Genomic DNA, 71,840 nt, shown 5'->3' with positions numbered 1-71,840 from the left:
TGGGCCAGGAGCACACAGTCTCCTCTGTCTGTGGATGGAGACAGGCCTGGCTGCTGGGGAGCGTACCAGGGTACCTGAGGTGAAGCAGGGCTGGGGAAGGCCAGAGGAGCTGGGAGGCTCCAGACTGGAAAAGCTGCAGGCCTGGCAGGCGGCCTAAAACAGAGTACTGGCGTTGCAACAGGGAAGCCCAAGGGTAGGCAGAGGTAGCAGGTCCAAACTCCCCTTGCCTATGATGACTGGCTTATACAGACTGCAGTAGGTCCCAGTGAAAAGGGGCTAGAGGGTGACTGGCAGTAGCCCATAGGCTGAGGCACGGTGGGGATAGAGAGTGGAGGGGTGGATTCCCCAGGGAGGGGAAACCCAGATCTGTGGGGTATTGCCTGGAGGGGCAGCACCCCTGGTAAAAGGGCACCGGGGTACGGGAGGGACACGGGGGCCAGTAACAGCGAGACACCGGCAGAGGGTGCTCCGGAGCTGGTAAAAAGAGCTAATTCCTAGACAGCCAGCAGGAGGCACTGCTGGGTGAGTCTGTGCCCTGTTACAGTGGGATTTTTAAAAGCATCTAAGCAAGTTAGATGCCCAGTGTCACAGTCAGGGTAATTTCATCTGTATTTCTGCTCCATGGTCCCTCCAGGGCACCCACTTTCCTGGTTCCTTAGCAGTCACCTCTCTTGGGCAGAGACACATGTCTCTCTCCCTCCCTCCTGACCAGGTTTATTCCAGCTATTTCTAAGCAAGCACATTTGTTCTTAAGGTGAAAGCACTACAGAAAAAAACAATTAAAACTCAAAGTTCCTAAAAGATTACCAGAGATCACCCTAGTCTTTCCAACCCTTCCTAGGAAGGAGTGGGAACTATCCATTTGCTGGATCAGAAAGAAGGCCCTGAGTCAGTTTAAACTCAGGGGTTTGGGGATAAATAGCCTTTTTTTGTCTGTTAGTCTCTGGACTATCCAGTTTGAACAAGTCTATGTGAACCGCTCCATGTGGTGCTAACTCTTTGGAGGTGTTAAAACTGAGTGAATTTGCCTAATTCCCTCTCCCCCACCTCCACTGTTCTTCGTTCTGGAAAGTAATGTAGGCACCCTCCCCCAGGGAATTCCATACAATCCCTGACTCACACTGATACCTAAACTTAATACACTGAGATCTCCCAAAGCGGGCAATTTCCTGCAATATATCTCTCACTCCCAGCTCCAGTGGGAGTTGGGTGCCTAACTTCCTTCGTTCCCCAGAGTTAAGATTAAATGACTTGCCCCAAGATCACACAGGAAGTTAGTGTCAGAGCCAAAGTTGGAACACAGGATTGGTTAAACCATAGTCTATGCTCCCTTGTTGCAGCTGGTCTATGAAGACCGGGTGACTGCCACTCCCTCTGGAATGGAGTTGACATGCAATCAGTGGAGTATGAGTCATAAAACATTTCTAATACAGAGGCCACTGATTTCAACTGGACTTTTTTTAATGTCTGCTAGGACAAATGTTCTCAACCTGGAGGTTATGACTGTCTTGCCCTTCACATCTTGCTAAATGGGAGAGTGGCCAGCTTGCTCTTGGCTAGATGGGTCTGGGCTTCGCAGGGATCACAGCATGGGAAAGACTGAGTACAGAACACAGGCTTTGCTGCCTTTGCATGATGAGACAGCTGTAACCAGCCTCCTGAACACGGTGGACTTCTCCTTCCCCTTAGCAGCCTGCGCTGGTACACAGATTTCAGAAGCATCTGCCCCTTTCCTGTTTACGCCAATCTGCTTTGGATTCCTCAGAATACAAATTCTTAAAACTGATTAATCATTTTAATAAGATCAGGAACATAATCTCCCCCAGGAGCCTAAATCGTCTTAATTTCCCAGGAAGCCACTCGCTTTCCTGCCCTCTCGCTCTCCTCAGTGGTAGTAATTATGCTTGCTCTGCAAAACAGCTCTTTCCTCCAGATTTATTTTAAATGAATTAATTTGCAGCTTTTTGTTGAAGAGTTCACAGGAGGCAGCTGGGGTGACCATGTCTTATATGCACCAGCTCCAGCTGTTTAATTTCATCTTCAAGGGCAACTAATTTCTTCAGGGCCTTTTCCTTCCCCCTCCTGAGACACACAGTACGGTGTGTGTGCAATAGCCTGACCTCTAGTGCCAGCCTTCCGTTTATTCCAAAGGATACCTGCTACAAAACCAATGGAAAAATGAATCACAAAAAATATATCCAGTGGAAAACAGATGTATAGAGTCAATAAGTACCCCATTACCTAAAATGGTTTGGAAATTACATTGACAATTATCCATAGGCTCAGAGCAGGGAGTTCTGCTCCATATAAGCAATTCTGGAGAGTGATCACAGATCTCTGTGGGTACAACGCCAATTAACTTCACTGGGAGCAGGCTCATCGTGAAGTCTGGTGTGGACTCCATACACAAGTGATTCTAGCTGGACAGGTTCTTCCAAATATTGGGCAGCCTCCTGACATCCACTTCTCTCAACTTAATTTTGGCTGTTATTGGGGAAATGTGTTAATGGGTGTGCTCATAATGTTGCCAACATGTCCAGCTCAAGTTGCCAGGATAAAGTTGGGCAGAAATTTTATATAGAACCTCCTGCTATATTGATCCTCCCACCATGGAGGGGCCACATGAGGGTAGCAGAGACATTTTATTTATATATAATATTAGTCTGGGAGTGCAATCCAGCTTCATCAGAAGTTTCTGGTTTAAAGCAGCTGTTAGATAGGGCTGCTGCCCTGTGTTGACCTGAATTTGATCAGTTAGTTGTTATGGCTCACCACTGATCGCATCTGACCAGAAGATTTATAGGTTCTTATCCAATTCAGACTACAGAGTTCAAGAACTCAGAGTTCTATATCGGGAGAGGATTCTCGTGGTGATTGGCAAGAACACATACACTGAGGACAATACCAAATTGATAAAATCTTTATTGAAATTAACATAAAAATAAGAAATGCAATGAAACTTTTAACTGCAAAACAGTACAAGAATTCCAAAACTCCTGGTGGTATCATTTCTATTATAAGTACCTTAACCTAACATACTCACATTCTTTCTTGAGGACCTGGTAATAGGAGGTGAAGGACCAGCCTCACTCCTGGCATGCCCGATTACATGATGGTACTGGCTTTCCCAATGGTTAGGAATGTTGAGTAGTCATACTGTACTGCACAAGCTGAGCTGATAGCGTGATAGAAGATAATCTCTAGAGACCAGGAGAACTGGAAAAAACACTCCAAGAAACTGAAGCTTCCGGAGTTTGAAGAGCTTAGAACTTACCAGAGCTTAGAAGAGCTCTCTTATAAGGTATTTTATAGGATCCTGACCTATGTAATTCAGGCCCAACCTACTATCCCCAAATCTTATTTCTGTTCCCTAAGAAATGTATGGGTACCCTTCTCCTATAGGTTAGTGGATTATGGCACTTTCTAAATATATTAATATGGATTATCTCATTCCAAAACTGCGAGCCTAGGCTCTCTTGATGACCTCCAAGTTGTGGTGTACCCTGCAGTTACCGACTGGTTATAGATGCTGGATAAACCTGTGATGTGAATAGTTCCTCCCTTTGGTTCTGCAAAGTTCAGGGACCATTCTTATCTGTGCCAAAGGTTGCCAACTTTTATGCTGACATATTTATAACTAATTATACTTTTTGCTACATAGCAGATCTTACAGGCTGGTAGGCTTCTTGCATTTCAGCAAAAATTATTATTAGGAAACACATGCCTCTACACATCCTAAATTCCAGGGAATTAATACTGAAGAATAAAATGGATTAATTTCAGAAAAAGAAACATTAATTGATACTGCTGGCTGGATTAGTAGGATCTAATAGCTAGCAAAATAATTCTATGGGCTACACCTGCCTTAATTCTAAATAGCTGTAAATAAAAAAGTTGAAGAGGAGTTGAGGTTTAAAGTTCATGGGCATCCCCCCCACCCCCAAATGGCATCACATTTTTGTACAAAATGGGTCATTTAGAAAACCCCAAACTTTAGAAAGTCTAGAGATAACAGCTTAGGGATTAGGCTGTGTCATCTTGGCCACAAAATGTGTGTTTTTACAATGCAAGGGGTCTCTCAAGTTAGTTGTCTTACTGTAAATTCCTAGTGGGGAGAAGGCACTGGTAGTTTTTACTTCAGTATGAGGACAATACTCAAGCACTCCCCCATGCCACCAACGGGGGTTGACCTTGACTAGCGAGTAGCTACATCAAGGTAAATATAACAAGCCCTGATCCTCAGAGGTATATGGGCATTTAACTCCCATTGAAACTTATGGGAGTTAACTAAGGGTATGTCTACACTACGAAATTAGGTCGAATTTATAGAAGTCGTTTTTTTAGAAATCGGTTTTATATATTCGAGTGTGTGTGTCCCCACAGAAAATGCTCTAAGTGCATTAAGTGCATTAACTCGGCGGATTGCTTCCACAGTACCGAGGCAAGCGTCGACTTCTGGAGTGTTGCACTGTGGGAAACTATCCCACAGTTCCCGCAGTCTCTGCTGCCCATTGGAATGCTGGGTTGAGATCCCAATGCCTGATGGGGCTAAAATATTGTCGCGGGTGGTTCTGGGTACATATCGTCAGGCCCCCGTTCCCTCCCTCCCTCCTGGCCACGTCGGCCAGGAGCGCCTGGGCAGACATGGGTGCAGGGACTACATTAGAAGTGACTTGACCAGGTCATTCTCTTTAGTCCTGCAGTCAGTCCTATTGAACCATCTTATGGTGAGCAGGCAGGTGATACGGATTGCTAGCAGTCCTATTGTACCATCTTCTGCCGGGCAGGCAAGAGATGAGGATGGCTAGCAGTCCTATTGTACCATCTTCTGCCGAGCAGCCATGAGATGTGGATGGCTTGCAGTCCTTCTGCACCGTCTGCTGCCAGCCAAAGATGTAGGGGACTCATTCCTCTAGGTCACACTACAGTCACTCACAGAGAAGGTGCAGCGAAGTAAATCTAGCCATGTATCAATCAGAGGCCAGACCAACCTGCTTGTTCCAATAAGAACAATTACTTAGGTGCACCATTTCTTATTGGAACCCTCCGTGAAGTCCTGCCTGAAATACTCCTTGATGTAAAGCCACCCCCTTTGTTGATTTTAATTCCCTGTAAGCCAACCCTGTAAGCCATGTCATCAGTCGCCCCTCCCTCTGTCAGAGCAACGGCAGACAATCGTTCCGCGCCTTTTTTCTGTGCGGATGCCACACCAAGGCAAGCATGGAGGCCGCTCAGCTCACTTTGGCAATTAGGAGCACATTAAACACCACACACATTATCCAGCAGTATATGCTGCACCAGAACCTGGCAGAGCGATACCGGGTGAGGAGGTGACGTCAGCGCGGTCACGTGAGTGATCAGGACATGGACACAGATTTCTCTGAAAGCATCGGCCCTGCCAATGCATGCATCATGGTGCTAATGGGGCCGGTTCATGCGGTGGAATGCCGATTCTGGGCTCGGGAAACAAGCACAGACTGGTGGGGCCGCATAGTGTTGCAGGTCTGGGACGATTCCCAGTGGCTGTGAAACTTTTGCATGCGTAAGGGCACTTTCATGGAACTTTGTGACTTGCTTTCCCCTGCCCTGAAGCGCATGAATACCAAGATGAGAGCAGCCCTCACAGTTGAGAAGCGAGTGGCGATAGCCCTGTGGAAGCTTGCAATGCCAGACAGCTACCGGTCAGTTGGGAATCAATTTGGAGTGGGCAAATCTACTGTGGGGGCTGCTGTGATGCAAGTAGCCCACGCAATCAAAGATCTGCTGATATCAAGGGTAGTGACCCTGGGAAATGTGCAGGTCATAGTGGGTGGCTTTGCTGCAATGAGATTCCCTAACTGTGGTGGTGCTATAGACAGAACCCATATCCCTATCTTGGCACCGGAGCACCAAGCCGCCGAGTACATAAACTGCAAGGGGTTCTTTTCAATAGTGCTGCAAGCTCTGGTGGATCACAAGGGACGTTTCACCAACATCAACGTGGGATGGCTGGGAAAGGTACATGACGCTCGCATCTTCAGGAACTCTGGTCTGTTTCAAAAGCTGCAGGAAGAGACTTTATTCCCAGACCAGAAAATAACTGTGGGGGATGTTGAAATGCCTATATGTATCCTTGAGGACCCAGCTTACCCCTTAATGCCATGGCTCATGAAGCTGTACACAGGCAACCTGGACAGTAGTCAGGAGCTGTTCAACTACAGGCTGAGCAAGTGCAGAATGTGCATTTGGACGTTTAAAGGCACACTGGCGCAGTTTACTGACTCGCTTAGACCTCAGCAAAATCAATATTCCTACTATTATTACTGCTTGCTGTGCGTGCCACAATATCTGTGAGAGTAAGGGGGAAGACGTTTATGGTGGGGTGGGAGGTTGAGGCAAATCGCCTGGCTGCTGGTTATGTGCAGCCAGACACCAGGGCGGTTAGAAGAGCACAGGAGGGCACGGTACGCATCAGAGAAGCTTTGAAAACCAGTTTCATGACTGGACAGGCTACGGTGTGAAAGTTCTCTTTGTTTCTCCTTGATGAAACCCCCAGCCCCTTGGTTCACTCTACTTCCCTGTAAGCTAACCACCCTCCTCTCCTCCCTTCGATCACCGCTTGCAGAGGCAATAAAGTCATTGTTGCTTCACATTCATGCATTCTTTATTCATTCGTCACACAAATAGGGGGATGACTACCAAGGTAGTCCAGGAGGGGTGGTGGAGGAGGGAAGGAAAATGCCACACAGCACTTTAAAAGTTTACAACTTTAAAATTTATTGAATGCCAGCCTTCTGTTTTTTGGGCAATCCTCTGTGGTGGAGTGGCTGGTTGGCCGGAGGCCCCCCTACCGTGTTCTTGGGCATCTGGGTGAGGAGGCTATGGAACTTGGGGAGGAGGGTGGTTGGTTACACAGGGGCTGTAGCAGCAGCTCAACCATACACTGGAGCATATTGGTTGATCCTCCAGCAGCCTCAGCATTGAATCCTGCCTCCTCTCATCACGCTGCCACCACATTTGAGCTTCAGCCCTCTCTTCAGCCCGCCACCTCTCCTCCCAGTGCTTTCCTGCACTCTGACATTATTTGCCTCCACGCATTTGTCTGTGCTCTGTCAGTGTGGGAGGACAGCATGAGCTCAGAACATTTCATCACGAGTGTGTTTTTTTTCTGTCTAATCTTCACTAGCCTCTGGAAAGGAGAAGATCCTGTGATCATTGAAACACATGCAGCTGGTGGAGAAAAAACAAAGGGACAGCGGTATTTAAAAAGACATTTTATAAAACAATGGCTACACTCTTTCACGGTAAACCTTGCTGTTAACATTACATACATAGCACATGTGCTTTCATTACAAGGTTGCATTTTGCCTCCCCCCACCGCGTGGCTACCCCCTCAACCCTCCCCCCCCTCCCCGTGGCTAACAGCAGGGAACATTTCTGTTCAGCCACAGGGAAACAGCCCAGCAGGAACGGGCACCTCTGAGTGTCCCCTGAAGAAAAGCACCTTATTTCAACCAGGTGACCATGAAAGATATCTCACTCCCCTGAGGATAACACAGAGAGATAAAGAACGCCAGCAAACATACACTGCAATGCTTTGTTGTACAATGATTCCCGAGTACGTGCTACTGGCCTGGAGTGGTAAAGTGTCCTACCATGGAGGACGTAATAAGGCTGCCCTTCCCCAGAAACCTTTTGCAAAGGCTTTGGGAGTACATCCAGGAGAGCCGCGAATGCCAGGGCTCCAAATTAATCCTTTCACATGCTTGCTTTTAAACCATGTATAGTATTTTAAAAAGGTACACTCACTGGAGGTCCCTTCTCCGCCTGCCGGGTCCAGGAGGCAGCCTTGGGTGGGTTCAGGGGGTACTGGCTCCAGGTCCAGGGTGAGAAACAGTTCCTGGCTGTCGGGAAAACCGGTTTCTCCGCTTGCTTGCTGTAGCTATCTACAACCTCATCATCATCTTCGTCCCCAAAACCTGCTTCCGTGTTGCCTCCATCTCCATTGAAGGAGTCAAACAACACGGCTGGGGTAGTGGTGGCTGAACCCCCTAAAATGGCATGCAGCTCATCATAGAAGCGGCATGTTTGGGGCTCTGAGCCGGAGCGGCCGTTCGCCTCTCTGGTTTTCTGGTAGGGTTGCCTCAGCTCCTTAAGTTTCACGTGGCACTGCTTCGGGTCCCTGTTATGGCCTCTGTCCTTCATGCCCTGGGAGATTTTGACAAAGGTTTTGGCATTTCGAAAACTGGAACAGAGTTCTGATAGCACGGATTCCTCTCCCCATACAGCGATCAGATCCCGTACCTTCCGTTCAGTCCATGCTGGAGCTCTTTTGCGATTCTGGGACTCCATCATGGTCACCTCTGCTGATGAGCTCGGCATGGTCACCTGCAGCTTGCCATGCTGGCCAAACAGGAAATGAGATTCAAAAGTTCATGGTTCTTTTCCTGTCTACCTGGCCAGTGCATCTGAGTTGAGAGTGCTGTCCAGAGCGGTCACAATGGAGCACTCTGGGATAGCTCCCGGATGCCAATACCATTGAATTGTGTCCACATTACCCCAAATTCGACCCGGCAAGGCCAATTTAAGCGCTAATCCACTTGTCAGGGGTGGAGTAAGGAAATCAATTTTAAGAGCCCTTTAAGTAAAAAAAAAAAAAAGGGCTTCATCGTGTGGACGGGTGCATGTTTACATCGATTTAACGCTGTTAAATTCGACCTAAAGTCCTAGTGTAGACCAGGGCTAAATACCTTTGAGAGCCTGGGCCTAGAGTACCTCGTCTCCAGTAGGCTCTTTCATAGTTAGCTATCTCATTATAAAAACAGACCCTTTTTGGGCATTGCCTCTCTGCCATATAAATCAGACTCACCCTCCCCACCCCTTTTACAATGCCCACATCAATTTAGTTTGTTCTCAGAACAATATTTGCATTAGCAAAAATGCAAATAACGAATGAGTAGGAAATGGTTGAAGGTTGACCCCTGGAATAAGACCTGGGATTTTTATAATCTAGTCATCTGCTATATTGACTTGCAAATTTTACCCAAAGTCAGTGTTAAATCTGAGTGGGCAATGGAGTGGAAGTGAGGAGCTGGAGTTCCCCTGCTCTAGTATGTTGTTGCGATGAGATGACTCACCGGTGCAGCACCTCCTGCTGGTCGTCCTGAGAATTAGCTCTTCCAGCCTCCAGGACCCCAGTGCTCCTTACCTTGGGGTTCTGCCCTCAGCAGTAACCCACAATCTGGGTCTCACCTCCCAGGGGAACCCCCAATCCTCTAAACCCACCTTGCCTCAGTGGCTACTGCCAGTCATCATCCAGCCTCCTTTCCCTGGGGCAGATTGCAGTCGGTAATGGCCACTCATCACTGGCAAGGGGGTAGGACCTGCTGACTCTGCCTAACCCCGGGCTGCACCTCTGCAACCCCAGTACCTGTGTAGGCCTTCATCAAGGCCTGTAGCCTGGGGGTTTACCAGGCAGGAGCTCCCTAGCTCCCCTTTGCCCTTCCCCAGCACTGCCCCACTTAAGGTACCTAGCTCTCAGACAGCTAGTCCTTCCCACTCCAGGGCTAGAGTGAGACTCCTTCAGCTCCTCGACCCCAGCCCTCTTATAAGAGCCAGCTGGGCCCTGATTGAGCTGGTCACACCTGTGGTCAGCTACTCACTCAGCTTTTCCCAGCCACAGCCCTCTCCAGGGCTGCCTTTAACCCCTTCAGGGCTGGAGCAGGGCGACCACCCTGCTACACATTTTAAAACCAGCTGCTGGCCTGGGCCAGCTGACTTGGGGACTTAGGGCTCAGGCTAAGGGGCTGTTTAATTGTGGCATAGATGTTTGGACTTGGGCTGAATCCCAGGCTCTAGGACCCTGCAAGTGGGAGGGTCCCAGAGCTTGGGCTGGAGCTGCAGGCCAAACATCTACATGGCAATTAAACAGCCCCTGAGCCCTAAGAGCCCAAGTCAGCTGGTACGGGCCAGCCACAGGTGTCTAATTGCAGTGTAGACGTACCCATAGTTTCAGTTAAACTCAGATGAATCAGCCTTAATAAAACCAGGATTTACTTTGCTTACTTGCCTCTGGACTCTTGCTTCAGCCCAAGAGAGCTCTTGGCAGTGGTTCCAATGACTACTGCGAATCCCAGGCTGTGAGATCATTGGCACAGTGTTGTTTCCTCCACAGTTTAAACAGGTGAACTGGTATTCTACCCAAGGTAGCACATTTCAGGTTACATCCTGCTGGATGGCGTTTTGAGAAGTCTGCTGCTGAATTATGTTCATTTTTGTATGTTCATAATGTGAATTATATCACGAGGGGGAGCCCCTACACTGTCTGCAAAGGCCTCACTTGATACTTCCTGCTGTGAGGAGGGGTGTGTGTGTGTGTTTGTATGTAGAGTGATGGGGAAGGGTAGGAGACTTGGCTCCACATTCTCTAATCACCAGCCGGAGAAGATAGCCTGGTACACACAGGGCAGGGTAAGATGCTCTGTGGAAAAGGATGACTCAGCTCCGTCCTCACCCAGCAGGAGCAGGCCAAGAACTGTGAGTCTCCAAGCCTCAATTTGTACTCCAACCTGCTCCTTTGGCAGTCAGCTATAGGCTGCCCCTCACTTGGGGCAGACTATAAAGTTATATCTAGCCCTTAGAATTATTCAGGCAAATCTCTTCCTCCTCCTCCCGTACACTCTCTTCCTTGCTCTCATGGAAGGTTAATGCTTTCTGTGATTGTTTAGACAAATTCTTGTAAGGATGCCAGTAACTCTCTTCTTGTCTCTTGTAATTACTGTCCTATCGTTATCCTTGAGAAAGACCATCTGTTCCTGTTCCATCATCAGTCATCTTCCCATCTTCTTGCTGTATCGGTTTCCCTGGAGAACAACTCTAATCGTGCTGATGGTGTATTTCCTAAGGTCTCCTGGAAGTTGTCTCTCATTCTTGCATAGTTCGTTATGTTCAATCACATCAAAGTGGGTGGATGGTCAGGTGGCTAACGAACTAGCCTGGGACTCGGGAAATCTCTGTTCACTTCTTGGATTTGCCCCATGCTTTCTGTGTGACCTTGGGCAAGAAGCTTTGGCTGGCATTTTCACAGAAATCTAAGGGAGTTAGGTGCGTGCTGCTGAAAATCAGTGGGTGTCAGGTGTCAAATGCCCTTAGGCAGCTTTGAAAATCTCAGCCCTCATCTCTTTGTGCCTCAATTTCCATCTCTAGAATGGGAATAATAATATTCTTTGCCTTTGTGGCAGGGACTGCTTCTTACCATGTATTTATACTGGCTTTGCACAATGATACCTCTAGGCACCACTGCAATACAATAACCAGAATCTCACTGGTGTTGCCTTCTTCCTCTTATCATGTTATTTCCTTCAGTTTCTCCAAACATAGGTGATTTAACCAGAAACAAAATTAGGTATGGAGAGAGGTCAGAGGCAAAGTGGGTTACAGTGTTTCTCTTTAATTTCTGAAGACCACGTTTCAAATCATGGCAGATCACTAGTAGAACTGAGCGAGAAAGTTTCATCTGCACATCTGCTGACTGCACAGTCACATTATCACAAAATCACCACACAATCTGGCAGAGAGAAAGTCTGCTCAGGAGAGGCACTGGCTGAGAATAGCAGACCTGGATGCTGTAGCAAAGGATTGAGGTGCACCAGCATTAGAGAGGTGTTTCCAGGCGTGGGGTGTTGTGGGTCAAGATTGTGCTGTGTTTGTAGATGGTTTGGAAGAGCAGAAAATGCTGCCGAGTGGCATTCTGAGGTGCATTGGCAGAGTTCTGTGAAGGGGTATAGCTAGAATCGGTGCATTGTGTATCTGGATTAAGGAGGCTGAATTGCGTGGTGAGGGTGAGAACTGAAACGGGAGGCTTTGCGAGTCAGGAGCGAGGTGGATTAACAGAGCCATGGGGGGTCCTTGGGCCTGCAATAGCTGCGCTTTTGCAAGTCAATGCATTGACAAAGCTGCATGTGGGAAGCTTCTACAATGCTTGCCCACACAACACTATGCCTAGCGCTATTAGTCTCTTGCTTTTAATCAACAGGAAATTAATCCCTGGAGTTCTGTTCCCTTCCCGCAGGATACAAGTAACTTTCACTTAAAGTCAATAGAAGTTACTTATACCCTGCAGCAGAAGAATTAGGCCCCAGAAACTTGAGAGACAGAGAGAAATGAGATTTATCCTCCATGTTGCAGATTTAACTGCAGCTAGGGCCTGTCACTCAATATAATTCAAAAATAAGTGTACATTTATATAAAAAAAATCACATTTTATTAGAGGGGAAAATGCAATACATTTTCTGCCAAAGCTTCCAGCAGCCAAAGATGAAAAGGATCATCATGAAAATCACTGGTATGGAGATAGACTTTCACCTTGCACTAGCAGGAGGCTCATTCATATTTTTAAGGAATCACATAACATTTAAATGATTTGTAAAGGGTAAACATCAAAACTCATTTTTCAGTGTCGATCGTGCCAACATCAAGGGCCAATCTTCAATGCACTACGGAGCAGAGGAGGTGCACGCCGCACAATGCTGAGAACAAACAATGCTGGTTCAGACTCATTCTGCTTCTTAGAGCTCATTTCCATACCAACTTTACATCCATGCAAAGAGCGCTTATTGTTTGTTCATATCAGAGATCGTTCTGCTTAGAACTCCTGTAAAACTCTTTTTCTGTCCTTTTATCAAAATTGTCTATAAAATATCCTTATCCCTTTTCAATAATTTATCATGAGCCTTTATATGTATATTTATATCTGCCCTTTTTCAGATGAGTCAAGGACACAAAGCAACTGCACACTGGCAATGTGACCTCCCTTGTCAGATTCAGGTCTGTTTTTAATTGGCCCACTCTAGCTTTGCTTATTGGGGATTGTGTGTTGATTCACAACAGAACTCTTTGTGGTCTAGAAAAGAGATGTGCTGAGGTGGCAGTGTTTGTGTTTGGATGTGGTCTGGATTAGTTTTTGCTTAGGGTTCAAGCTTTGAGGCTATCTTGTGGTTTGGGTTTAGATTCAAAATGGCGGACATCTCACAAGCTCAGCCAATGGGAAATCTCATGAGATTTTATGGAGATATCACTGGGTGTGAGGATACAAGATCTCGTGGCCAAGGACAGCACAAAGACAGGCCCAGTATGATTAGTGGGGCTATCTTCTGCCTCCAACACAATCTGCTGCGAGAAACTGGCAGCCCATTTGTGGAACTGAGCAGGAATTGAGAGGACTGCTCTCATTCCTCCCAGGCAGATCTCAGAAGCTGTGAGGGGCAGCTGCTGCTCTGCCCTGAGAGCACCTGCCTCATGGGAACCAACATCCTTCCTGCTGGTTCCATTCCCCAAGAGAGCCAGAACTGAGGTTTCCACAGATTTTTGGTAGATTTGGCTCTGCTGGCTCCATGCCACCTGGGGAAGCCCTGGACACAGAGGTTTATTTCCCATTGGTGAGTTCTGTCTGGTTTACTGCCTCTTTATGCCCCTCCTGTGTAAAGGGGGTGAAGCAGGACTGACCATCAGACCCCTTATCTCCTGTGCTTGAACCTCAAGTCCTCCCTTCCTCCTTTCGTTAATTTCATTTCATCCGAGAACTCATTTCATTCTGTCCTTTGTACAAGTGTCTGTTTGCCCATCTGTAAGTCTTTGACAAAACCTTCATGGGCTTTTAACAATCCTTCTGTTCCACTTCCTACATTTTTCCATCTCTCTCCTCCCACTCAAGAAGCTCCTAGTTTATTGCTTTATAAGACGATTGGCTTCTACAAATGAATACTTTTTAAAGATGTCCGAGCTATCAGAACCTTTCTAACGACTCCAAGCCTGGAAATAAAATCTACATCTGAAGTCACAGAAGTAAGTTTAAGTAGCATTTAAGGTTTAAAGCCACGTCAGAGTCAGTGAGGAATGTTTAAGTGTTCAGAAGTTAAGATGCTCGCTGAGTCTGAAAAATGGAAATAAAATGTTCCTGGCAGTTACGGATGAATGACTCTCTAGCTGTTTGTCCCCTTTTGGAAGCCTTTCAAGGTTGCACTAGTGCTACATGGACATCAGAACATCCAGTAACTGATTTTGCGAATGTTGAAGGCAAGGGATCCCTGCAGAGCAGTCTGCAGAAGCTTCTGGAATGAGCTGACACAGCAAAAGAAACTCCTACATCAGGGTGTGTGGAAGACTGATAGCAGCAACTAGGACAGGGGTGCTCCAGCCTGGTAGTCAGTGTGATGTTCAGGAAGCCAAGGCCAATGAGCAGGTCAGGAGCCAGCATCAGACAGGAAAGAGGACCCTAAGCCGAGGTTCAGTGCTGAGCCGGAAACCAAAGAGCCGTAGCCCAGGGTTGGAGCTGAAGCAGTCAGAAACTAGTGCAACAAGGTTCATGGGCCAGAACAAGGCTGGGGACACAGTTGAAGTCAGGAACTGAGGACAAGGAAGGGAGTCAGGTAGCTCAGTGGCTCTCAACCTTTCTAGATGACTGTACCCCTTTCAGGAGCCTGATTTGTCTCGTGTACCCCCAAGTTTCACCTCACTGAAACTACTTGCTTACATAATCTGACATAAAAATACAGAAGTGTCACAGCACACTGTTACTGAAAAATTGCTTACTTTCTCATTTCTACCATATAATTATAAAATAAATCGATCGGAATATAAATATTATACTTCCATTTTAGTGTATAGCATATAGAGCAGTATAAACAAGTCATTGTCTGTATGAAATTTTAGTTTGTACTGACTTCACTAGTGCTTTTTATGTAGCCTGTTCTAAAACTAGGCAAATATCTAGAGGAGTCGATGTACCCACTGGAAGACCTCTGCATACCCCCTATAGGTACATGTACCCCTGGTTGAGAACCACTGAGGTAGCTGATGGCAGGGTCTGTAGCAGCAGCAAGCCAGCATCCACCTTGTGGTATGGACAACTTCCTGCATCTCTTTCTGGCTTAAATAGTGTACCCAGCCCAATCAGGGACTCCCAAGCACCTCCAATCAGATCTCTAGAGATGGTACCTTTAGTGGAGCATAAAGCCTTAGGGTTTCTACCTCTCCAGTCACTAATAGAGCACTGGGAGAAAAGCCTGAAATGTGACACAAGAACAGCCTAAAGGCTCAGAAACTAGAAGGCAAGTGAAAGGAACCCCAAATGTATTTTGTTTTTGGTTTTAAAACCATGGTGGGGTTTTTTTAATCTCATGGTTTTGGGGTTCCTAATCTGTGATTTTTTTTTTTGAATAATTGGGGTTGGCAGTAGTAGGAATATATAGAGAGATGAGATCTGGTGAGATAAGCTCAGGTCTGGGGTCTCCCAAGTCCTAATCGCAGCCCTGATACTGACTCACAGTGTGACCTTGATCAAGTCATTTCACTTGTCCCAGCTTCCCCCTTGATGAAATTGAGAGATGTGATGGGTGGACCAATGCCACACTGAACCAGGGCAAGAAGATGTTAATGGTCTGCCCTGAACACAAGGACAGAAACCAATCCCACCTTGCAACACCTGCCAGCACTATCAAATCTAGACGGAAGGACCTGCAGCCAGAAGGAAGGTCCCAGCTTCAGATCCTTGGAGGGGGGATCTTGGCTGTGAGACAGAGGATTGTTGTGTTAAAAAGTGGGGGTGTCTCAGGCCCAACAAGGGATAGGATATTAATCTTAGAAATGCAGGGCTGGAAGGGACCTGGACTAGATGACCTCTCCAGTCCCTGCACTGAAGCAGGACCAGGTGAAGCTAGATCATCCCCAATCGGTGTTTGTCCAACCTGTGCTTTAAAACCTCCAGTGATGGGGATTCCACAACCTCCTCTGGAAGCCTGTTCCAGAGATTAACTACCCTTAGTGTTTAAAAGATTTTTCTAATATCAAACCTATATCTCTCTTGCTGTAGAGTAACCCCATTACTTCTTGTCCTACCTCCAGTGGATATGGAGAACAATTGTTCTCCATCCTCTTTAGCATTGATCACCATTCTTAGCATATTTTAAGACTATTATCCAGTCCCCTCCATAGTCTTCTTTTCTCAGGACATGCCCAGTTTTTGTTTTTAACCTTTCCTCAGGTTAGGTCAGGTTTTCTAAACCCCTGATTATTTTTGTTGCTGTCCTGTAGATTCTCTCCAATTTGTCCACATCTTCCCTGAAGTGTGGGGCACATAACTGGACACAATATGCCAACTGAAACCTCATCAGTGCTGAGTAGAGAGGGACAATTATCTCCTGTGTCTTACATATGACACTCCTGTTAATAAATTCCAGAATATTAGCCTTTTCCACAACTGCATCATACTGTTGACTCTCATTCTATTTGTGATCCACTATAACCCCCAGGTCCTTTTCAGCAGTATTACTGTCTAGCCACTTATTCCCCATTTTGTAGTTATGCATTTCTGATTTTTTTTCCTTCCTAAATTAAGATTAAATTCAAGAGAGACAAGTGCAAAGTACTTGTTGATTTCAGACCAGTTCTCCAAGTTGTCAAGTTTTGTTCTCCCAAGTGCTTGCAACCCTCCCAGCTTGTGTCCTGCAAGTTTTAGAAGTATACACTCCATTCCATTATCCAAATCACAAATGAAAATATTCAATAGTACCAGACCCAGAATTGACCCCTGATGGACCCCACTAGATACACCCTCCCAGTTTGACAGTGAACCATTGATGACCACTCCTTGAGAACGGTCTTTCAACCAGTTGTGCACCCATTTGTTCTAGAAATGCCTCCTCCACCTCCTCTTCCTGGTTCAACGTTAAACAGTTAAGGGTGATCTGAGGCTGTGTGTCAAGTTATTGCTGGCTCACTCCCATTGCAACAACCACCATTACAATCTTTTTAACCTTTTATTAAAGATCAGGGGATGAAAAAGCATTTGAAATGTAAAGGATTTAAGTTAGGCTTTTATTTCAGCAAACTTGCGCCTGCCCACCTCCCAGGATTCCAATAAGGCCTCACTACAAAATCCAGTCCTGTTTTCTTTAAAACAAGACCAACACAGATGAGTTGATAAATGCAAAGTAATGCACGTTGAAGAACATAATCCCAACTACACATACAAAATGATGGAGTCTAAATTAGCTGTTACCTCTCAAGAAAGAGATCTTGGAGTCACTGTGGATAGTTCTCTGAAAACATCCACTCAATGTGCAGTGGCCTCAAATAGGCAAACAGACTGTTGGGAATCATTAAGAAAGGGATAGATTGTAAGACAGGAAATATCATATTGCTTCTATAGAAATCCATGGTATGCCCACATCTTGAATACTGCATGCAGATCTGGTTGTCCCATCTCAAAAAAGATATATTGGAATTGGAAAAGGTACAGAAAAGGACAACAAAAATGATTAGGGGTATGGAACAACTTCCATACGAGGACAGATTAAAAAGACTGGGACTGTTCAGCTTGGAAAAGAGACGACCAAGGGGGGATCTGATAGAGGTATATATAAACTATAAATTCATGACTGGTGTGGAGAAACAAAATAAGGAAGTGTTATTTACTCCTTCTCATAACTGAAGAACCAGGTGTCACCCAATGAAATTAATAGGCAGCAGGTTTAAAACAAACATATGGAAGGACTTCATCACACATTGTGCTGTCAACCTGTGAAACTTGTTGCCAGGGGATGTTATGAAGGCCAAAAATATAACTGGGTTTTTTAAAGAATTGGTCCATCAATGGCTATTCACCAGGATGGGCAGGGACGCAATCCCATGCTCTGGGTGTCCCTCGCATCCGACAGCCAGAAGCTGGGATCGGACCACAGGGATGGATCACTCCATAACTGCCCTGTTCCGTTCATTCCCTCTGAAGCACCTGGTATTGGCTACTGTCAGAAAACAGGATACTGGGCTAGATGGACCATTGGTCTGATCCAATATGACCATTCGTATGCTCTTAAGAGAGGAGCGAAAAGAACAGCAAAGCAAGAAAATGCCGTGTCCCTCTGTGATACTGACATTTGCTTGAGAAATGTGGGCCCAGCTCATGATCTGATCAGTCACTTTGAGAGCTGGTTGTGTAGCTGCCTTTCTGGTCATGGGCTCACAGCAGGCTTGCAAAAGATGGACTGGTCTTGCTGGCTCAGCCAGATAGTTATTACAGAGAAGGCAAAAAGGGAGAGAAAGGAAAATATGGTGGGGGAGGAAAGTGACACATGAGAAAGAGTGTGACAGCAGAACCCCAAGGCTCACATCCCAGGTGATGCTCAGGATTTAGCAGAAGCTGGTGGTGGCGATGTCATTTGCTCCTTCTCTCTGGGCCAGTCTGGTCAAGTTGCCTTCCGAGATCAGCACAATGAAGGCCAAGCATGTCATGGTGGATCCCCAGGTCCTAGGAGACCGTGGGGGTAGAAGCCATGATGGTAAAGCTCACTCCTGCCTGTCCGTGTCCCCCTCTTTCCCTTTAGTGACTCCCAAATACACAATATCCAGGAAGGGGCATCAGCATCATCCATATTTCCTCCTATTTCTAGATTCGCTCAGGGTGTTGCCACTTCAATCCATGACTCTACCTGCAGTCTTGCAGACCCCTTATGCTGCTACTTGTAACCTGACCAATCCAGTCTGTTCCAGTCTATTTGTCCCCAGCTGTTGCTGACTTTTACAACTGATTTTATGTAACAGGCTAATTTGGACCTTTGTTACTTGAAACAACAAAGGGTCCAGCTTCATTGTAGTTGGGAGATGTAATTCCCAGATTGGGTAGATATACATGCGCTAGCACCTAAAAATAGCAGCGTGGCGGCAGTGGTTCTGGCTGGCTGCCAGAGAATGCACCTTGGGGGTTGGACAGGGTTGTATTTGGGTGGCTAGCCTTTGCCGATGCCCATGCCGCAACACCTCCACTGCTATTTTTAGGCACTAACCAAATCAAAGCTAGTGCTGTACATCTACCCGAGGCGGGAATTACACCTCCCTGATGCCGCATAAATGGACCCTTAGAGTACAGGCATCTGCACAACAGGACCTACTGTGTGAGCTGAGCAACCCTTATCTAGGAACCCTAGGAGCAACCAAGTGTGGGGAGAAGACTTGCACTGGATCTGTCGTCTTCTTTGCATAAGTTGAACCCCAGGAAGGCGCTGTGTTTTGGCTCTGCTCCAAAATACTTTTCTACCTTAAAGGGTGATCTGAGGATTAAATCATGTTTGTAAACTTCTTTGAAGAAGGAAAGTGCTGAATAATAATTAAGTTTCATTTCATGAAGCCATCCATATAAATAAAGATATAAACAAATGTTACTGAAAAGGCCCCAGAAATCCTGTAACTCTATGTTCAAGTTTCTAATGTGGGGATAGGTTTCAGAATGGTAGCCGTGTGAGTCTGTATCAGCAAAAACAACGAGGAGTCCTTGTGGCACCTTGGAGACTAACAAATCTATATGGACATAAACATTCATGGGCTAAAACCCACTTCATCAGATGCATGGAGTGGAAAATACAGAGGCAGATATTAATACACAGCACATGAAAAGATGGGAGTTGCTTTCCCAGGTGTGGGGGGGCGAGTGCTAATGAGCCAATTCAATTAAGGTGGAAGTGAGCTATTCTCAACTGTTGAAGGGATGAATACCATTGAGGGGGGGAAATCACTTTTTGTAGTGCTAATGAGGCCAATGTAATCAAGGTGGTCCATTTCAAATAGTTGAAAAGGAGGTGTGAGTATCAGAAGGGGGAAATTAGTTTTTGTAGTGACCCATCCACTCCCAGTCTTTATTCAGGCCTAATTTGATGGTGTCCAGTTTGCAAATTAATTCCAGTTCTGCAGTTTCTTGTTGGAATCTGTTTTTGAGGGTTTTTTATTGACGAATTGCCACTTTTAAGTCTGTTATTGAGTGTTTAGGGAGAATGAAGTGTTCTCCTACTGGTTTTTGAATGTTATAATTCTTGATGTCAGATTTCGTCCATTTATTCTTTTGCATAGAGACTGTCCAGTTTGGCCAATGTACACACCACACAACAAAAACACTAACCCAGGAATCAATCCCTGCAACAGACCCCATTGCCAACTCTGTCCGCATACCTATTCAAGGGACACCGTCATAGGACCTAACCACATCAGCCACACTATCAGAGGCTCGTTCACCTGCACATCTACCGATGTGATATATGCCATCATGTGCCAGCAATGCCCCTCTGCCATGTACATTGGCCCTTTCTCATGTGTCACTTTCCTCTACTGTGGAGTAAGCATTTGAGCGGGTGGGATGGTTTAAAGCTATGATTAGTTAGGTGCTGGAGTAGCTTCCTTGCTCATAAGGGGCGAAGCTATCAGTGAATCATGCAGGTTGCCCTTAAGGAGTAGCAGCATGTGCTTTCTACTACCACACACATGCTCATATGTTCTGCTGATGCCACATATTGTAGAAAACATTTTTTACAGTTCGGAAAGTTTCCCTAGCATGTGGCCTAGGTGGCTGTGTACAGGTCCCAACGTGGCAGAGGAGTTTATACTAACACATTTTCAAAAAATCTAAACATTTTATGGAAAACTTACTTAAAAAATCATGTCACAGTTTTAAGGTCCAATATCTCAAGTTGCCAGGGCTAGAAATGGATGCCGGATATCACTGGAGAGCCTAGGAAACCAGTTCTGCACAGAAGAGAGCTCTAAGAGATTTTGCAAAAAGAAAAGGAGTACTTGTGGCACCTTAGAGACTAACCAATTTATTTGAGCATAAGCTTTCGTGAGATAAGAGATTTTGGAGCTCTAAGGGTTGCAACTTGTAAGTAGCTCAGTGGCCCAAATTTAATCTGCATATATTTACATAAACATCATATTAGTTAGCATTTCCCCTGCAATGCTCATATGTTGCTATAATTGCAAGACATTTTACTAAACTAAAGCCATCTCTTCTTGTTTTCTTTTCCCTTTCTTAATTTCCACCTGTCACTTTCCTCCTCCTGTATCTACTCTTTCCCTTCCATTATGTTTTCATCTTCTTTTTCTGTTCCTCTCACCTCCGTGCCCGATCCCTTATTACCGGGCTAGCATAGACAAGACATGTAAGATATGGTGGCTGTGGGGTAGCTGCTCAGGGAGTTAGGTTGTTAGAAATTAGCCCTGGGAGAGATGGATGTAAAATAGTTAAAGTAGGTGGAGGAGTTGCATTGTATGTAAGAGAGTGGTATGATTGCTCAGAGCTCCAGTATGAAACTGGAGAAAAGCCTGTTGAGAGTCTTTGGATTAAGTTTAAAGGTGAGAGCAACAAGGATGATGTCGTGGTGGGCGTGTCCTATAGATGATGAGGTAGAGGAGGCTTTTTTCGGACAACTAACTGAAGTTTCCAGATCACAGGCCCTGGTTCTAATGGGGAACTTCAATCACCCTGACATCTGCTGGGACAGCAATACAGCAGTGCACAGACAATCCAGGAAGTTTTTGGAGAGTGTTGGGGACAACTTCCTGGTACAAGTGCTGGAGGAACCAGCTAGGGGCAATGCTCCTCTTGACCTGCTGTTTACAAATGGGGAAGAACTGGTAGGGGAAGTAGAAGTGGGTGGCAACCTAGGCAGCAGTGACCATGAGATGGTTGAGTTCAGGATCCTGACAAAAGGAAGAAAGGAGAGTAGCAAAATATGGACCCTGGACTTCAGAAAAGCAGACTTTGACTCCTTCAGGGAACTGATGGGCAGGATCCTCTGGGAGGCTAATATGAGGGGGAAAGGAGTCCAGGAGAGCTGGCTGTATTTTAAAGAAGCCTTATTGCATCGGTGCAGCTGGGCCAATGCAGCATTTTAAGTGCACTGTTGCCCAGAAACTAGTACAGGAATTGTAAGTATTGAACTGGCTAAAGAGGAGGCAATTGGCTGTGCCAGAAGGAGAACGATCATGTTGGAGGGAGGTTACTAGTGGCATTCCTCAAGGACCTATCTTGGGACCCATCTTGTTTAATATTTTCATTAATACCCTTGGCACAAAATGTAGGTGTGCACTAATTTGCTCATGACACAAAGTTAGGAGGCATCATCAATGCAGAGGAGAATCAGGTATCGGAAGCCTTGAGGACTGGAGTGATAGAAATGGGATGAAATGTAATAGTATGAAATGGAAGGTCATGCACTTAGGGACTAATACTAATTTCTACTGTAAATTGGGGGCTCATGGGTTGGAAAGAACAGAGGAGGAGAAAGACCTGGGTGTATTAATTGGTCATAGGATGACTATGAGCCACCAATGAGATGCAGCCGTGAAAAAGGCAAACAAGATCCTAGGATATATCAGGAGAGGTATTTCCAGTAGAGCTAGGGAAGTATTAATGCCATTGGACAAGGCACTGGTAAAATCCCATCTGGAATACTGTGTACAATTCTGGTTACTATATTCAAGAAAGATTAATTCAAACTGGCACAGGCTCAGAGAAGAGCTAATAGGATGATCAAGGGAATAGGGAGCCTGTCTTATGAAAGGAAGAGCTCGGCTGTTTAGCCTAGTAAAAACTGGCGATGAATAAATGTAGGGTGGAAATTATAAGAAGGATTTTGACAATCAGAGGAGAGTGGCTCTGGGACAACCTCTCAATGGAAGAAGTGGATGTTACCCGAAATTGGGCCAGCTAGTAATCTTAGGGGAGGACTAATGACCCACCAGAGTTTGGCAGAAAGCAGCACCTTTGTTATACTGATACTAAGCTCAAAAGAAGTGCTGGGGGGGGGGGGGTCACACTCGCATACTCACGCTCCCAGGACAGGCACAGCGCTGGAGATGTCAGGATCCTTCAAGGTAAGTGTCCCACAGCGCAGCGATGGACAGTGCGATGAAGGTAAGTCTTCCAAGGCACGATTAAATGCAACACGGTGAACCACTAGCCAGGCGGTCCGGGCGAAGGGCCTTCACAGGGGGTACAAGCTTGTGAGTGCACTCCTGAGCACACAGCCCCTTGTCCTTTTAAGGACCTGCTCCTCATGGCCTGCAACTAGAGATGACTCAGCTGCATCTGGTTGGTCATACTCCGTCTCAAACAGTATCCATGCAGCGTCCATGCATTGGGGGGGTGAGCGCTGCCTAATCAGAGTGCTATGACCTGTGACTAGAGATGACTTGGCCACATTTGGTTGGTCACACTCCACCTTGGGCAGTGTCCATGCATTGGGTATGTGAGTGCTGCCTAATTAGAGTCGTAGATACCTTGTCTACCTGGGAACTCTTCTGATCTTCCAGCTGTTCAACCAGCCCATTCATCCCACAAACATTCCAGGAGGGAGGGAGAGGGGGAAAGCCTTTTCACAGGTATTCAAAGAGGGAGAGGAGACAAAAGGAGAGGTGGGGGAAAGTGTAACAGACCTTTTGAGCATCCAGGTTATACATAGCATAGTCATACAGAGCATGCAGATCACTGCTGCTCCTACAACATTGGAGAAGACCATCCTAACTGGTTCTAAGATGGAGCCTAATACGTTTATGACTGGGCTGATATGATGGGGTTGCCTGTGCTAGCAGGGGGCTGGACAAGATGTCCTATGTCCTATAAACACTATAAAGCTGGTTCCCCATGACATTTCCACCTGCATTTTGCAAATCCAGTAGATCCTGATAACCCCGAACAAGCATGTGGATGCTTATGCAAACCAAACGTTCAGCGCTATGCCCATTGTGCCCTACAGCTGCTTTAACTGTTTCTCTGAACACAGCAGTTGCAGTCCAAGCAGAGATCAAAAGCCTGTGGGGATCAGTGCACCTTTAATTAATGTCAATTTCATGGAAAATACAGTGTAACAAAAAACACCCTGCTAAGAGTTGAGGATCTCTTCTTTTAATCACATGCATCAAGATTTATTGAGACATCCGAGTTGAATTACTGGAGCACTGAGAGACTATCACAAATCTACAGATTTTTATGTATTGGGTAATGTATTTCTGATGGAATTTTGAGACTAAAAAGAACAATGTCATTAGCCATGGATTCTTCAGGACACAACTGCTTTCACCTAAAGAGGAAAAAATGGAGGTATATTTAAAAAATAATGAAAATAGATATTTGTATCAACAATCAACGAGGATCACGTTTGTGTGTTAAACAACCACCTTGAAATTGGCCTGCCTCAAAGGACTAAGCAATTGCAGGCTACCTTAGCATGAATGATTTATGACATTCATGAACTTGGCAACTACATCAGATTTCCTAAACCTGGCAGCAAACACTGCCTGCATATTAAGTGAAGATTTATGATTTATAAAACTCACCTCATTATGCGGAGGTACATGAATTGTCTTATGTGCACAGTCTATAACTCCCTGGACAGATGAAAAGGCAGCTATGTCACACAATTTATGCATTCTTGCTACTGAAGTTTGGGAGGAAAAAAACAGACAAAAATCACTAGTTCTCAGAAGAATATCTTGAAACTACATATTTCAACACAAAATGATTAAATGGCTAAAATTGAACAGTATCTCAGAGGAGGGGGGAACCACAGAGGTTAATGGCTAAGGTCACTTGAACCACTGTACTAAACTATGGCCACATTTTGAAAGGCACAGTAATAGACAGCATCCTAAATGACTCCCTGGAAATAACAAGAGCTTTGTCAGTCTAATTCTCTTTATTTTCTGCCCACTTTTGTGTGCCTTGTGCTATTTTTCATCAGCAAACTCAGCCGGATTCCAGACTTGGTGACATAATCTAAGAAGACTGCATACAGGGAACCTTTCATGCCATTAATTCAAAGTGGCTATAAAAGAGAACATTGTACTTAAAGCAACATGTAATTAACCCATGGAACTCACTTCCACAGGTGGTTGTTGAAGCAAATAACTCCAGCTTGCTTTAAAAATGGATTTTGCTCATCTTGAGCAAGACTAGAGTAGTGACGTTAACAAGGTTGAAAATTCGAAGGGTTACCAAGGAAGCAGTAAGGGCCAGTGGGGAGAACCCTGGAGTAGAACCCTGGAGTAGAAGTCAGGACAATATATTTTATGCCACTGATTTGCTGGGAGACCCTTGATGAGTCAGAGTCTCGTGTCTTGGTTTCTCATCTGTAAAGATGGAGATAATGCTACTAACCCATTAGCAATGTGAGTGCTAAGAATTGCTATTTAAGAATTCTCTGGGTGTAAGTCGATTGCTGGCTGGGCTCAAGAATAAATCTATCAACCTCCTCCTAGCTGCACAAGTGGCCAAGTGTAGATGGATTTTCACCTCCCTCTGAAGTACCTGCTATAGGCCACTGCCCAAAGCAGAACAGCTGACTAGCTGAACAACTGGGGTGTTCAGGTCTGGCAACTCCCATGTTTGCCCCTAGGCTAGTGTCCATTGGTCTAAAGCAGGCCAGGGGGGTTACACAGACTGCAGCACCGCATGCGGTGAAGGAAAACTATTGGAAGGAGAGAAGTTCTGCTGCCTGCCCCAAGTTAGATGGCCGCACAACCAGAGGCAGATGCACTTGAACAGCTGCCACCTCTGTCCACACTGTGCCTGCGTTTTCTGTACCTCAGACACAGCTGGTCTTGCCTACATTGGAGGTGACGATTCTGGATGCTTGAGGCATCTGACTCAGAAACAGCAGCAAGGTGTTAATGACAGGAGGAGCTGAGGGGAAGACTGTGAAGTCCTTCCCCTCCCTTTTGTCCTTGCTGGAGCCATTTTCTTGATTTAAGCAATTCGATCTGAGACGCAGTTCAGTGCACAATCTTGGTGCAGGACTCCAATGCCTCTGAAGCCAGTAGTGAATGTTAACTACACCCAGGGATTTCAGTTACTCCGAACCTACCGAAAAGAGGTGAACTTGCACAGATACACCCACAGAGAACTGGGGGGGAGTTGGCGGTCTGAACAGGCTGAATCCTTAGCTCATCCTCAGCAGAACACGGAGACTCTGAGTTAGTGTCCCAACTTACCCGCTCCCCAGGTGCTGGCTTTATTTGTAACTGAAAAACAATCACACAACCTACACAGCAGCTTGGCAGCTCTTTGGGTTTCCCTCTAGTGCCTCCTCTGTCACCATCCTAAGAGCCATACTGAGACTTCCGCCTCCTGGGTGAGCTGTCTGGACCCTCGCTGCCAGCATCACTCAGCCGTAGTTACCCTGAATCTCAGTGCAGGAGTTAGCATGAGCCTGGGGTGACTCTAGCACTGGGCCATGCTACCCTGTTACAGGAAACTTTTTCTATTTGTGTTTCGGTGAAGCAGCAGCCCTGTGCATGCAGGGCTGCTGGTGGGGGGTGAGGGCATGGCTGACTTTCTCCCTCCTCGCTACATGATGTCACAAATGGGGCTCATTAAACTCCACAAGCTGCTTGTTTGTGCCTTAGGCCCTGCCCAATGTTCCCTCTAATTTTTGACAGGCCGGGTGCGCAAAAAATTTCTTCTGTGCAAATTTTTGTCAGGCCAGGTGCACAAAAAATTTCTTCTCTGCAAATTGTTGTGCTTCTGTGCAAATTTTTGTGTGTGCGATGTTTTGCCGTGTGCGCGAGGTTTAGGATCTGTGTGCGCACGCACACAGCTTAGAGGGAACAGTGGGGCCCCTGCCCTCCCACACTGGGAGATCCAGGCACTTCAGGGAGATCCAGAGACTTGCTGTGCTCCCTTGAGTTGTTGCAGCTATTTCCATCGCTTCTCAAGGGGTGCAGCACTCACTCCCCTCTGAGGGGCAGCCAGATTTCCTGGCACACACTGGCGAGGCAGGGCCAGGATTCCTGCTGCATTGGGATGGCCAGCACCACTCGCCTCCCTCAGCCATGGCACTTGGGCGAGACTATGCTTGTAATCAGCTCTGCGGAGCGATGCAAGACGTGGACATCATTTTGTTTGCTCCCTCCTATCCCGGGTACCCACATAGGCGCAGGGCACCATATAGCCCATAGCAGGTGCCCAGGGAGCATGATCAGTTGCAATTTTTCAAACCCTTTTAACTTCTTTAATAGCTTTCCTCCACTGAAAAAAAAAAAGTAGGGCCCAATCCTGTGAGGTGCTGAGCTGAAGGTGTTCAGCATGTCAGAGGATCAGGCTGTGAGTGTCCTCAGCTTCCCCTGAAATCGGTGGGAGTTGAGGGTTCTCACTGACTTGGCAGGACTGGCAGCACTGGCTCATATCTGTGATCTAGAATCATGCCACAAATTCCCACCAGCCTCAGTGGGAGTTTTGCGTGAGTAAGGCATGGAGAACACTGCTCTTAGCTGGGCACGACAGCTCCGCAGGTAGGAGGTGCCATGTAGCACGTCTGAATATTGTGGTGGTCTGATGTTTATGAAAAAACACTTCACTATTGATTTTTCTGGGACACAAAATTCAATAGAAGAGGATCTGAAATTCTGATCTCTTTTTCTTCCCCACCCTCTCAGCACCAGAGTGGCTGAAAATGCGTGTTTGTTCTTTTTATGCCTACACCAGTTTTTTTCCCCCATTCTAAATTTAAACCTTCCCTTTCAATGTACATGCATCTGTCACAAGGCTGAGCTCACTATAAACTGCCATAATCATCTGCATCAATTGCAAAAACAAGCAGTTCAATACCAGGACTAGGTGTGTCATTCACAGGCTGACTCAGTATGTCACTCAGTGTGTCCAGGCAGCAATCATCTGGCTTGACACACTCAAGTGGATCATTCCAGCCAGTTTGAAGTATAAATTCAAATTGGCTGGGGTAAAACTGTTCAGATACCATGGTAATGGGCACAGTGTAAGAGCCTGAACAGAATAATAAATAATAATAGCAATATAGCGTTTTTCACCAGCAGATCTCAAAGTACTTTACAAAAGAGCTCAGAATCATTATTCCCCTTTTACATGAGGGGAAACTGGGGCACGGTGGCAAAGGGACTGGCCTACTAGTGCTGTCAGATGGACAGAAAACTGGCCAAAGGTGCAAACAAAGAGTACTGATCAAGGGCTCAGACTTGAGAGGGTGGGGGAAGTGCCCCATGGATTACTGCAGGGGTTGGCGTTCGGTCAGGATTCATTTGGAAGAAAGAGTAAACAGCCCACTGTGTTCATGATGGGACACTGGGGCATGTTTCAAACACTGGTGAGAACAACAAAACCAGACAGGTTAGAAGTATGGGCAGAAAATAAGAGAATGAGATGCAGCACAGAGAAATAAATGCAGGCTAGAAATAAATGCCTCACATCTGGGAGAGAACCATTCAAACCACATTTAATCCCAGGGCAAACTGTGGAGAGAAGCAAGGCCGAGTGAGAGCCAGGCGTGATCCAGGACAGCAATTAGATCTGAGCTTGGAATGGCATATGGCAGTGGTTCTCATACTTTTTTTTTCGCGGACCACTTTAAAATTGCTGAGGGTCTCGGCAGACCACTTAATGATCTTTCCAAATGTTGTTTGTACCGTTAGCTAACTATTGTAAAGCGCTTTGGATAAAAGCGCTATATAAAAAAAACTTAATAATAAACATTTTTTGTTCTACAAATAAAAGCACACAACTCATATTTTAATATCAGTAGTCTTACCTTTCTAAAGTGATGGATGTGCCCTCTCTCCCCCGCTGCAGCAGCCCCGGAGCTGGAGCTGGGAAGAAGGGGGGTCACTCCCTCTCTCCCCCACCTCAGCAGCCCCCGAGCTTGGTTTGGGAAGGAGCGGGGTCTTTCCCCCACCACAGCAGCCACAGAGCTGAGGCTGGGAAGGAGGGCCATCTCTCTCAGGCAGCTGCAGCCCTGGAGCTGGGAAAAGTCGCCTCTTTCTCTGGCTGCCGCAGCCCTGCATGTCCCACATTCCCCCCACCCTCTGCCCCCTCCCACCTACCCTCTATTCCCCCCAAGGCCTCCACCTCACCTTATATGTGCATCTTCTCCAGGGTCCAGGCACCTAATTAGCGGAGCCACGTCTGCATGGCTCCACTAATTAGGTGGGTGGCCCTTCATTTTCTCATGTGCGGCCGCCCACACACGCACCTTAGAGGGAACTATCCGTGAACCACCTGAATGGAGCTCACAGACCACTGGTGGTCCACGAACCACAGTTTGAGAACCTCTGGCATATGGCAATTGGAAACGCTAATGCGATTTTTGGGCATACACGGAAGCCTCAAGTTACAGAGCAGGGGTCGGATATTGCTGCTCCGCGAGGGCTCTGTCTGACAACGTGCAGAGCCCTGTGCAGCCTTTGGTTTCCTGGCAGTAGATGAATTTTACAGGGTTTTTATGGGGCCTTAATATTGATTTATCAGCATCATCTTCCTTGGCTACTGTCAGCTTTTTACACAGCAGAACATGCCATGTACAGTAGCACAAATCTTCTGCCAAACGTATATTCATTCTGAGCAGCACAAACTGGAGGTGTCAGCGAGATGGCCATGTGGGCCTGTACTATAGCAATGCCACCAGCAATACTTGCGCCAGTGGGGCAACATGGGCCCAATCCTAACCCCACTGAAGTCAGTGGCAGAGCTCCTCTGGGTTCCAGTGCACTGGGGTTCAGAGCTGTTGTCTTACTCATCTGCTTCAAAACATGAGCTCGTGTTTCCATAACAGTGACAATGCTCTTGGGGAGCCAGCCAAGTCCCAGGCTATTTAGGGCTTTATGGATGCTAACTGATTGGCATCCAGAAGCAGACTGAGCCAATGAAGAGCACCTGTGTTTTGTGCTCATGTACTCGTGCCAGCCTCCCCACCTTAAAAAGCCACATGGCTGAAGTTTCCACATATGCGCCAAGCATAGGCCATTGCAGGAATCCAGCCATGGATCTGGGGAATGCAGGAGCAACAATCTATCCACTTTGGGTATTTTTCTGGCCCCCATTACTGTAAAAATTGTGAAGCGCTCAGAAACTAATGTACTTCTCCTCACACCACGCCATGAAGCAGAGCAGTGCTGGTATCCCCATTGTCAGATGGGGAACTGAGGCACAGAGAGGCTAAGTGACTTGCCCGAGGTCACCCAGGAGGTTTGTGGCAGAGCAGATAACTGAACCCAGATTAATATACAGCAGGGTAGTGCTCCAACCTCTGCATCATCCCTCCGCTGATTTGTAAAGCCCCAAGACTACAAATCATTCAGACAAAGGGATTGATGTGTCTTCTCATTGGAGGGAGACCTCATAGGCTACATGGATTTCTGCAGTTATACTTGTAACGAAAACTATCCACTTACAGGATCTAGATGGGCTCGTACTTCTATTTTATTTCTACCTCCACTGGAGCTCATGTTCTATGCATTAGTTTTAGTTGTAGTAGTTTATGACTCACACAGGATATTGATTCTTTATTATGCCAGGTAAGTGTTTCCTGAATTAAGTTAAATTCCTCATTCTCAGAATCCCTGATAATATTTGCTGAGCGTTTTGTAAGACCAATAATAATATTGGATCTCGCCATTGTGTAGGTATCAACTCACCCAAGTGCTCACTACTGGGTCAAGAAGGACACGTCTCCAGAAGAAGTCATCTTTGTTGCTTAAAAGAGGTAAAGCAATTTCATGGATGTACCCTTGCCTTGCCAGGGTCAGTTCCTTAGTGGAGAGCGGAGAACACTTCTAGTCCAGGCCTAGGTCTTTCCTTTCCTGGAGCTGTCTGGTTGGTTTCTCCCACTCCAAGAGGGTCTGATTCCACTACCTTTATTCACTGAGCCGTGCCATACTTCTCAGGTGACCCCACTGATTTTGATAGAACCCCTTGCAGAGTACAGCGGTACACAGCAAGAGTAAAGGTAGCAGGGTTTTGGCTCAGAGCAGACAGATCGGTTTTGGGGGAAAATACAGACCTAAGTATAGTCTGTCTTTTGCATAGGGAGACCTAGTCAGGCTCTCCCACTTGGGAGGTTTGTTGATTGAGCCTTGTCCTCCCTCCTCAGGGAAATTACCCATCTCACAAGCACCTGTATTTCCTTGAAGGATGACCCACTCACCATCTCTGATGCCTGACTTCTCTTTTGTGTCCTATCCGGATATTAACTCCGGCTGGACTGTCCTCTTTCCACGCTTGACCCTTCAGGATGCCTTGCATGATGGATTTAGGTACTTGGGCCAGATCCTTAGTCATTGTAAATCGGTGTAATTCCCTTGAAGTCAAGGGAGCTATGCTGCTTTCGACCAGCTGAGGATTTGGTCTTCGTCTCCAGCACAGACCACTAACCTCTGTGCCTTGGCTTTGCATGGGCTTTGAACCAGCCACAAATATTTACTTTGGATTAAATGTGCTGTTGCATGGACTTCATGTTCCACTTTAAATGTAAAACAAATTGTGGCTTAATTGTAAATCTTACCAATTCAGAGCTCTCACCTGTGGACTGATGGACTCAGGCTAGGTTGGCCCCATCCTTTACCTGTGTCTTCTTTAACCTAATCATGTAAACAGCTAGCCTTCTTTGAACATGGTTCTTTGTACAGAGACCAACCTTCACTGAGCTGAGCTAGGCTTTCTGGAACCTCCCTCTGTCAGTGGTTTTCTTTTTTTATCTGTGAAAAGCTTCAGATCAGGGAAACGATCGACAGAATGTATAATGGGGAGGTTCTCATTTGTAACATGCTAATTGCCTTCATTATTCTGGTGCCTGGGGGTACCTCACATACCTATCACAACAGCTGTGATTGTGCAAGGGTGAAATGCAGTTTGCTGCTTCCCACTGTGGCCTGCATCTTTAGCACCAGTGACAAGTCACTGACACTTTAAACAGTAGGAAGGATTTTTCTGTGAGCTGCTAACAGACTCTAAAGCAGCTGTGGATTTTTGTCTACTTGTTCTGTTGTTTCCATATGACTTTCTAGTCTCCCTCTAGGCCATGATCAAGTAATAAAATTCACATCCACATAGCTGATAAAATGTACCCTGGTGATTGTCGATGAGGACCCAAGCTGCACTAGATTCTAGTATCAGTAGTGCTGGTATAAATTTGGAGAAACTCTTGAAGTCAATGGGGTTACCTAAGTGATGAGCATGGTACAATTGTCTCCCTTCTATGTGCTGAACACCTATCCCGAATCAATTTATACAGCCACTCCTGTCGTCCACCAAATAACTTCTGAAGACTCCCATCCCCTGTGATGCCCATGGTAAAATGCCTAATGATAATGGCTAGGCAAGTGTCCTGTCAGTGATTCCTTAACCTTTCTTACTCCCTTAACAAAGATGAACATACTACCTGTGAAACCCCCACTTATATGTCACCTTGATCTTCCCAACTCTTCTCCCTGCCACCTCTTGGTCGTTTTCTACACACACCTGTTGTGCCTTGTCTCTGTTCAGGCTCCGATCCAGCAAACTACTCAAGCACATTGCAATGGGGTGTGACTCACCACCGCAGTGCCTCCTGCTGGACATCCTGGGAATTAGCTCTCATTTCACCGGAGCACTTTCATCTAGTGGTGTCTCACCCGTCATCACTCTTGCCTCCACCTCTAGGACCCACGTTGCTCCCCAGACCACAGTGTCCTCTTCTGGACACAGCCCTCCAGCTGTGCCCCACTCAGCTCTCACCCCCCTTCCAGGGGACCTAACAGTCCTAGTCCAGCCACTTGCCTTGGTGGCTGTGACACTCTGTATCTCAGGGGAACATGGGGCAACCCCATGTTCATCCTTATAATATGATTGTGTGGTATCCAATGCAAAGTTTGTCATGTCGGGTGTCTTTGGAAGGCTCATGATGCACTGAGCATTGATGTTATAATAATGTTATAGGTTGTAATTTCATGTATTTAGTTATGAGGTTTAAAATGTGTCCTTGTGGCTTAAAACAAGCCCAGGCAAAACTCTCCAGGAACAGAGGGGCAGTTCACACCTCATCAGGTCATATATGGGACAAACCCAGCCCAGCCTCACAGGAACAAAGGACACTGGCCTAGACAGCAACAAAGGATCTGTTGGACTCTCAAGTGAGTCACCCCCCTTCCCTTGGTCAGTCAGGGACTACAATGAGGTAATGCCCACCTGACCCTGAAGGGGTGGGGGTGGACAAAGCCAAGAGAGAAGAAAGAACATGATAAAAGGGAGAGACATTTGCCATGCTCTTCCTCTCTCCTCCACCTCCATCTATAGACATCATCACCAAGCAACTGAAGCACTGATTAAAGGAGAGAGCCTGGCTGAAGGGCAACCAGCCAGCCTGTGGTGAGAAGCATGTAAGTTCGTAAAGGCAATCAAAGCTTAGAATGCCTTTTGCTTTTATTTCATTTGACCAAATCCAACTTCTTGTGCTTTGACTTAAAATCTATCTTTGTAGTTAATAAATTTATTTATTTGTTCTACCTGGAGCACTGTGTTTGGTTTGAAGCATGTCAGAGACTCCCCTGGGGATAACAAGCCTGGTGCATATCAATTTCTTTGTTAAATTGACAAACCCATATAAGCTTGCAGTGTCCAGCAGGCAAAACTGGACACTGCAAGACAGAGGTTCCGAGGGTTTTCTGGGACTGGAGATATTGGCTAGTGTCATTCGGTTGAACAATCCAAGCAGCTTACATGCCAGAGGCTATACGTGAACAGCCCAGGAGTGGGGTTTCTCACAGCAGAGCAGGATAAGGCTGGCTCCTAGACTCAAGGATTGGATGACCTCACAGATCACCGGTCCAGATAACACCAGGGGAATGTCACAGTGGCAAACTGCAATCCATGTATTGGCTACTCACCTCCATGAGAAGGGGGGGGCGCAATAAAAGCAGGGGGAGACTGAGGCCCATCTGCTACTCCAGGTCATGGCCCAGGGACCCTATAGCCAGCAGCCACATACAGCCCCTTCTCCTACTCCACTGCCTGTTTCTCTGGGCCACTTCCCCACAGCCCTAGCACTTTCTCCTCCCTTGTATCAGGACCTCAGGCTGGAGCTCCCTCTTGCTCCCCTGGCCCTGGCCCTGGCCCCGGCCCCGGCCCCCACTGCTCTGTCCATGCTGCTATCTCTCTCAGTTCTCCTACAGGGCAGATAGTCATCCTCATTCTCCCTTGCCCTCCAGGAAGAGACTGCCTTTGATCAATCTGCTCAGCAGCCCTTCTTATATGGGCCAGCCTGGCCCTGACTGGCCGCTCCACTAAGACTTCTCCCTATTGGCTGGCTCAGTAAGCCCTCTTCCAATTGGTTGGGTTCTGCACAGCCTCCCCAAGGCTGTTTTAACCCTTCTTCTGCCTGTGTGGGGCAGCTGCCCCACATAGGGTGACCAGATGTCCCGATTTTTGGGCCTTTTTCTTATATAGGCGCCTATTACCCCTTACCCCCATCCCAATTTTTCACACTTGTTATCTGGTCACCCTAGCCCCACCACACGTGCTTAACTTTAAGCACAAGAATATTCCCATTGACTTGAATATCTGTTGCTTATTATGGGCCTGTACACTGTAACAATAACACAGAGCAGAATTTGGCTCCTAATATTCTCCATTTGGGCCCTTGAATCCTAGATATAGCTTGGCTCCTTGTTATGTTTGATCAGGCAGTGCCTTTTCTGTTGGACCTCATTTCAGGGTGTAGGAAAGCAGTTGGGCTGCAGCTGACTCCAAAGGCTGCTCTTCAAGACCCTTTCGTAGTAGGACACATCAGCAGTGCATATACAACATACACCTAGGAGCCAGAGAGCAGCAACTGCCTTAGAGTCACTGCAGACAGGAACTAATTACTGTGGAGAAGCTAATGCACAGCTCCCTGCAGAACTTGTCACATTTGTCTACAGATTTAAGTTGCCTTGGCAATGACAGATGTTTTATAACATATTCATTTAACTGAAGATTGCATGTAACCTTCTTGCACGCTGCCAGTTACGGAGGAATCTGCTTAAGACAACTGTGGGTTGAACTAACAAGACGTTTCCCCAAACAAATTGAAACTGACTTAAACCGTATAAAAAACCAGTTAGGACCCAATGCTGTCCCCACCGAAGTCAATAAAAGTTTTGCTATTAACTTCCATGGGAGGAGGACACAATCCTGTGGCAGAATATTTTTGTAGAGTCTCTCCCTTATCTTTGCACTAGCCGACTAGATCATTTCAAGGCTAGAACGCTGAGTGGCTCTGGAATAATTTGGTCCTGAAATGTTGCGAAGTGTCTTCACTAACCATACGAACTAACATATAATGGGTTAATTATATCTGCACACACTACTCCCTCTGACCATTTCAATTGCTCTGCATTGTGGGTACCCATCCCACAGTTCCCTGCACAGCTCCTTAAAGAGGGGTTTGTGAGAGAACCTAATGTGGGTCCAGAAAGGTATTCTGAGAGACTGAGTCAATGTCGCAGAATCCTCAGGGAGTCACATCAATGTATATGATGATGAAACGCACCCTACCGGCCCTCTTCTCTTCCTCATAGCCCCTCCTCACACCAGCACCTTCCCCGATGAAGTGAGCTGTAGCTCATGAAAGCTCATGCTGAAATAAATTGGTTAGTCTCTAAGGTGCCACAAGTACTCCTTTTCTTCTTCCCTAGAAAGGCTCAGATCCAGGAAACTGCAAATATAGGACCCAGTCCTGCAAGGCTCTGAGCATCCTCCATACCCTGAGAACTCAATGGGAGTTGAGAGCACTGGGCATCTTTCAAGAGTTGCTCGGCATCTTGAAGGATGGGGTCAGAGTGACTGAGTGGTGAGGGGAATGCCACATTGTCTGTCGGGAAGTGACTGTTTCATCTATTTTGCTACCTTGTGGGGAGGACAAAAGTTAAGAGGCATCACAGCACAAGAGTGTTTTAAGGAGGTACTTGGAGGAGGAGAGATGGATAGGATCCATGGCAGACAAGGTCAGGGAAGGAATTGCATAGACAAAGATTCGGCAGGAGAATGGACCAGGTCTGAGAAGGAACTGCATGGAAGGAGGGCTGGAGATAAGAACAGGACAAGGAAAGAAAAGAGGCATTTAGAGGTGCATCAGTAGTACAAAGGGGGGTGTAAAAAGACAGGGGGAAAGAGGTGGGAAACCAAATAAATTAATTCAGGGCATATTGAATTAACACAAAAGATCTTGCACTTAGTGTGGTGAAAGGTGGACGTGTGACATTTCAACAATGGTTCTTTAGATCATCCACTGGGCCTTGAGTCCAGCAGCATTTCAGGGCCCACGCAAGGCCACATCTGGAAATTGTAAATAGGGGCACTGACTTTTCAGGAGTATGCTCCCTGGCTAAAATCAACTAGATTCTGAAATATTAAACCACCAACATTCCAAGGGCACTGTACGCAGAGCTGCTGCAGGACACTTCAGTCTCTTACCGCTGCAGTGACATGGAGGAAATGTTTAGGCTCTGAGTTCAGCTACTCAAGAGAGCTGCTTTCTTCATTTGTTATTACAACATTCTTGTTGAGTACTGAATTGAACTGGCTGCTGCTTTGTTGATAGCAGCCTGTACAGTTAGTGCAACTGAGCCAAGAATTAGAGGCTCATTTTTGGCAGGATTGGATAGACAGTCTTTCTATCACTGACTCTGTAAATGAAAAGAAAACGGGGTATTGTTGCAGACAATGCTTCAGGACAGTTCCCTCTGAGAACACTTTTGCTTTAATTGCAACCTTGCCTATACTAGCAAGTTCTTTGTCAATAATTTGAATTAAGTTGACTTTCTCATACTGCTCATCATTCACAAGAAGAGTCTGAAAGAGATGTTTCAGAGTAGCAGCTGTGTTAGTCTGTATCCGTAAAAAGAAAAGGAGGACTTGTGGCACCTTAGAGACTAACAAATTTATTAGAGTATAAGCTTTCATGAGCTACAGCTCCCTTCATCGGATGCATACAGTGGAAAATATAGTGGAGAGATTTTATATACACAGAGAACATGAAACAATGGGGGTTAACATACAGACTGTAACAAGAGTGATCAGGAAAGGTGAGCTATTACCAGCAGGAGAGCTCGGGGGGGGGGGGGGGGGGGACCTTTTGTAGTGATAATCAAGGTGGGCCATAAAGTGAGCTGTAGCTCACGAAAGCTTACGCTCTAATAAATGTGTTAGTCTCTAAGGTGCCACAAGACCTCCTTTTCTTTTTTCTGAAAGCGATGTAACCTTATCATGGCAGTCTGCTGCCCCTGTCTGGTAATGTGAGAGAGCAGCACCAACAGACACACTTACATGGGTATATTGTTTGCACTCCCAGGTCATTTATCTATTTATCTGAACCCCTCCTCCTGATAGATTCAGATCCAACAGAATAGGGTTTCAATAGCTGAAAATTGTTCCCTGCCTTTCTGGCTGTGATGATCAGTTTCCAAACGTGACCTAAGATCGTGTTTGTTGCCTTAGAGAGACTGAAACAAAAGCTTTTAGCGTAGTGTGAACTGCACTTGTTCATATCTACTATGTGCTAATGGGAAAGCCTGTGCAAAAATATGTGGAAATTGGGGTAACAAAATGCATAAGTGGCAGAATTGGAAATGGAAATAAACGGTTAAGAGCAGGACTGGGAGTCAGAACCTCTGGGTCCCATGGTGGGTTCCAACACTGACTCGCTACTTGACCCAGCGCAATCATATGAGCCAAAATTTTGAAAAGTAGACAGTGATTTTGTGTCTCTCATTTTTGGGTGCCCAGCCTGAGACATCTTAGGCCCGATTTTCAGAACACTGAGCAACTAGAATCTCCATTGACTCAAGCTGGGCTCAGCAGCTCACAAAAGCAGGCCCCAAGTGGCTGAGGTTGGGCGAGGGTCACTTTTGAAAACGCTGATGTGAAAGACAGAGTGTGCGGCGGCAGGGCAGGTTAACAGGATTGCCATGCCATGACTGCCGCAGAACGAGGAGAGACCCCTCTTACGGGCAGCATGGCCCAGGGAGCAGCCTCCTGGCCTTAGGGGCTCCATAGGCTGTGCTGCCCATGGGCATGCCACGCTGGGCCAGGCAGGCCAGTGGCACACAAGGCCAGTGTCCTGCATGGAGCGGGGGGGGGGGGCGGGCAAGAGGAACCCATCCTGCTGTGGGGGCAGGCGTGACCGTGTGTCACAGCCCTGTACTGCCAGCAGCGAGTGGGGAGCCGAGCCGCCTATGCCTGCCCGGGAAGGCTGTGCCCGCGGAACCACATCTCCTCCCCCCGGGCTTTCCCCCGCAAGACCCTTGCCCCCGCCGGGGCTGGTTTCGCACACCACTGGCAGCTCAAGTAGCAGAACTCTGCCAGCCCCAGCTGGGAGCAGAGGACACGTGGTCCCTCGGCAGCCTTCCGACTGCGCATGATCAGTAAGGTCGTCAGAAACAGCCACCTTCCGGCTCATCTGCGCATGGGCCGTACCGACCTCACTGAGCAGACAGCGCATGCGCGCTTGCCTCGAACCGGCGCAAGCGTAGTGTGCAGTCGCCCTGACGCAAGGCCGCTGCAATTTCCCAGTGTTTCATCTCGTCCGACCTTGAGTACGCCGTGCTTGTTAGGACCCCAGCTGTCCGGCACAGTGCCTGTGTGGAACTCCCCCAGGGTGCCAGCGCTTCACAGGAGGCTTGTCGGCCGCAGCGCGGGATCGGGTAGCGCGCGCGGGAAGGTGGCGCGCGGAGCCGCCGCGTAGTCTCCGCTGCGGCGCGGGGCGCTGAGCCGTTGGTGCGGGGTCAGGCCTTTGTAGTCGCCAGCCCCGTCCGGGTGAGCTGACCCCGGCCCACGTGGGTGGAGGTTTCCAGAAGAGCCGCTGCGCAGCCCGCACTCTCCTCTCCGCGTGAGAGTTTCCGGCCCCACCGCACCCGGACCATGCTGAGCGCCAGCCGCACCGCCGCCCGCCTCCACCTGCTGCCCCGCCGGGGCACCGCTCCCAGCCCCGGCCTCGCTCAGGTGCGGGGCCGGGCCCCGTGGGGGGGCTGGTGCGGGAGGGCCCCGCGCGTTACCTGGGGGAAATGGGAAGCGAGGGGGGCGGCACCCTCCTCGTGGTGCGGGGTGCCCGAGGGTGGGGGCGGGGTGTAAGGCGCCCCCCGGGGGTCACGGCTGGGGTCTGCCGGCGACTTGCGCTGTGGGGCCCCGAGACAGAGGGAGGGGGTGCCTAGGCTGGTGGAGGCCCTGGTGCTGGTAGCCCCGTGCTGAGCTCCGGGGCGAGTCCAGGGCCCGCATCCTGCGGGGTTGTGTAACTCTCCAGCTTGGATCGCTGCCTGCCCCGAGGCCACCTGGAGCAAGTCCTGTAATCGGCCTCGTTCCCTGTCCGTCCGGGCGGCCTTGTACTGCTGGGGGATGAGTTCATGGGTCCCTTAGGTGCTGAGATGTTCGTGATGAGGGAGCACCGGAGGACTGGGGTGGCTGGAGATGGGGAGGGCTCTTCTGGAATCTGGGCGTTTAAAATGGATTTAACTGTAAGAGCAGGAGAGTTCTGATTTTAACACCCAGACTGGTGAATGGGAGTACCTAATAAAGATGGTTCAGCACAGAGTCATCGGCGTCTAGGGGGCGGGGGCTCTTCCTTTGACCTTCATTGTCGGCATGTGTTGACGGAGTTTAGTGCTAGAGTTCAGCTCTACTACTGTGTGGTTTTCAGCTAATCTCTTACTGAGCACATGTTTTAGGAGCTATTTTTAAAAGTAAAAAGCTTTGTATCTTCTTTGTTCCTCAAAAATTAAAAAAATAGTAGAGAATCTTTAGTTAAGGAGCATTGTTAGTTGATATTGCTGACAGACAAGAGATTTTCAAGGTAACTTGGTGGATTTGGAACTGAAAGACCTCCTTTGGGTTTAGTGGGAGTTGTATCTGGCCCTGTAATGAGAATCTTAAATGGCTAAGAATTTCTACTTTTCTCTGGTAAATAAATATTATGCCCATTTTACAGATGAGGCAACTGAAGTGCAAATGGTTAAGCAGTTCAAGGATAATGGGTATCATATTGGGGTGGATATTCAAGGATAATGGGGATCAATGCTGAACAGCAGCCTAGTTTCTGAGCTCCTTGGTCTGTGTACAGAGAGATACTCTGTCAAGATCTCAGGATGCTTTACAGTGGCACAGCTATGGTGCAGCAGCTGTACTGCTGTAGCACCATAGTGTAGATACTTGCCTCATTGATGAAAGTGTTTTTTTTGCCAATGTAGTTAATTCCCCTCTCCAAGAGGTGATCGCTAGGCCAACAGAAGAATCTTTCAGTTGACCTAGCCATGTCTACACCAGGTATTAGGTCACTCTAACAGCAGTGCTCAGGGTGTGACATTAGTTACATAATGTAGCTGGGTTCAGCCTCTGGCCTCTCCTCTTCTCACTCATCCCCAGGTCAAAGTGTATGCTAAGCAGGAGGGGCTTGTATTCTCCGAAGTATTAACAAAGCAGTATTCTCTTCTCATGATGGGGTTCTGTTTGTGCTAAGATGTTACGTGAGGTTACACACACAAAAACACTGAAGTTTTTGTTCAGCATCTCTTAAACCTAGTCGAAAGAATGAAACTCTGAAGCACTGTGGTCTAGTCTACCCTTTGAGGAAATTTCAAGAAACTTGGTTAATGTTTGTTTGCTGCTGGTTGCTAAAGATGCTAAAGATTCAGTTTTACTTGTTACAGCATTTGCAACAAGTTTAACTTGTGCATGTTCATAACAAGAATCTTCTATACCAGCAACTTGCTCAGCTTGGATAATATGGGTCTTAGTGTTCACATTTCATATAAACAACAAATAATAAAACTTAAGGTAAATGTTCTGTGGCTGTATAATATAGCGAAATATTTTCTTGAGTCCTTGGTTAGTTTTCAGTTAAGTAAAAGGAATTTTGAAGATTAAACACACAGCTAATGTGGTGGTAGAGGTGTATCACATTTTATTATTTTTAAGGTAGCATAGCTACAGATCCTTTTAAATACTGGATGTGAGGTAATCTTACCCAAAATAAGATACAAGAAACCTCTGATTGCTGTAATATCCTGACTTTATTTTATAGGCAGTCTGGAATACTCTCAGTCAAGATGTTCTCAGAACAGTATCAAGTAGGAAGTATGCGTAAGTATGTCTCCTCTTCCCTCCTCCCCGCCCCCCTTTTTTTGAGAGCGAGGAAAAGATTGAACTGTAAGAAAAACAAATAATTGTGTAATAGTTTTGATACTTAAATTGACTCCAGCTTCATAATCTGAAATCCTTGGTCAGATGTGTGTATGGTTAATTAAGGAGAAACAAAACGTCCTCTACTGGCACAGCATTTCATAGATAATCAGATACTAAGTATCGTAACAAATTTCCTGCTACACACAAAGTTTTTAGACCTAATAAAATTCCAAACAAACCTATTTATTTGAATGCAAAGAAGATACTTAATAAAACCTTTTTAACGTCATCTAATCCATCAGTTTGTTCCATAGATCCCAATTAAACTTCTTTTGAAGCAAAAACATTTGTTTTGTGGGCATAATCAATACACACACCACTTTTCTCCCATCCAGTATAAAGTAATAGAGGAAAATTGTGTATTAAAATTTGCAAAACTTGGTGCTTTCTCAAGACTGACTCTGTCTCCTTATTTGTTTCCCTCGCTTTTTCAGGAAACGCTTAGAACTCTGTATCCCTGAAAAAGTTTATTCTATTTAGGAATCCCCCTTACTTATGAAATCAGAACATTACATGGGTGTGACAAATTACTATCTGCTAATCCTGATGTATCATCAGCATTATCTTCTGTTATTGTGTTGGAGAGGGTTCCACAGCTCTGCAGATCAGTTTACTTTCATTTTTTTTCTTTGAAGTGGTTTGTGCTCCCTCACAATATATTCTGCAGATTTTCTTAATTTATTAATCCAAGGTAAAAAATAAACCCAGGGATTCTGGTCTGTTATCTTTTTTTCATCAAGTTATATAGTTGATGTAACTCCTTTAGCACTGGAACCAAAAAGTTATGGAAGTGAGGTACCTCGGGGCGGGGGGAGGGGGAAGGGGAAGGTTGATGTGAAACCCTAGAGGAAAAGCTCATACCTGGGGCTATCTCCCTATCTTTGCTCACTGCATGTCTAATAAATTGGTGTAATTGCCACTGAAGGCAAGTTTTCTCAAGTAAACTAAGGAAAAAGGATATTCAGCCTCTCCCAAAAGCAGAGCCTCCCAGTAAATCATTTCAGTCAGAAATATCACCCATCATATTACCCCACAGTCAAGGCTTAAAAATGTCAGCATGTCTTTTTTCAGAAAGAAAGTTAGCTGTAGCTCTAAATACCCCAGGATCAGAGGACCTCAACAGGGCCTTAGTTCATCCTCTTTATCTATAGATGTGCGCTTTTCCATTCTGAAAATTGCCTTATAAACTAATCTGAGCACTTTTTGTAGTCTCTCTCCTCCAGGCAGCTGCTTTCAAGCAGGCGTGACTACTAACATCTGAATTATTAGATACAAATGAAAGGCTCTGACTACAAAAATCCTGGATTTCTGTATTAACTCTTCATAAATGTACTATAGCTTTTATGCTTGCTATATGAATGAATGAATATATGAATGAATGAATGAATATATGAATGACTAAATCTGTTACAGATTTTCCAGGTTAGCGTGCAGGGAATAGGCTTTTCATGGGAATTTGTAATCAAAACTGTGTGTAGGGGAACTATTGCAAGTGTCAGATAAAAAGCTACTGCCGGTAATTCTGATCAGTTTAACTTTTTTTTTAGGATTGTTGATTAATCGCAGTTAACTCATGCTATTAACTCAAAAATTAATCACGATTAATCACAGTTTTAATTGCACTGTTTAATTTCAATTGATATTCTGTTTAATATTTTGGATGTTTTTCTACATTTTCATATATATTCTGTGTTGTAATTGAAATCAACATGTATAATATATTTAATTACAAATATTTGCACTGTAAAAATGATAAACAAAAGAAATAGTATTTCAGACTGCACTACAAAATGGTATGAGATGAACTTTCTCCTGAAAGTGCAACTTACAGATGTAGATTTTTATTTTTTTGTTACATGACTGCATTCAAAAATAAAACAATATAAAACTTCAGAGCCTACAAGTCCACTCAGTCCTACTTCTTGTTCAGCCAATCTCGAAAATAAACAAGTTTGTTTACATTTAAGGGAGATAATGCTGCCCACTTCTTGTTTACAATGTCACCTGAAAGTGAGAACAGCCATTTACATGGCACTTTTGTAGCTGGCATCGCAAGGTATTTACGTGCCAGATGTGCTTTGGCCACCCTTCCAGAGGATGTGCTTCCATGCTGATGATGCTTGTTAAAAAAATAAGCGTTAATTAAACTTCTGACTGAACTCCTTGGGGCAGAATTGTATGTCCCCTGCTCTGTTTTACTTGCATTCTGCCATATGTTTCCTGTTATAGCACTCTTGGATAATGACCCAGCACATGTTCTTCATTTTAAGAACACGTTCACTGCAGATTTGACAAAACACAAAGAAGGTACGAATGTGAGATTTCTAAAGATAGCTACAGCAGTTGACTCAAGGTTTAAGAATCAGAAATGCATTCCAAAATCTAAGAGGGACGAGGTGTGGAGCTTGCTTTCAGAAGTCTTAAAAGAGCAACAGTCCGATATGGAAACTACAGAACCTGAACCACCAAAAAAGAAAATCAACTTTCTGCTGGTGACACCTGACTCAGATAATGATAATGAACGTGCACTGCGTTGGATTGTTATCGAGCAGAACCCGTCATCAGCATGGACGCATTTTCTTTTGGAATGGTGGTTGAAGCATGAAGGGATGACGTATGAATCTGTAGCGCATCTGGCACATAACTATCTTGGGATGCCAGCTACAACAGTGCCATGAGAACACATATTCTTACTTTCAGGTGACGTAAACAAGAAGCTGGCAGCATTATCTCCTGCAAATGTAAACAAATGTTTGTCTGAGTGACTGGCTAAATGGGCTTGCGGGCTTTAAAATTTTACTTTTGTTTTATTTTTGAATGTAGGTTTTTTGTACGTAATTCTACATTTGTAAATTCAACTTTCATGATAAAGAGATTGCATTACAGTACTTAGGTGAATTGAAAAATGCTATTTTGTTTATAGCGCAAATACTGGTAATAAAAAATACAAAGTGAGCACTGTACACTTCGTATTCTGTGTTGTAATTGAAATTAATATATTTGAAAATGTAGAAAACATCCAAAAATATTTAAATATTCAATATATTCAGCAATATTCTATTTAACAGTGTGATGAATCACAATGAATTTATTTTTAATCGCTTGACAGCCTTGCTTATTTTAGATTTACTCCCTCTCCCCAAGTGGAATTAGGCCTTTCATATGAAAGACTTGATGTTTAGGGATGTTAGAACTGATTTGACATCAGTCTTTGAAGGACCACATTCACAAATAGCATACAGACTCTTAAGTATTTAAAGCGTGATGCTAGCCAATAAAAAGTCCAGGGGATTTCACAGTGGAACATCAAAAACGAGTAAGAATTTAGACACAACATATGCCTGGAATGACCAAATCTAATACAGAACCACAATTTGCTGATACTAAGTTGATTTCCAACATAGGCTCGGTTGTTCTCCAATATCCTCTATTACTCTAGAGTGGAAAATGGATTTGCTTCCCCAACTGCAGGTAGAATCTGGTTGAAAGGTAATTCCTCCCCTTCCCACATCATCTTGCCGGGAGAGAAAGCTTTTTGGTTGTTTCACTGGTTGCATCCTCCTTTAGCGGTAACCCTAACATTTGTTTTAAATATATTTTGCAGCTCAGAAGCAGTCAAAGGTGCTGTTATTGGTATTGATTTGGGCACAACTAATTCCTGTGTGGCAGTTATGGAAGGAAAACAAGCAAAGGTGAGTAACTAACTACTAGTGTATAACAATTTATCTAAGGGAGGGAATCAGTGCTGCCACTTTTGCAGGTGGTTTTCCTGGGTTATAGACTCTCACCATTTTTACGTAGGTGCTGGAAAACGCCGAAGGTGCCAGAACTACCCCATCTGTTGTAGCATTTACAGCTGATGGTGAACGATTGGTTGGGATGCCAGCTAAACGACAGGCTGTAACTAACCCACAGAATACATTCTATGCTACCAAACGTCTCATTGGACGGCGCTATGATGATTCTGAAGTACAGAAAGATATGTGAGTAAAACTAATTAACGTTATTCCCCAGTTCTGGAAAGAGAATTTGCAGAGTGCAGCATGCCCATGCATGGCCTAAAACAAAGTGCTGTTTCCAAATGGTGGAACATGGTACTCGGTGCATAGTATCCCACATGTTTGCTCATATTCCTCAAAAGTTTAGCCTGTGTTTCACTGCATTTATTAATGATGCTTTTTAAGCTTTTGGGGTGGACTCATAATTGTAATTGGTTCTTGACAATGCAATATAGCTGGTGCTGTCTGCATTGGCAAGAGGAATGGATCAAATGACAAAGTGCTGACTGTACTTTGTACTGTACAGAACCCTGAGAGCCCCTGCCCTGAGGGTTTCCTGCATCTGACTTCTGATTGAGTCCTCGTTGTATAGAACACTGCACACGTAATATTCACTGAATTACAAGGAAGGTTATAGTTTCTACATAATGTCTGTCATATAAAAGTTCTGAGCAGATGCCTTGTGATTGGGATACTGAATAGCTGTTACCTTTCATGAGAGGGAGAAGAACAGTAATTTAATGGCCACTTCTCTCTGGATTGCAATTCAGTTCTAGTGGCTTGTCCTACTCGACAGCTATTTTCCTCACTTTAGTAAAGTCTCATAATACAGAAACATTTAATGAAAGGGAAAGCAGCATGCCTGCAATTTATTAAGGAAAATACTTTCTATCTAGTGCATAAAGTAACCTGTGGAATTTATTGTCACAGGATATCGGAGGCCAAGAGTTATGGGATTCAAAATATGGTTAGATATTTAAGTGGATGAGAAATATAAGCCAACCACTAGCTGATTGGGCGGGGGGGGGGGGGGGAGGCTTAACCTACACCTCTGGAAAAGATTTTTTTATCTCTGAATTTTCCACCACTGGGTTTCTTGCATCTACCTCTGAATCAGCTGATGATGGCCACTGTCAGAAGATGGCTTCTGGACTAGATGGACCACTTGTTTGATCTTGTTTAACATCAATTAAAGTTTGCATAATTGCATTCATGGCACAGTTTACACTGAGATTCTTAAATGAAACTGTTCAGGTTCAGTGCTCATTGGTTTTATTGTGTGCCCAGAAATTCTTGTGTTGTTTACAACTTAATGTAGATCCTTAATCTCAGCACTTTCTGCAAAATACTGCAGAAAGTTGGGTGTACCTGAGTCTAGAAACTGAATCTTCTGCAGGTGTTTTATGCAAAATTACTCTGTCCAACACAGATTAGCGTGAAAGCTTTTAAACATTCTGGTTTTTTGAAGGTATAGGCCTTACGTTATTTTGGACTTAAGCAAGTGAGAGGTTCTGATAGTTATTTTTACAGCACTCAGAAAACGCTGTCTTTGACCCAGAGAGCTTACAAGTCTACTGTGTAACAAAAAAAACAAACAAATGAGTTGACATGGATATAAGAAAAAACAAAGGAGCTGGGGGATGTGAAAGGACAGGTTACAGTGAGACTGTGTTGCTGGATTAGAGTAATGTGCACACAGATTGGGTTGTAATCATGACTTCTGTAGCAACGGCACATTTTAGCTCTTGTGTACGTGATAAAAACTGGGTGTTCTGGTAAGTACTCAGAGAAGAGCAATGGGGGAAGAGTGGCTGAAAGGAAAAGTGGGGAGGACAGCAGCAAGGAACTTAATGGGCAGCGAGATTGGGCTGCGTAGCTGAACGGTTGCAATGCTAGAAGGGTAGAGTGAAAGGAGAGCAGCCACCAACTGCAGTGCAGCAAATGAGGGCTCCAGAGTCCATATTTCAGAGTTGAGTGAAGAGTGGTGTCAGGAGGCTGACAGCCTGTATAGGGCCCTTCGGGAGGGAGCAAATTGGATGACCCTGAGCTTACTCAGGGTCCTTGGCTGTAACTGATGCCAGGATACGTCAGAGCTGAATCAAAATCATTGATATTGACCTTTTCCAAGAAATGCAAAGATCCTGGATGGAAACCATTGCAAATGGTATTGTCAGATGCCTCCCTTACATCTGAGGCTGTTAGGGGAAGGTTTACTGTAGGATCTCTCCCTTTAAAACCAAGGTGTCACTATGTTTTGCCAATTTCAGGTTAACCAGCAATACCAGCTGTGTATTCATCGTAGGGCTTAGACTCATGGTCCCTTCTGGCCTTTTAGTCTATCATGATCATCTAGTCTGACCTTCTGTATGTTGCAGGCCACAGACCCTCGGCCACCCACTCCCTGTAATAGACCCCAGCCTCTGGCTGAGTTACTGAAGTCTTCAAATCATGATTTAAAGTCTTGTGTGATGCATTCAGTGTTATCTAGACAAACTTTACTCAATGTGAAATTCTTGTGTTTCAGTAAAAATGTTCCTTTTAAAATTGTCCGTGCCTCTAATGGTGATGCCTGGGTAGAAGCGCATGGGAAGCTGTATTCTCCAAGCCAAATTGGTGCCTTTGTATTAATGAAGATGAAGGAGACTGCAGGTTGGTATAGCAAGGTGTTTACCTTGTTTAACTTGTTGTTTGAACACAAGTTTAACCGTGGTATTGGTACTAGGTGTCTGATAAATATATTGAGCATACTACAGCCCTAATAAAAACTTCCTTCTAGAACCCTTCTAAACCATGGCCTGAGTTACATCAGATTGTGTAGGGATAAGGTAGTAGCCTATGTTTTACCCTCAGGGAGAGTGAAGGACCCTTAATTTTGTTCTGACCAACTCGGTATTTGACAGAGTTACAGCTTCAGGCAAAGCTTTATCCTGATTGCTCTTATTCGAAGTCTCAATTTGCAGAGTCTTGAAATATGTGAGTGTTTCAAACAAAATGTCAGTCATGTCTGCTGGCTGTGAAGTAGTGCACATTCTTTCCTCCTCCCAGGATCCTGTACATGCTTATTCATCTCTTCCAGATAACCGTGCATATTGTGAAACTTGCCATTTACAAACTCCTAATACTTGCCTCCTTTGGCATAGCAGCTGCTGTCACAAATACCTGCTAGCCTTTGGTCTATACAGCAACTGTTTGACTTCCTATTCAGACAGGGTTCGGTCCTCTGCCTAGCTAGCTGTAACATGTCAGCTTCCTAAATCTGCTGCTTTTCTACATGTGGAGTTAAGCTCTGCCCAGTTGCATTATGTGGCTAGTAGACTGATGGGAATGATGATGGGTGGGTTGGTTCTTACATGGCTAGTTGATATCCATCATCAAGAGAAGAAATGTTAAAGGGACCTCATGTTGTGAAGTACTTCTCCCTAGCTAGTGGTGGCTGTGGAGCTCTGCCAGGGCGATGGCCCACAGAGCTGGAGATTCTTTCCCCTTCCATGCCTACTGTGACCTCAAGGAAATCCCCCAACTACAATAGGGTGGGGTAGTTTGACATTTAGTTTTGGAACCCTCACTACTCCTCACCTACTCTCTGGGTTGGAGAGCACTTGTGCACCCCAATATCAAGTGATGACAAGTAAGACTGCATGTGGGTGTTGACTATACATAGATTATTCAGCCTTGCAGTAGCTACCAAGGCCTAGCAGGATGGAAGGACAGGCCTAGAAGACTGAGTTGCAGTGTGCAGCAGGGTAGAGATTGCCTCCAGATTCTGGAAATGGCAGTCTTTAGTGTTATGCAGCAGGCCAACCCATATCCCAGATAGACCAGTCACTGCAAAAGCTGTAAATTAGATTGGCTAGAAATGCTGTAAGGATATTAAAGCAAATAAAATAAAGTACTGTGACGTCTCTGGGATGGGTAGTGTGCATCCAAATATTTGAACAGGTTTGTTGTGTTTAGTGATGACTTTCTACTTCCAATATTGATTGAAAGAGAACAGCAAGTTGTGATATTGAATAGGGATGTGCCAGAAAAGCTTTTCTGATTAACCATAAATTACATTTTTATTTGCCAACGTTAATCTGCAGTATATCCTCCTGCTGTGGAAAATACTTATACTGGACAAACAAATCATACAAATGATAGCCAATGGGTAAGCAGTCTGTTGACCAAATATAAGACATTCCAAAGTAAAGGAATAGCCTCAGGATTGTTTTTTACTCCCTATAAAAGCAAAGTCTGCAAATGTTATATGTGAATTCACACTAACCAGTTTTGTCTGATCACTAGTGGAAAGCACAGAAATGTCTTGAGGTGACTGCTATTCTAAGAGGTCACAAGCTCTTCTGTACTGTGACCCCCATGTTAAAAATGGAAAAAAAGCTTTGGGACCCTCTCCCATCTCTCCATAAAGGGAGGGAAGTCACAAAGCCCAGACTGAGGACCCCTATTCTGTTTATAGCTAAGGGAGTAGAAACAATGTACCAACGATTTAGAGTGGGTCTGAAGTTGTTATTAACTACAATAACTTGCTGTTTTTTCTTTTCCAGAAAATTACTTGGGACACTCAGCAAAGAATGCTGTCATCACTGTCCCTGCTTACTTCAATGATTCTCAGAGGCAGGTAGGGTCACAAGCTCCTGTGTTTCCTGTGTCTGTAAGCAGAGATTTTAACTTCTCTCACTGGTCAACTTTCTTTTCTTTTTCAGGCTACTAAAGATGCTGGGCAGATTTCTGGACTCAACGTCCTGAGGGTGATTAATGAACCAACTGCTGCTGCCCTGGCTTACGGTCTAGACAAGTCTGAAGACAAAGTGTAAATGTCTGCTAGTAATCCCCATCCCTCTTAGCCAGAGCACTTTAGGGTTCTGTTTTGTAAATAATTTAAGACTTTGTGTTTCTTAAAATCCTAGTTCAGACTTAATTGCTAAACTAATCACACAGTGATCTGTTTTATGCAGTTGCTCTCAGAGCTTTATTCCATTCTTAGCAGTTTAAAAAAACAAACAAACCCGAATCTTAGATGTTCATTCCAAAACTGCATCTTAAATTAGTTAGCAGTAGTTCCACAGCAGCACAACTGCACACCTCTAAATTAAGCACACTCAACTGTGGTTAGTAATGACAGTTTCTTAGTGTGGTTCTTCAAGATGATTGAGTTGAGAGGTTTGTTATATTTAAGCTTAAATGTGGCATAAAAATCTCTATCCAGGTTCTGGTTTACTGGCATGTAGGCGACAAGATCTCTTCCCTGGAAAGCATTTGTTTCCCGATGTACCTGTTAAGAAATTTATTTTTATTATCCTCTGCATGTCAGTATTACCATAACAATTTTGCTGTGATAGATCTTACAAACTGTAAATTCATGTTGTGGAAGAGAATTTCTTAGTTTATAGTGCTGTGTAAGCACTCTCTGCTTCCCCCAGCCTTTCCCAAAAGCTGTCTCATAACTCTGAAATGCTGGGGCTTTAGTGCCATAACTTAATTTGCCTTATGACTTTATGGGAGACAAACCACAAATGCACTCTCTTTTTAATACAAATGTTAAGGCTGGTTGAACTGCAATATCCAGTTCCAATCTTTCTGGTTTGGTCAGTGGTAGGCACAGAGCATTGGTAAATAAGAAGTTCCCCTGGAGAAGCCTTCCCTAGTAAGGCAGGTAATAGCAATGACCAGGGTTACTTATTGGCACAATCATGTAGTCGATGTGCACCCAGAACTCTCATTTGAAGTCAGAAATTCCAGATGTGCATGGAATGGGCCGATTATGTCAGCTTGGTAACTCCCTCTTTAGAGAAGGCTTCTTTAGGGGAAACTTACTATTCATCAGTACTCGAGGAGATGAAATAATTGAATAGTACAGTAAACCAGGTGCTGAAATTACATAATGGGCATGACCCTGCATTCCTTGTGCACCACAAACTCTCAGTTTAAATAGGAGTCAGATGTCTTCAAATGGGGACTTTTGGTATGTAAGGGATGCAGGATCAGGCCCACTATCAGCCTTCATCTTTGTAGACAGTAGCCTATGCATGCAATGTAAAGGTTCACATGACTGTCCGCACCCCCGTCTCATGAGTTTGAAAGTGTTCAAGCCAAAAGACTTTGTCTTTAAAGGGTGTTGACATATAGTCTCTCTGTTTTCTGTCTTAGTATTGCAGTCTATGACTTGGGTGGTGGCACTTTTGATATTTCTATTTTGGAAATTCAGAAGGGAGTCTTTGAGGTGAAATCTACCAATGGTGACACTTTCTTGGGTGGTGAAGATTTTGACCAGGCCTTGCTGCAGCATATTGTCAAGGAATTCAAGAGAGAGGTAAATGAGATCTGTTTGCACAGATAACATGCCATGTGTAATTTTGATTGTGTTACTAAGAATGCTTTGAAAACCAGTTCTCAAAGCTAGGGAATCTCAAATTACTTCAGAAGGATGAGGATCCTCTTCTGTATTGGTATGTTTTGAGTTTTAGTTGACCATTAACCTAAATGCTAAAAGTGTAGGGTATTAAAATTACTTGGATTGCTCTTTAGTATTCTGCCTCGTATTTGTCAAAAAATAAATACGAATTAAAGAGCGGACATCTCACAGGAGTCTAGGTCAAACAGAATAGCAAGACTTCTGCTCTTCTGTTCCTTTGACACTGTCTCTATGGGGTTGTCCTACAGATAATTCACCCCCCTTTCATATTGCAAGGGAATTGGCCACATAAATCCATCAGTGCTGCATGATGCTACTGCCTAATAGATGGAGCACAAGGGTGGCAGCTGGAAAATTTGTGCAGTTTAATTATAACTCAGTCATTGATCCAGTGTTACCTTCAGCAAGGCACGGTGTCTGCTCCAATACTTCTAATCGTTAATGGATATATCACTACAAAACTACTTCACTTGGTGGTTAGGGCTAATATATGTAAAATGCGAAATACACATTTATCATTATGGTTACAAGTGTGGGGGATAAGCAGACAAAGCACAAGGACTCAAATTCTAATTTTTGCAGATGTCTTTCTAGTACAGTGGGGCAGGGGTGACCTACAGCAAATGTCGGCTGCAGGCTTATGGGTTTTTGGAGACTGACAGGTTTTTTGTTAACACACATTTCTTATTGGTTAGACGGGCATTGACCTGACTAAAGACAACATGGCTCTTCAGAGAGTGAGAGAAGCGTCAGAAAAAGCCAAATGTGAGCTCTCTTCATCTGTACAGGTGAGATGACTGTACAATAAAGTGCATTAGTCGGCCACTTTGATATGTCGCTTTGCATGTTTTATTTAACAGGTAAAAGACCAGCCAAATGTGAAGGCAGTAATTTGGGTTGATAAAACAAACTTGAGTATGTGCAAAGGACATCATGGGGGAAATGCTTTGACGAGCTAGTATTGGTATTAACAATCTGAGAGAAAATTGAACATCTGTTAGGTGATGCAAGGTAATTGCTTGAGGCTTAGAACAACAGCGGCGGTTTCTGCCTCCGGGATAGGAATATTAATCCTGTTAGCTTTGACCCCTAAATATGTCCTCTCTCTCCTGTAGGAATATCTGACCTTGTTCTCATGTCTGCATGCTACTTATTCCAGAACTCTGGAGGGCATCAAGGAATTGAATTGCTGATAATCCTGCTTCTGATACATTCTGGCTTTACTTCTAGCTATTCAAAATCTTACAGTTTTAAATGTAACCACTGACGGAACCATATATTTGCATGATGAAGAAAATCTGTTTTTTAAAAAAAATACTCTTTTAAAAGCTGCACACAAGGGGGTTAGTCACGAGACACTGAGAGCAGATTCCAAGGATCACTTCCCCAACCCTCTGCTTCACCTATCAGATGCTTCCAGACCCCTCTCTTTATCCGTTGCTAATGATTAATTATTTTTCATTGAAGGGAGCAGTCTCATTTAAATGTTGTTGAAGTCAACTAGACAGTGTCTGAGTTCGAGTCTTTGTTTCCAATTTCCAGGATTTGAATGGTGTTAAGAACTGTTATTTCTGAGTGGGAGTTTTCTTTGGCAAAGTGGGGAGATGAGAGGAAGCATGGTCCTTAGGTCAGTCACAATGGATACATAGTTCTGACAAGGGCATAACAGATTATGGTTTGCCAGCTCACCGGAGAGAGAAAATACGCTACATTAGAAAATACACTCCATTCTGCACCAGTAAGAGTTAAATAAGGAAGAGCCTTCAGGAAAGTCTTTTGATATGACTTTATTGACTTTGCTATTTAAGAGGAGAGAGCTTGGCTTTAGTCTATAACAAGGGACCAGTTCTGATTTTGCAAACTTTCTCCATCGAGTTTGTGTGTGTGTGTTGGGGCATTAATGTTTTGCAGTGATTTGTAGTGTCAGCATGACTCAGCACTTTTGCTGCTGTTTTGCCGTGCCTCACTTCAAATTAGTGCAGTGGACTTATAAGCAGGGACACTGGATTTTAAACCTCTTGCATAAATAGTCAGAGAAAATGAGCATTTTAAATTGTAATGCCTGCTGCTTAACTTTAAATGGAAATCATTGTTTAAAATATTCAATTGGCTTTGCTCTCAAGCATAAATGTTATAAAATAGAGATTGTTTGTTTGGTTTGTGAGGAAACAGTTCGTTGTTGCTGAATGTTTAACCCCAATGGAGTAGGCTGTCTTGTATTTAAAAAAAAAAAATTTAGAAATGAGGGGTATTTGGTGAATTTTTCTATACTCTCAACAGAAAATATGCGTGTGCTCTATCTTGCAGGGTTTTGTCACTTTCTTCTACTTCGATTTTTTTTTTAACCTCTGTGATGTGAAATGTGAAGCTCTTGATAAAAAACATTGCATGTAATAAGGTGCCAGTGGGTTTTTGTTTCTAGACTCCCACTCCTGTGTGTTTACACATGTTGGTTACAGCAAACAGTTCACAGCTCTGCAAAGTTACTGTGAACAGGGCCTGACTCAGCTTTATAAAATTTAAAAAAGGGTAAATTTACAGAAAAGTTCCACCACTGAAGAAACTGGGTAGAATACATGAGATTTGTCTTAACCATGGAGGATCTGTGGTTGCACTTAATGTTAAGTTTCTGTTTAGATGTAGTTTATAATAAGTTAACTGATTAACCATTTATTAAAATATCAATCGTTAGATTTTTAAAGTCTAATGGGTCAATAGATTGCGTATAGCCATGGTTATAAACATCTAACATAAGCAGATCATGTCTGTAACCTGCTTATAATATTAATAATTTATCCTTTATAAGCCATTTGTAACTGGAACCTTAATATAAAATGTGACCAGCCTCCTTAAACTGAGGCAATAGGGGATATACAGAAATCTTAAAATATGTGTAAAAACTCAGTATGTTTTTCAAAAGAGTCCTAAAGGTATTCTTACAGAAACCTGTTGGCTTCATCTGTAAGTGATCAGTTATCTGTTGAACTGTGACAACACTGAAAGCCACATATAGTTGCTTGTCTTGATTTCCTGCTTCTGATAACCAGTGAATTCTTGTTTTGCAGACGGACATTAACTTGCCCTACCTTACTATGGATGCTTCTGGACCAAAGCACTTGAACATGAAGCTGAGTCGTTCCCAGTTTGAGGGGATTGTCGCAGATCTGATCAGGAGGACAGTAGCACCTTGCCAAAAAGCCATGCAGGATGCTGAAGTCAGCAAGAGCGACATTGGTGAAGTCATTCTGGTTGGTGGCATGAGCAGAATGCCTAAGGTATGGCATGTTCCTGTGTGACACACACCACTTAACACCTTTGTCCAAGGATTGAGTCACTTTTATTTGTGTTGCACAAAAGCATTTTAAAGGGGACCTAAGTCCTAATTCCAGAAACTTTGGCGATGCTGTAGGTGAAGGGCTGTCTGTATAGTCAGCAGGATGAGTGGGTAGGGGGACAGGATCAGGCATGCCGCTCATGTGACTAGAACAATTTCCACTCCCTCCTTGGGTTGGTGTTTGATCCATGGGTCTGTCTGGAAGATACTGCTGATGGAGTTAACCTTCCCAAGACCAGTGAGAGTTGGCAGGAGTTACAAATTTCTGTTTCTGGCTCCTGCTGCCTGATGTGGACTGAACACAAGCAGTGCTGTTGAGATTTAAGAATTTAAGGCTTTCTCTCTAGCCTGGGAGAACAGCTGTGTGGTCAATATGCTGCTGCCAGACTTGTGACTTTTGTGGAATTCACCCCCTCTTGTCAACTTAGCTTTGCCATCTAGGGATCTTGTAGGTTCACTGTTCTGGCTGTCAGCAAAGTCATTCTGTCACCTGCTGTTAATGCATAATTGGGTATGTGTTTGCTCCCTGGCATAAGCGATGAGCATGTTTCACTGGCCTTATGCTCTTAGCATTGGCTACCTAGATATACTTGACTCTTGTATACTGTGGTGATAAGCACCAGTAGGTGACTTAGACTTGCTTTGCTGACATGCAAAGTCTTGAACATTTAGGATCCACCTGCTGTTGATTTAGTGTTCTCAGATTCCAAGCTCCAAAAAGAACAGTTCAGCTCCCCTGAAGTCAGTGGGGAACATGCTTGTGCAAGGGTGTCCTCAAGAATGTGGACTATGCTGCTACTGGAGGTCTCTTAGGGTGCATCTACACAGCCAAAAAAAAAAAGACCCATGGCAGTGAGTATCAGAGCCCGGATCAACTGACATGGGCTTGTGCTGCAGGGCTAAAAATAGTAGTGTAGAGACGCAGTGTTGAGCCCAGGCCCCGAAATCCAGTGGGTGGCGGGGAGATCTCAGAGACCCGGCTCCAACCCAAGGCCAAATGTCTATACTGCTATTTTTAGCCTTGCAGCACCAGCCCAAGTCAGTTCACCTTCGCTCCGAGACTCACTGCCATGGGTTTGTTTGTTGTGTAGATGTACCCTCAGTTATTCACTCCCAGTCTGTGGAGAACAGTAAAGACTGCTTTACTCTGTCGGTGCTGTGATACTCTTCAGATGTTATCACCATCTTACTGTGACTGACAGCCATCCAGGATCCAGAGTACCCTGGTGGGAAGAGTCTGCTTGGGAGTGATTACTTCAAAGCGCTGGCTACACAGCTGCTTTCAGAGTACTAGCAGGAGCCCCACTAACCCAAGTCTGTTGATGAGGGCTGGAAGGCTGCTCCTGCAGGTGCTCAAATGCTGTGTAGACATACTCTGAGGTTTCAATGACTGTAAGGTTTGCAGGACAGAAGTCACTAAAAGCTACTGTCCTGGCCAAAGTCCAGTGATTGCATCCTCCCTTACTAAGGTCCCTGCAGTTTAAACTGGGCATAATATTTTCCTAGCCTTTTGTCTGAGTCTCTTATGTAGTGTTATGCACTGTGGCTTTATTTCCATTGTGGGGGAAGCCCTTCCTGAAGTACTGAGAATCCTTTGGGAGTGGAAGACACTACTTAAATGTCAGTATCCTATTTATACCTTTCTAGCACCATGTGGCCTTGCAAGGTTACATAATGCTTCCCTGACTACTCTCACTCAAAGCTTTAACTGCAGGCTGAGTTGAGCACAGGCATACTGAAATCTGCACCTGTGTATTGCATACAGTAATGTAGCTTTCTCCCTCTTGTACTGCATCTTGCCCAGCTCCCCTTCACACCACTGCTGGGGTGGAATTTGACATTACTTGAAACTGCTCTCACACAGCCAATGCTCCAGGAAATGTCAGGTCTGTGATCAGAAGTAATGCTTCCCCTTGTACTGTAAAACATGCTGTCAAGGTTCCTCCCCGACTCTGAACTCTAGGGTACAGATGTGGGGACCTGCATGAAAAACCTCCTAAGCTTATCTTTACCAGCTTAGGTCAAAACTTCCCCAAGGTACAAAATATTCCACCCTTTGTCCTTGGATTGGCCGCTACCACCACCAAACAAATACTGGTTACTGGGGAAGAGCTGTTTGGACACATCTTTCCCCCCAAAATACTTCCCAAAACCTTGCACCCCACTTTCTGGACAAGGTTTGGTAAAAAGCCTCACCAATTTGCCTAGGTGACTACAGACCCAGACCCTTGGATCCTAAGAACAATGAACAATCCTCCCAACACTTGCACCCCCCTTTCCTGGGAAATGTTGGATAAAAAGCCTCACCAATTTGCATAGGTGACCACAGACCCAAACCCTTGGATCTGAGAACAATGAAAAAGCATTCAGTTTTCTTACAAGAAGACTTTTAATAAAAATAGAAGTAATTAGAAATAAGAAATCCCCCCCCTGTAAAATCAGGATGGTAGATACCTTACAGGGTAATTAGATTCAAAACATAGAGAACCCCTCTAGGCAAAACCTTAAGTTACAAAAAAGATACACAGACAGAAATAGTTATTCTATTCAGCACAATTCTTTTCTCAGCCATTTAAAGAAATCATAATCTAACACGTACCTAGCTAGATTACTTACTAAAAGTTCTAAGACTCCATTCCTGGTCTATCCCCGGCAAAGACAGAATATAGACAGACACACAGACCCTTTGTTTCTCTCCCTCCTCCCAGCTTTTGAAAGTATCTTGTCTCCTCATTGGTCATTTTGGTCAGGTGCCAGCGAGGTTACCTTTAGCTTCTTAACCCTTTACAGGTGAGAGGAGCTTTCCCCTGGCCAGGAGGGATTTCAAAGGGGTTTACCCTTCCCTTTATTTTTATGACACATGCCCCCTAGGGGGAAGATTTCCAGTTAATTATATGGTCTTCCTGTGTGTTTCACTGTATCAAGGGAGTGTTCATGGGCAGATGAGCTGGAGCAGTGCTCACAGCTCCCCAGAAGCACAGTGCTCACTTGTGCAGAAAATGGCTGCTCCACTAACGCAGCTTGGGATGCAGAGGAGCTGTGAGCATCAGCTAAAATCTCAGTGGTGAAGGTGGGCGCCTTGGAGTGGAATTGAGAGCCGTGTAAGGTGTTTCAAACACCCAGCTGAGTTTCTGTCCTGATCCTTCAGCCATGGATCTGATAAATTCATCAGCATATTGTTCTGAAAAGGTGGAGCGCAAAGTATCTTCTGAAACACCACATTAAGTAAGGGGCTGGAGACATTGTTGCCCTTCATATGGCTTCATTTATTCTTTAATACACTAAACAAGATTAGGTGTGTCCTCTCCTTTCTGTGGATTTTCTAGCCTGTCCCATGGTTCTGTGCTTGCTATTGCATTTCAGTCCCCGGAGCTGGTCCCGGCACTGGGGAGAATAAGCCTGGAATATGCTGACTTGTGCCCAGCTGGGATAAGTGATCCCTGTTCTGCTCGAGCAGAATGTTGCTGCATTATTGCTGTGTGGTGAGCTAGGGGTCAGTGTAGGCGGGAGTATTGAACTCGCGGGGGGCTAGTGTTCTTCATTCCCCTCCTTGGGTCACTCACTGCTGGCTATCTGGGTTGGAAGCAGTATTCCAGGGAGGGGGCTCTCTGTCTTTTGGCCTCCTAGGTGATGTAGGTGTAGGGCAAATATGGGTGCACCTGAATCCACTCAGCTGGGTGCTAAGAGGAGCAAATTGAGGGATGGGGGGAGTAGGAGCCAGTCATGGGCCTGAAGCTTAGTCTCATACGTCACTGGATGGCAGAAGTGGTAGGGATAGGGGGAAGGGAATGGCAAAAGTGTCAGCTGGTTGGAGGGCAGATAATGAGGGGTTCCTTCCTCATATACATTTTTTATTATGCCATGGGGTGGGCTGTGGCAGCAAGGCTGTGATAGCAGGAGTTCCCTACGCATCGGCTGTGTTCTGTACTCATTCAGGTGCAGCAGACTGTGCAGGATCTGTTTGGCCGTTCTCCTAGCAAAGCAGTTAATCCCGATGAAGCTGTTGCTATTGGTGCCGCTATTCAAGGTGGCGTGTTAGCTGGTGATGTCACCGATGTGCTGCTGCTGGATGTGACTCCTTTGTCCTTGGGAATTGAGACGCTGGGAGGTGTCTTCACTAAGCTCATCAACAGGAACACGACGATTCCAACCAAGAAGAGCCAGGTGCGGTTAAACATCGTGGCAACTGTCTGCATCTAATGGGGTTCCTGGGCTGTTGTCTTAGGGACAGCACAATAGCAGGCATTGGGTGCCCCATGTTCTATTTCTGCCCCATCCCTGTATTTAAGTCCCATGGGAACACTGTGATCAGTGTGCTTTTTCTCCCTATCCATGTTTCCCAGGAGGGTCAAAGTCATGCCACTCGGTGCTTTCCTCATAGCCCAGCTGACGAAACTGAACAGCTTGACAGTTTCATTCTGCTGCCTGTGGTAGCATGACTAGAGGAGCACTATGTGCAGAGGTAGCAGCATGGGCATGATTCTACGGTTGGGGAGGGAGAAGGTGGGATGACCAATATGGGGAATAGGTAAAGGGCATTTGGAATTGAACACACAGTGAAGGTCCAGCTGGTTTAGTAGTGGTAGCATTTCTGGGCTCAGGGCTAAGATGAGTTCTCACTGCAGCAAGGGCTGGGAGCCCTGTTAAGGCAGCCCTCTGCCCCAGAGAGAGAGGATATGCCTTGTGTTGCTCTCTGACAACCATCTGAGGCTGAGGGCTTCTTCAGCTAGCTAATGAGGGTCACTGCAATATGCAGCTATTGGGGAAGAGAGCAGTGGATCCCGGAAGAGTCTCTTCTCCTTTCCACACCCAAAAACCTAGACAGAATTCAAGTGGAAGGAGAGGCTGAAATCCAACACAAAATGAGGCCGATTAGTGAGTAACTCTTCTTTGTCGGGGTGGAGGTAGCTTTCAACCCAGTAAACTCAACTTCCTTCCCCCCTCTTTAGAAGCATGAGGTGAGAAATCTCTTGAGCTTTTGTCTTGGGACAGAACCAGGCCATGTGTCTGTGCTATGATGTTACTGTCAGCACATCATTCTGAAGAGAACTAGTGCAGAGACTTAATATAACTGAGCACAATGCATGGCCAAAACTGCCTTTGCTGGTCTGGACTCCTAGAGAGTGCTCTCCCCATCTTGCAGGGATACTGAAAAGATTGGGCTCCAGCGCTCATTTTCTTGTTTCTCTCTGACTCCCAGACAAACACTTTGACTGCCTTTGTTGAAATGTCGCCTGCTAATCGTTATCTTTTTGCCTTAGAATCTTTACTGTATTAAAAAGCTTGTGAGGCATGGAGGGAAAATACACATTTAAAGTATTTCTTTATCCCTCCAGCCTAACTTCCAAGTTTTCATGCTGTTCCCAGTCTTTAGTCCGTGTGTAGTAAGTAGTTCAATTCAGGGGTTGTAAGCTGTCAAATATTCTGTTTCTCTCACCCTTCTACAGGTGTTTTCTACAGCAGCTGATGGGCAAACTCAAGTGGAGATTAAAGTATGCCAGGGTGAGAGAGAGATGGCATCTGACAACAAGCTTCTTGGCCAGTTCACTTTGGTATGTTTGCACTAAATGTTCATGACCTTTAAACTGTCTTTACTCAGTAAGTTCCAAGCCTCCCATTTTGTTTGGAAACAGCCCCCCCCTCTTGAAAGTGGGGACTTTAACAGAAGCCATTTGATTTTTACCTGCCCCACAAATGTAAAGCACAAAGTGATCCAGGCTTGTAAATCAGTAGGCCTTACTGACCGCCTGCCTTCAGTAGCCATACGCTCTTAGAGGCATTGATTTTTTTTTTTTTTTTTGGTACCCATGGAACTAGGATGTTAGATCCTGTTGCCAAATATAACTCAGTACTTAGATCCCATGTTGCTTCACAGTTGTCCCTGAGGCAGCCGGTAGCTGGCCCATTACCCACTCCCTTCAAATCCCTTTGGAGCAGCCTAGATTGTGTTAGACAGCAGTTACCATGCTTCAAGGGGTGATTGTGTATAGGACATAGCTGCTGCAGTTCAGTGTGGCTGAATAGTTCACTCTCTTCATACATAATCAGCCTGTACAGGTATTTGTCCTCCTGATCCGTATGGATGCTTCTGATTTAATTTCAAGAGTGGTCATGTTGAATAGGGCTGTATTGTTTCGGGACCGCCTGAAGCTTATACAGGTTCTTAAGAGGGTTCTTCTTGCTTGACATCTCTAATATGGCTCTCCCCAGAATAGATCCAAGTAATTAACTAAAGAAAATTGAACTTGTTACCATGCATGGGACGGGGAAAGTGATTTACTGGCATTAAGTTGTGAAACAGCATTTGCTCTTCTTATGACATTTATGGCAGCTTCCCCAGCTTCTGGGTAGAAGTCTGCTGCTGCATGAAATTAGGTCTGTCCCATTAAGTCTGTCAGATACCACTAAATTGTCACGACTTCTGACAAGCATATCCTGGGATCTGCTTTGAGGTTGTTTTAGTTGAATTGGCAGTTCACCAAGATAATATGCACAACACTGAAGGCTTCGACACCAAGCCTACATCTGTTGGGGAACTAATGGCTAAGCACTTCTGGTTTCCAGGTTGGAATTCCTCCAGCTCCACGGGGAGTGCCCCAGATTGAGGTCACGTTCGACATTGATGCTAATGGCATTGTTCACGTTTCAGCAAAGGATAAAGGGACGGGACGCGAACAGCAAAGTAAGTGCAGCTATCATTGGATCTCTTATAGTGAAGGGAAGGAAGTTTATGGAATTATGCTTGGCTACTCTGTATGAACCTCTGAGTGTATGACCCCCAATAGTGTGCTAGATGTCTCAAACTAGATGGGATCCCTGCCCCCCAAAAGCTTACAATCAGAGTCACACATAGCGCAGCAGGTAAGGGTGCTAAGTAGGCAAATACGGGGAAGGGAGAGGTAGGACAATTTATATTTGTTACCAGTTATCCAGGAGGTATGGTATCCGCTCCAGTGTGTTAAACCTTGAGCACCAGGGATGGGCCGCTGGTGGCCACATCCAACCCACCAGATCATTTTATTTGGCCTGCCAGTAGGCAGCAGAGATGTAGCCACAAGTGAGCTGCGGTGCACCCAGCTGGCACCCAGCCCACTCAGATCTGAGTACCAGGCACTGTGCTTAAAGTGAGGGGAATCATGGAATACAGGGCAAACGGAGCCCAGGACTGGGAGCAGGAGCCCACACACCAGATTGCAGTGCCACCTAATGGCCCAATCATCTCTCCATCACGGAAGCAGGGGCAGGGCTCTACCCTTCACCACCCGTCTCTGGTTGCTTCCTTAACATTGGCTCCCATCTCCCACAGCCAATCTAATTGTGGCCAGGTCCTGAGTTGGGATGAACTCATGCCAATGGGGAGGCATATCTAGAGCTGGGATTGTAATGGCAGAGTCCCTTCCTTGCGGCTGTGAGGGGCATTGGGACCTGGACTGGATCTCCCCCCAGTCTCTGCCTCCCCCATGGGCACAGACTCCACCCATGTGCCAGGCTCCCCATCAGCTCTGGTCTCCAGCTCTGTCCCAGGCCACCCAGCTCTGGTTGCATTCTCCCTACTGGCAGAGTGTGTGCCCTGCCCCTGGTGCTCTTGGCTCTCAGCTTTCAAACAGCCAGCCAGTGGGAGGTAGTAATGAACTGGGTGGCATGGGGCACAGTCGGAGCCTGTGGTGATGCAGGAGTGGAGTGGTATGAGTCAATGGCAGTGACTTCAGTAAAAAACCGCACCCTTCAATAACCTGGCTCATTCATTAACATTTATTTCGACATGGACCGCCAAAGGGCTTTAGTGGCTGTTGTGACCTCATCTACTACCTTAAAGCTGCCCAGCTTCCATTTAAAATGAGCCCTGTACACGAGCAGTCCCTGTTGAGACTTCTCACTGGTGGGAAATAGGACAAGCTTTTAAGTCTTCTCTTCAGCAGATGAAATTGCACTGAAAGCAGCCTGACTCTCTTTCACTTCGTGAAATGCAATGATGTAGACAGAAGTCCCCTGATAGTGACAGATGAGCAGCTGTAGGTCATGCCCCCTTGCACCTCCAAGAAGCAGAGCTACCTACCCACAGAGGCACTTGGGGCAAAGACTGTTCTGTTTTTTTTGGTTGGGGAGAAAGGAAGGGGCTGAGCAGGGAGGTAGGTGACTGGGAACCCTGGACCAGGTAGGAGCTTGTTTTCACTGGTCTGCTGTGCTATGCTCCTTGGCACACTGTCCATCTGTGAAACTAGTGTCATATGTTAATAGTCCTAGCAGCTTATTGTCTAGTCATGGGACAGCATCAGTGTGCCAAGCTGTGTTAGGGGGAGGAGGTTAATTAGCAAGACACCTGGCCAATGGCAAGCACCCATGGCATGAAGAGTGCATCTGATCAAACAAGCACAGTACTAAGAATGTACTTTATTCCTAACCACTCTGCCACAAGAATTTTAAAACCCAGGTGCTTAAAGCAGGTTCCCCTGATAACCAGCTGATTCTGGTAGCCTAGAAACATCATCTTTAAACTGCAGGGAGTTTGGAGAGCTGAAGCGGTCACTGTGTTTATTTAACAACACAATCAAATATTAGAGGCAATATTGCCTCCACAATTACTGTTGTAACCATCAAGCACTGGTTTAGACCCCTATAACTTTGGCTTGGAGAACTTCTTTAGCCTGAATTGCTGGATTTCTACAAAGCTTGAAGAAAAATTGTCATTATTTGGCACTTACTTCCCTATCATGATTTGTTGACTTCCAGTGTGTTCTGCTTCATTCAAAAATGGCGTATTGCCTCTCCATTCCAGAGGTATGGAATTCCTTGAGGAATTTGCTGGTTATAGCTGAAGAAAACATAATTAGAAACTTGCTTTAATCATCTTGGTGAATATTTTTGGGCTCAGTCCTGCTGCTATTGACAACAAAAAAACACCTCATTGATACCAAATTCATTTGGAGCAGGAGCATGCACTGTTTGTCGCCTTGTATTAGCTGGTTGCAGGTGCCCAACAGGATATGTGGGACCAGGGTTCTCATACCAGCCTTCAGCTATCTGTAGCATATAACAAAGGTTGCAACCATGATCCCATTGTAAATCTCTGACTCATTTGAAATAGACTAGTGTTGTTAGGCTTTTAGGGTTTAGGCTCACTGTCACCTAGAATACTCTGTGAAAAATTTTAAGTGCTTACTGAGATGAAGACCTAAAATTGGTTCCCTTCCTGAAGTGTTGTAAAATGTCCAGTGACGTCTGTCCCTTGCTTTCCGATGAAATTGCATTATGCCACCCCACTTGAAATGTAGTTTGTAATGTTGGCTCAAACAAGGCAGCTTTCACAGGGCAGCAGTAGGAAAAAATTAAGTTGCCTTTATTTGAAAGCTAGCTACAGTTCTGTCACTGAAGGAAATGGAGGGAGAGTGTGGCTGGAAACAGGCTTGTAGCCTGCTTCTGAATTGCTCTGGGCTGCTCTCCAAAAGTGAAAGGAAACTCCATGGCCTGATAAAGACTCCTCCTGCATTCTGAGCCAGAATGCCCCCTTGGCCTGAGGGCCATATACACAGGCTCACTTTCCACATGGAGTAACTGAAGAACAGTGTGAAGTGGCTTGCAGATGGTTACAAAGATGGTATCTAGCACAGCTGGGAACAGAACCTTTATCTGAGTTGCCAGGCTATTGTCTTATCCATTATACCAAACCTCTCCAAGTGCTGTTCTGTCCTTGTACTTTCTAGTAGGTCTCCGTAGATAGGCACACTAACTAGAATAATGCAGACTACTAGCAACTTTGTGAGAAACTGCAGCCATTCAGCATTCTGTTGCTTTCAAGGTGCACAAGGATTGCTGTCTGAGCCCAAGAGCTGAATGCTCTCATGAGAGCAGAGAAGTGGTAAATGCGGCACTAGGAAGGAAAGTCATTGGGGATCGGCACTTTTCTCTCATCAGATCTCTTAGTTTATGTTTATACTAAGCATTCTCAAGGCAGTGCTTTTCAAACCATGGGTCATGACCTAGTACTGGGTCTTGGAATGTAAGGCACCGGGCCGCAGCAGCTCTGGTCAGCACTGCTGACCAGGCTGTTTAAAAGTCCCGTCAGCCATGCTGCCCGGCTAAGGCAGGCTGTTCCAACTGCGCTGCGCCCTGGAAGCAGCCAGCAGCATGTCCGGCTCTGTGGCGGGGGGCCACGGGGCTCCATGTGCTGCCCCCGCCCTGAGCACTGGTTCCAAAGTCCCATTGGCCAGTTCCCGGCCAATGGAAGCTGTGGGGGCGGGCAGTGCCTGTAGGTGAGAGCTACTTGCACGCCTTCGCCTAGGAGCCAGACCTGCTGCTGGCCACTTCTGGGGCACAGTGGTCCATAGTGCCAGGACAGGTGGGAAGTCTGCCTCTGCACCCCGGCTGTGCCGCTGACCAGGAGCCTCCCAAGGTAAACCCGTGCCCACATCCCCTGCCCCAGCCCTGAGCCTCCCCAAATCCAGAGCCCTTTCCTACACCCTAAACCCCTCATCCCTGGCCCCACCCCAGAGCCTACACCCCAGCCCGGAGCCTCATCCCCTGCCACAGCCTGGAGCCCCCCAAACTCAGAGCCCCCTCCTTCACCCAGAGCCCTGACCCCCTCCTGCACCCCAACCCCCTGCCACAGCCCAGAGCCCCTCCACACCCCAAACCCCTCATCCCCACTCCCCATTGGGTACGGGCATCAATAATTTTCTTCAACTGGGTCGCCAGAAAAAAAGTTTGAAAACCACTGCTCTAAGGAGTCACTATTGCACTGGCCCAAATACATGCCTTGTGCTAGCAGCTCATTAGTACAAGGAAACGATCCCTAGCAACATAACTTAGCTGGTGTGTCTGGAGCATTAATGTAGGAGCTCTCTTCAAAAGAACATGAGTATTTTGATCTTCACTGTAGGAGAAGAGATTAAAATACAAAGCAGCTTTTTTTAATACTGTACTTTATTTTCTAACGCAGTCGTGATCCAGTCTTCTGGTGGCCTCAGCAAAGATGACATTGAGAACATGGTGAAGAATGCAGAGAAATATGCAGAGGAAGATAGGCGAAGAAAGGTAACTTGATGATGGTTGCTGTGGTCTCTTCTAATGGGTAGTTTACCAGCCAGTCAAAAAATCTCCATTCCATATTATGAAACTGCACTCTACTCCAACGACTTCTGGCTTGACATATAAAGGCCAGATTAAGAGATCGTAATCATTGTACTCATGCCTATGTTTGCATGTGCAATGAGTGCAATTGCCTATGCAAATGGATTTTTAGATGCCTAGATAACCACTTGTCCCCCTATTACCAAATTTCTACATGCAGTTGGCTTTAACTGCAAGAAAATATAGGCATATAAATACCCAGCTTATTGGCCTCTGTTCAATAGCTGACCTTGTATTTACAAACCAAGTATTTTAAAATTCTTTTCTAAAGAATTAAAGGGACATGGTTGTGCTATAAATAGACAAATTCCCCTACCTGTTACTAATATGTGAACTGAAATTTTAAAATCTGGTTGAATCTACTTTTCACCACAGATGCTGTTGAATGTTTACATTTAATTCATCTTGGATAGTGAAGCTAGCCCTACCACTTTCACTTCCAGTTTCTCCTGGAACAAAGCAATGCTGCATCTTTAGTTGCAAACACAGCAGGGAGCTGTTTTCACTGAACTCATTGAAATAAGTTTTGTTATGTGTGTTTTTTTGTAAATTTTACAAAACCAAAATGTTGGTCCTAACCCCCATGACACGCACACCCTTTTCAATGGGCAGTTGCAGTGCACATGTTAAAAGCCTGGTCTCCAGCATCTTGAGTGCCAGATCTCATCTGAGTCTTGGTATTTATGCCTTCTGTGCACATGAGATCACCATTACCTTAAGGAATATCTGGTCACAGTCCACATCTCCTTAGTCAAAAAGGAGTGATGCTTTCTGCACTCAAGAGATCCAATCTATAATATTCATAAGGTTAATGGTTAGGACTAATTGATTTAATGAGGGTAAACAATAATGAATTGCTCTACTAAATATAGAACATTGATTTAAGCAGCTGATACTGTAGGATATGGCACTAGCATATGCTTACAGACTGCAGAAATTCCCACTGTAGATGCTTTACACTGTTCTCGTCTCTACAGAACTAGTGATCTTGTTTTGGCAACACTTTTAAATCTCTGATCCTCAGAAGGGTGAGGTTCTGGTATAGACCAAAGGATAGAATATTCGAGTAGCTTTCTGTGAAAGGAGCTCAGTTTTCTTAGGAGGAGTTGTAGCTTTTTCTTCTCTGCTTCAGACCTCTGTTGAAACCCTGAGATTCTTGACTCCTTGGCATTTGGGAGTTACATGTGCAAAATACACTATTGAGAGGTGCCAGCTCCTTGCATAACTGTTTTCATGTATTGTCTGTCGGGTAGACTTTGTGGACACATAGGGCTTGTGTAGAGTGTTTTGAACATTCCCACCCCATCTCCTTGTCTTGTCACTGCTTATGTTCCTAACCCACTGAACTCGTGTTGGTGGTTTCAGGTGCCCAGATGACAGCTGTGAAATGCGGGAGACACACCCCTCCACAGATTGGGTGCACCACAGACAGCAGTACAAGCTTTCTTGTGCTGCCTGCTAACATGCTTAAACCGTGATCTGGAGTGACCCACTCTTGGATGAGGGCAGTTCACTCTCCAGTTCCCATTTTTAACTCTTGGCCTCTGCAGGGTGTACCAGCTCAGGTGCTTTGGGTGGTGGTGGTTTCAGATTAGGTGCTGTGAACTTTGAACCACTGACGAGGACCAATAGACAATAAAGGAGGTGGGTTTTTTTGTTTTTTGTTTTTGCTAACAACTCCATTGCACCTTGCAGCATTATTCTTGTGGGGCGTTCTTCTAAACGGGTGGAACATCCAGCCCTGCTCTGTTTGAGACTGCCAGCAGTGCAATAGTTCATGCCGCCACGTGGATTAATGCACTTGAGCAATGGACCACACGGTTCACCTACCTGTAGTAAAGCAGCACTGCAGCAGGTCCCATGCTGGTTATCTTTGTAACCAGGAAAGCTAGTAGGTATTGCATTTCTTGACCAGAAAACCTGGTGTGCAAAAATAACCCACTTGTCAATTTGCCCAGGAACGTGTCGAAGCTGTGAACATGGCAGAAGGGATCATCCATGATACAGAATCCAAGATGGAGGAGTTTAAGGATCAGCTGCCAGCAGATGAGGTGGGTATTTTCTGATGCCTTTGTTAAAGGGGCCAGAGTTCCCTACAGTATCTGCCCTCTCAGGTGAAGAATGGGTTAGCATGTAACCTCTCAGGGATTCTTAACTGTTTAAAATAGCATGTGGCTGAAACTTGCTAGAGAAGTTGACTTTCAGAATACATGAAGGATTCTTAACAGTGGAAGGTAGGCACAGTCCTTGGCTGCTTTTGTCCCACTCGTACAGTGGAGGTGATTGTCTGATTTCAGAGGGAATTTTTTCTTCAGACACTGAATGTATGAAACAAGTTTTCTTTGTCTGTAAGTTAATCAGCATTAACTGAAGGCTTCCATTCTGTCCTGAGAGTCTCGGAGCCGTGGGTGAACTTGCAAGTACAGAACCCAGGAACTTGGGAGCAGCTTAAATGGTTTTAACTTAGTTTCCTTCCTTTACCTGTAGTGAGTCAGATGCTTAGTGTCAGAGGGGTTTTAATACTGTTCAGTGACTGCTTCATCTCTGCATTATTCTTCATTTCAAAAGCTATGTTTAAAACTGAGTTCACAAGCTGCAAAAGTATTAAAGCATCCACTTCAAACACAAAGAGTAATTTGGGGTTTTAGGAGGGGCTGAGGCTGGAGATTCTTGGCAAGTACCCTTGGATAAAGATTCAGTGGCTCTACCCAGATCACTGCTGGGCTTCTCTTTAAAACATGGGTGTGGAAACGCCAGGTGCTCGGGTAGCCCAGTGAGAGCGTAGAACTTGTTTTCCAGCCTAGCAGGGGCTGGGAAGGCAAGAGACTACATACTTAGCCTCTGAAGGGAAGTTGCGTGGGAAACATGTTTAACCCCATCATCAGCTTTGTGGGAGACCGGAGGGGCAGTGATAATGGGCACTGTAAGGAGCGTGGCCTGCTTGGAGCAGGGAAATCTTTTTTACAAGGCTTCAAGAACATAGTATTCCTTCCAACCTGTGGGCCTAAAAGTAAAGGACTGACAGTGGCTGCCCACATTCTGCCTCTAGACATGGCTGAGTGAGTGTCCCACGCCCTCACAGCTCTGTCAGTGCAGCTGTCCCACAGTAACCTCACATTGCCAATCCTGCCCTCTTGAGCACACTCCCAGTCTGACAGAGAAGTGCCAGATTGTGTGGAGGGTTTGACAGATGGCAGTAGGGATGGGATGGGACTATATTGCTTTTGTTTGCATCCCCACTCCTCCCACACACAACAAAGGGAGGAAACTTAGGGGCTTTGTGCATTGAACACTCTGCTTTGTGGCTCTTTCTGGTGGAGTTTTAAAGATGGGTAGATGAAGAGCAGCTTTTTCTGCTCCCCTTGATTCTGTGGTGGCAGTAGGTCACTCAAGGTATCAATGAGGCAAGCGTTCAGCCAAAGGGGGCAGTTCTGTCTCTGTGGCTTCTTCAATCCTTGGCTTCTCTGCTGAGACTGCAAACAAGGTGACCAGTTAGTGCAGCTGTAGTGTGTTCAGTGATGTGGATACATGCCCGCCGGGAACTGGACAAGCTACTAGGCACTGCAGACTTTTAATTTGAGACTTAAGTCCACTCCTTTTGGCAAGAGCTGGGAGGGGGCTGTGGAAGTGAAGGGAAGGGCTCAGTTTTAATGAACTAAGTGCAATGTAACTATTGTTTGTAACTTGTTTACAGTGCAACAAACTGAGGGAGGAGATTGCTAAAATGAGAGAGCTGCTGGCTCGTAAAGATGCTGAAACAGGAGAAAACATCAGACAGGCAGCATCCAGCCTGCAGCAGGCGTCCCTTAAACTCTTTGAAATGGCATACAAAAAGGTGGGTGTGCAGGGCTTGTGGATCACACTGGTGCTTGTACAGGGAGAGGGAGCTGATCCAAATGAAGCCTTAGAGGAGTGTCCATGCCTGGGTAGCTCGAAGCCACAGGTCAACTCCCCCTAAGTGGCAGCTGTTGCACTAGTGACATCTCCTCTGGCACAACGTCATGAGCTGTCCAGCCAATCACAGAAGTTCTGAAGTCTGACCTTCAGTATTATGTAGCATTTTGTTTGTGCTGCTGATCTGTGCCACCGATTACGTATAACTTTTTAATGTAAAACTACCTTGTCGAAACAGTCATTACAAAGCTCTTGATTGGTGACAAGCAATACTTGAGACTCTTTTTATACATCAAGATAAATGGGCATCAGGCAAACCTCCTAGCAGAAGTATGAATGTAGATCTTTCAGTTAGCGTAGAAAGGATACTATGTCCAGATGTTCAAATGCAGTTATTAAAAACCACTAAAATGATGGCAAACTTTATTTAAACTTCTGTGCATAGTCACTGGATGCTAGAGACTCATCATGGGCTTCCTGACTGCTCTGTCTAAAATGGTCAGCTAGGCCCTAATGAGATTTTTCAGAAGCACTGAGGTGCCTAACTCCTTTTGGTTTCAGTGGGTATTAGTCGCTTTTGAAATTCCCACTTGGTGCCTAAATACCTTCAAAGTCTTTAGACTTTGTCTTTCAATGTGAGAAGAATATTGTGATCAGTCTAGAAGAAATCTGGGCAGCTGCTTCCAAGCTATCAGGATATCTCTGTGGGAGTAGCGTTCTGTAACTAACAGATAGTGTCTTTCACAGATGGCGTCGGAGAGAGAGGGTTCTGGTGGAAGTTCTGGGGACCAGAAGGAAGAGAAACAGTAGAATGTCACTCTTGCGCACAGACTGCAGCAGGAAGAGGGTGAAAATTCTGAAGCTTGGGAGCGAAGGGACCTTCCTGAGCAGGAATGGGCAGAATTCAGTCTTACTGTGTTTTTGCAGTATTCTATATATAATTTCTTTAATGTATAAATTTAGTGATGTGTCCACTAGATGAATCATCATTTCATGAAAGTTAATTCATGCTAGACAAAGTTCTAAATATTCAGCCCTGTGGTATTTTCAACTGAGCGATTGGGGGATTCACTCATTTACTCCTAACATTTGACGAAGTGGTATACTTAATTTGTTTAAAGGTTTGAAACCATGTCACAAATTCTGGGGTGGGGATGGGAGTCTTTATGTATCCTCTTCGTGGAGCCAAGTGCTTGTGAACTGATTTGTAACAGGTCCTGGGTTCACCAGTGGCAGGGCCCGCTACGTTGCTAGAGAACGTTAAATCTGCAGCTAGCTTAGTATTCTTGTACTGAAGGAGAATGGGTTACTTTAATTTGGCTGTAACTTGATTCCTTTTAAATAAGGCCACATTGAAGTTACATGCATTGCTTGTCTAAGCTTTCTGCTCCATACCATGTCTGTTCTCTGCGTATAGTAAAACAACTTCCCTGATAATAAAATTGTTCTTATTGGATCTATTCTGGATTTTTTAAAATAAAAATGGAAAAGCGTCTAATTTCTCTTGAGGTTTTTGGCTAGTTGCATCCGGGTGAGGTGGCATTTGTTGGTAGACCCCCTGCTGGCACAAAGAATGTGAGCAAACTGGAAACCTGAACACCATACATGTTTTTGAAACTAGCTTCACTGATGCTTTAGTCCTGGTTACATTCAGAAAAGTTCTTCCTGCTTTTCTCTTACTTAGTGCTTGCATGCTCTTCTTGGAACGTAGGAATTGTCCTGCTGGCTCAGACCAGTGCTTTATCTATTCAATATCCTGCTTGGAGCCAGGCATCACTGGCTCCAGAAGAAATTGTGCATTATGGGGCTTTTTGCACTTATAGAAGTTTCTTCCAGGCCGTCAGTTGGCTATTGCTATGAAGAATGGGGGTTTATACCCTCATTACTACACTTACACAACAAACTTAATTGAATGTGACTGGTTGTTCATATAAATGTCTCCTCCTTGTCTGGGCTAGGTGCAGTTCTTGGAATTGTATAAACAATGGAGGACACTTCATCCCTAGTGCAAAGTGCGGCAGTGGAGAAGCCTTTATCTTCTGAAACTTGGTCAAAAGTCCAGTTTCTCTGAACAGACAAGACAATGTATCAACTGGCTCCTGACAAACAATCTGCAAATTAATACTTTAACTCCCCCAAAGTACGGATTACCCATCCCAACCTGTCCACTCCCAAACTTCTTCCTTCCCACGTGCCCAGCAGTGATTTCACTTTCATGGTAAATCTAATCCCTACTCTCATCCCAATTGCAAAACCCTCCCATTCCCTGCCTCCTCCAACATCTGTCGATACTGACCCCAACAAGCATCTCATCCTGACGGTCTTCCCCCCCCAATTTCCCTGTGCTCACTCCTTAGACTTCTCGCTCTCTCAGCTATAGATTTTTGGATTAAAGTGTTCTCCATCCCTTGCTGCTGGCCCCCCTTCTGCCCCACAAACCAAGATCTTTTTTCCTCTACTAACAGCAAAGCCTGCTCACTCAGCTACTCCACTTCAGAGCTGCTGCTC

The 71,840-nt window shown here is 45.3% G+C and overlaps 1 protein-coding gene and 1 non-coding gene across 2 annotated transcripts; both read left to right on the top strand.

Moving 5' to 3' along the window:
- The first annotated feature begins 37,889 nt into the window (after positions 1-37,889).
- HSPA9 (heat shock protein family A (Hsp70) member 9) lies at positions 37,890-70,788 on the top strand. The gene is made up of 17 exons (XM_037906524.2): positions 37,890-38,554; positions 40,626-40,684; positions 44,391-44,478; positions 44,588-44,769; positions 47,090-47,214; positions 49,110-49,183; positions 49,269-49,375; positions 50,713-50,875; positions 51,673-51,765; positions 54,043-54,252; positions 58,248-58,475; positions 59,759-59,863; positions 60,876-60,993; positions 65,248-65,342; positions 67,397-67,489; positions 69,133-69,273; positions 70,080-70,788. Exons 1-17 carry the CDS (start codon positions 38,474-38,476, stop codon positions 70,140-70,142), a joined length of 2,025 nt encoding a protein of 674 aa, XP_037762452.1. The 5' UTR covers positions 37,890-38,473; the 3' UTR covers positions 70,143-70,788.
- On the top strand, positions 59,321-59,391 carry LOC114022312. The gene has a single exon (XR_003566449.1). It is a non-coding gene; the product is annotated as a small nucleolar RNA SNORD63 (small nucleolar RNA).
- Positions 70,789-71,840: the final 1,052 nt, after the last annotated feature.

The sequence above is a fragment of the Chelonia mydas genome, chromosome 8, assembly GCF_015237465.2.
Source record: "Chelonia mydas isolate rCheMyd1 chromosome 8, rCheMyd1.pri.v2, whole genome shotgun sequence".
Classification (NCBI taxonomy): Eukaryota; Metazoa; Chordata; order Testudines; family Cheloniidae; genus Chelonia; species Chelonia mydas.
This window is presented reverse-complemented; position numbering and strand designations above follow the sequence as displayed.

Excerpts from the sequence above, each read along its gene's own strand:
- HSPA9 (XM_037906524.2), top strand. The coding sequence starts at position 38,474 with ATGCTGAGCGCCAGCCGCACCGCCGCCCGCCTCCACCTGCTGCCCCGC. Across the intron at positions 49,376-50,712 it reads GACAAGTCTGAAGACAAAGT|TATTGCAGTCTATGACTTGG; the intron begins GTAAATGTCTGC and ends TTTCTGTCTTAG. Across the intron at positions 60,994-65,247 it reads GACGGGACGCGAACAGCAAA|TCGTGATCCAGTCTTCTGGT; the intron begins GTAAGTGCAGCT and ends TTTCTAACGCAG.